The sequence below is a fragment of the Chelon labrosus genome (genome assembly GCF_963514085.1).
Source record: "Chelon labrosus genome assembly, chromosome: 18".
NCBI lineage: Eukaryota > Metazoa > Chordata > Actinopteri > Mugiliformes > Mugilidae > Chelon > Chelon labrosus.
In genome coordinates, this window is record NC_140351.1 from 14,761,860 (window position 1) to 14,822,452 (window position 60,593).

The 60,593-nt window shown below is 43.1% G+C and overlaps 4 protein-coding genes across 8 annotated transcripts; 2 read left to right on the forward strand and 2 right to left on the reverse strand.

Annotated features, from left to right (window-relative positions):
* Positions 1-6,747: 6,747 nt before the first annotated feature.
* Positions 6,748-15,664, reverse strand: cdk13 (cyclin dependent kinase 13). Of its 2 annotated transcripts, XM_084566364.1 has the most exons (14): positions 13,114-15,663; positions 12,174-12,740; positions 11,911-12,069; positions 11,686-11,825; positions 11,341-11,511; positions 11,065-11,254; positions 10,904-10,960; positions 10,687-10,788; positions 10,528-10,605; positions 9,984-10,100; positions 9,759-9,890; positions 9,470-9,666; positions 8,459-8,971; positions 6,748-8,231 (listed from the first exon to the last, which is right to left on the reverse strand). In XM_084566364.1, exons 1-14 carry the CDS (start codon positions 14,259-14,261, stop codon positions 7,531-7,533), a joined length of 4,272 nt encoding a protein of 1,423 aa, XP_084422490.1. In that variant the 5' UTR covers positions 14,262-15,663; the 3' UTR covers positions 6,748-7,530. The 2 variants fall into 2 exon arrangements, with proteins under 2 accessions (XP_084422490.1, XP_084422491.1); XM_084566365.1 differs by lacking the exon at positions 10,904-10,960 and having other exon boundaries at positions 13,114-15,664.
* Positions 15,665-16,613: 949 nt separating this feature from the next.
* On the reverse strand, positions 16,614-23,392 carry ralaa (v-ral simian leukemia viral oncogene homolog Aa (ras related)). The gene is made up of 5 exons (XM_084565931.1): positions 23,216-23,392; positions 21,149-21,389; positions 20,852-21,060; positions 20,480-20,654; positions 16,614-20,392 (listed from the first exon to the last, which is right to left on the reverse strand). The coding sequence occupies exons 2-5, from the start codon at positions 21,260-21,262 to the stop codon at positions 20,270-20,272; spliced, it is 621 nt and encodes a 206-aa protein (XP_084422057.1). The 5' UTR covers positions 21,263-21,389; positions 23,216-23,392; the 3' UTR covers positions 16,614-20,269.
* A 2,361-nt stretch (positions 23,393-25,753) lies between these two features.
* On the forward strand, positions 25,754-30,444 carry med1l (mediator complex subunit 1-like). 4 transcript variants are annotated; one of them, XM_084565615.1, is made up of 14 exons: positions 25,754-25,973; positions 26,052-26,080; positions 26,244-26,315; positions 26,395-26,469; positions 26,651-26,727; positions 26,800-26,862; positions 26,941-27,052; positions 27,174-27,298; positions 27,378-27,499; positions 27,569-27,767; positions 28,357-28,452; positions 28,806-28,908; positions 29,097-29,391; positions 29,588-30,444. In XM_084565615.1, the coding sequence occupies exons 1-14, from the start codon at positions 25,848-25,850 to the stop codon at positions 29,729-29,731; spliced, it is 1,638 nt and encodes a 545-aa protein (XP_084421741.1). In that variant the 5' UTR covers positions 25,754-25,847; the 3' UTR covers positions 29,732-30,444. The 4 variants fall into 4 exon arrangements, with proteins under 4 accessions (XP_084421741.1, XP_084421742.1, XP_084421744.1 ...); XM_084565616.1 differs by having other exon boundaries at positions 27,378-27,496; XM_084565618.1 differs by lacking the exon at positions 28,357-28,452.
* A 235-nt stretch (positions 30,445-30,679) lies between these two features.
* LOC311503537 (F-box/LRR-repeat protein 7) lies at positions 30,680-55,915 on the forward strand. Its single transcript, XM_084566311.1, has 4 exons — positions 30,680-31,093; positions 35,040-35,129; positions 52,043-52,660; positions 54,354-55,915. The coding sequence occupies exons 1-4, from the start codon at positions 31,057-31,059 to the stop codon at positions 55,088-55,090; spliced, it is 1,482 nt and encodes a 493-aa protein (XP_084422437.1). The 5' UTR covers positions 30,680-31,056; the 3' UTR covers positions 55,091-55,915.
* Positions 55,916-60,593: the final 4,678 nt, after the last annotated feature.

A 60,593-nucleotide genomic window follows, 5' to 3' on the forward strand; every position in this document is an offset into this window, starting at 1 on the left:
TTCTCTTTGCATTTATGGAAAAGCAGTTGTGTTTGCTTGTGCACTTTACATTAATGGCTCTGGAGGCCTTTGTTTCCTGAGGCTTGGACGGCCGTAACTGTTTATAAAAACAGTTGTACACTTTTTCACAGATCATCTAGCTTCACTTCACCTTGGGGATGAATGAGATTTTACATGACATAAAGCTGAGGATTTACTGACATAACAGTATTAGACTGTCTGCTGCTGCTCTGCAAACATTATTTACAAAGGCCTTGTCATTGCGGCATGATAAATGAAAACGCTGTTGCGTCACTGTTTCTTTTCATTCTTGCTGATTCAGAACGCCATACAACAGAAGATCACCACTGTTATATACGACATATAATATGATAATATGACCACACCAGAATTTTTTATTTTTTTTGTTTACCAGAGCATGTTGTGATTTTTGTGTAGTACAGAGAGCAGAGAATCACGACTCAAAGTCGACAGAGTTTGTCATGTTGAAGAGCAGGTGACTGCGTGCCTGTCGCATCTTGATTTGAATTTTTAACCACTGCCTTCAGACAGCTTGTGGTAACAACATATGAAGTTGTGTTCAGAAAATGCTTGGTGTTCAAGCAGCAGCATTAGCCGTAAAATGAGAGAGGACCTCTACTAGGCATCTGTTTGACTAGACGTCAAAGAGGCTAATGGTTTAGGAAGCTAACAAGCTAACTTAATGTAGGAAATGTAAAGACAATATCAACCAAGCAACTCAATTATAATATATGAGCTTACTGTCCACCTCTGTTGTCTCTCAAAATGTCAGCGAACACATTCCAACTCATGAACTTTGACCTTCCGAAAATGCCCACTTACAGGTTGCTACAGCGCGCCGTTCATATTGACTTATCTTTTGAACATGATAAACACGACTCCATTTGAAGGAAGCAACTGTACAAACATGGAAAAGGAAATATAACTTACACCTTACTTAGGCTAACGTTAGCGAACATTATCCAGCTAATGTTAAAATATGCATGTGAAATTTCTGGGTGAATTTTCTAACTTTCTGACATTATTTGAAGTATCTTTGAGGCAGCTAAATTTTGGAACAAAACTTGTGGTTTACCATCTTGTAATTGCCCCTTGCGGCCACAGGGGTCACTGTTTAGTTGCAGTCACCGTCCTTTAAATAACCTATTCAATAACACACTGCATTGCCAAAAAAAAAGTCACCACCACAAAAAAAAAACAAAAAAAAAGGTCACACACTCTAATATTTCATCGGGCCGCCTTTAGCTTTGATTACAGCATGCATTCGCTGTGGCATTTTTTCGATAAGCTTCTGCAATGTCATCAGATTTATTTCCATCCAGTGTTGCATTAATTTTTCACCAAGATCTTGTATTGATGATGGGAGAGCACTGACCACTGCAAGTCTTCTCCAGCACATCCCAAAGATTCTCAATGGGGTTCAGGTCTGTCAGTAGGCACTAGACATGATGGGTGCATCACTTCATCTGCCTCTCTTCTTACCCTGATGCCCCCATCACTCTGGAACAGGGTAAATCTGGACTCATCAGACCACATTACCTTCTTCCATTGCTCCAGAGTCCAATCTTTATGCTCCCTAGCAAATTGAAGCCTTTTTTTCTGGCTAGCGGTTTTCCGCTGTTCTACTGTTGTTTTTCTTCAGTTTGATTTCACCACACATTTAAGTGATCACAATCAATCAGGATTTTATTCCGACCACATTTCTTGCTCGAAAACGATGGTTCCCCACTATCCTTCCAGTTTTTAAAAATGCGTTGGACAGTTCTTAACCCAATTTCAGTCGTTTCTACAATCTCCTTAGATGTTTTCTCTGCTTGATGCATGCCAATGATTTGACTCTTCTCAAACAGACAAACATCTTTTCCACGACCACAGGATGTGTCTTTCAACATGATGGTTTAAGAAATGAGAAGCTACTCATTGCATCAGTTGGGGTTAAATAACTTGTTGCCAGCTGAAAGATAATCACCCATGCAGTAATTATCCAATAGGAGGCTCGTACCTATTTGCTTAGTTAAATCCAGGTGGTGACTTTTTTTTTTGGCCAGGCAGTGTAAATGGAGCAATGTGAGTTTGACATCCACAGTAACTTAGGTGAATAAACTTAGTTTGTCTAAACTTGATTTTTATGAAAAATAAATACATAAATAGATAAGAAATTTCTCTGGTCTCTTGCTGTTTAACGATGCTGTTAAAGCTTTGTTCAGCCACACTTTTTCAATTTAAGCCCTCCGCCTTTTGTTTGTTACTGTCATGCGCCCTTCTAGAAAGCATCTGGGGTCAAGATGGCTGGTGCAGAGCCAGGATTCGCTTTTATAATCACTTCCTGGAGCCTGACCTTATGTGTCAAAGGTAGGGTGTGAAGTGAAGTTGAGGATGACATTTATGGGTCATATTTGCTGTAAATAATTGGAGAGTCCTTTGTCGTCATTGTTTGAGTTAATGGGGATGTCAGGGAGAGGGTGAGACCGTATCGCACAGTGGAAGAGGAAAAAAAAAAAACACACATCAATGAATAATACATTCTGTGTGCAATTTGTGTAGCTGATCCTCCTCCTCAAAAAGGCCTAGAAAGACGGAGAAGACGTGGAGATCATGACCTTTTGTTGGTGGTTGCACTAACCGGTGGTCATTTCAGCCACCATGTGTGACAATAGCACAATAAAGGTCACCGCAGCGTGACCTTTGGGAAGTGTCACCTTGTTGAGGAACACACAGACCTGATACACAGCAGCAGCAGCATGGGAAAGCTGCCCTTTTACACTCCATCGTGATTGATCGACTCTGATGCCTCCTCTTTCTGAGAATATTAAGTAAATCCCGTCTCTCTATCTATTTCACAGCTAATGCAGCGTCTTTTAAAAGAGACCGCTCATTAGAAGAGATAAGCACCCTGTAATGTAGTAATGGTTGGTGTAAGCTTAAATAATATGCATCAGGCGTAATTACTGACACCGGGAAAGTTTTGCTGTGCATGCACGTGGAAGACTGCGCAGCCACTGTTTCACTACTCGACTACTTTTTCACATTTTAATTAAAAACTACTTTGAACACAGCCCCAAGAGGAAATCACTCAGAAGGAAAACACACGAAAAAATGTAAATAAAACATTATCTATAAATGTCATGCACTGACTCATTTTCTGTCTTTGCATACACGCAGAAAAAAAGGGAAACAAGGCTTGACCAGTGGCCATTAAACAGACATTAGATCGGCCGACTCACCTCTTCAAACAGCAGCGAGGCCTCACTCAAGGCACGGCGATGCACTCCGGGGTCACATTACGGTTCAGTTACTGCAAAATCCTACAAGGATGGCGCAAAGTCAGCACATTAATTCCTCAATAAATTATTTTTCTTCCTCATTCGACTGTCAACAGTCAGCGCACTGTTTGTCTCCTCATCCTGTCCTCGGGCCACCTTGGAACAGTAACGAGTTAACAAGCTCAAGTCTAATAGCCAAATATGATAAGGTTGGGGATCACAATGAAATTGGCCGTGTTCCATTTTCAGCAGAAGCCAGCAGCTAAAGGAGTTAAGGGAAGGCTTCAAACCTCTGCCAGTTTTAGAGAGTCAGTGCTCAATGCTTTCGAGCCGTTGGAGTAAGAATGAATTCATTTTGTCAGCTCTACTTGTCAGACATCACTGTTAATGGGCACGTCTACATATTTATGGGCTTCGGTTCAAGGATGAAAGGTACTGGCTATGATTTTCAGTTGTGTAAGGTGCATGAAATCCTGTCGATGCACAGAGAGGGTTCTGATTTCCAGCTTCGGTTCTGGTCCTTTAGCGCCACACTGTGCCTCAAAGTGGTCACGACAACAGACAGAAGGAATGCATGGACTAAACTGCAAAGACCTGCCACGTGTGCAGAGTTAAGCATGTTTGGCATTTTGCTGATCCTCTTGTTTTTCAGGGGCTTAAGGTTATTGTGAGAGAATGAATCTAAGCAATTTAAGGCTTTTAAAGTGCAGTAATAGAAATGTGATTATGAGTGACAAACAACTGCGAGAACCAGGACTTGGTTTCAAAGCATGTCTATGGCTTTTTGTTCCCTTCCTTTTTGTCAATATTCCTGTCAGCATGGTTCTTGTTTGCCCTTCTTGTGTGCCAACTAAAACAATATTAATCCAATCTGCATGTTATTTTAATCCTGTTTGACATTTTCTAAGTAGGTTTGTCTTTCAAAGATGGAGAAATAAAACACTGGAGTGCCACAAAAAAAAAAAAAAAAAGCGTTGAGCTTATTCCTATTTCAGGTGTATTCCAGGTTTCACACCTTTTTTCAAGCAAGTTAATCCCCTGAGCCACTTCTACAATTTTATTATACTGTATACAGATTTGCAACAAAAGTTTCTTTTCAACGCATTGGTGAGGTTGAACGTCACACTGAATTTGGTACATTTTTGGTAAATTGGGGTAAAATATTTCCACATTGTTGGAATGGTTAGCATCATATGACTTTAATAAGAGTTTGACATGTTTGGAAATTTGCTTTTATGCCAAGAGTTATACGAGAAGTCTCATGTTTATGGGCTAAATATTAAGCTAGCTGCAGTGAGCACAGACAGCTTTGCAGAAATAAGTCGAAATCGGGAAACAGCTGGCTTGTTAATAAATATGTGAGTGATTTGTGAGAAATTTGTGGGTGTTAAGTTGGATTTTGTAACTTTTGGGCTGTTTCTCTTTGTTTTCAATGTTTATGATAGCCTAAGCTAAGCTTAGAAGCTAACCAGCTGCCGTTAGTAGCTGCACATTTAGCATTTAGACATGAGCTCTGCAAAGGCAGGGGAATATATTTTGGTAAAATGTGCAAATATTTTCATACTGGTGCTATAGTCAACTCCAAGAAACACGTACAGCCACTTTAAATATTCTGTGTAGTAAACATATAGCTCTAATAAAACAAGCAGTTGACACCACTGCAAGCAGGTGCAACGGTGGGCAACTAGCCATGCTTAGCCTAGCATAAAAACTAGAAAAAGAGAAATAGCTAGCTTGGCTTTGTCAAGAGTTTTTTTATTTAGGAATATAACATGAATCTGTGATTTTTTTTTTTTTGGATTTGTTTGGATAAAGTGATATTAAGTGATTTTGAAGTGTATTCTGTAACAGTTTCTTTCTTATTTTAAAATATTTATGATAGCCTAAGCTAAGCGAACAATTTGCAGGTGCTAGCTTAGCATACAAACATGGCAAACATTATTTGTTTAAGTGGGTTTCAAAGACATAGCTATATCATTTTCTGATGGAAAGTAATTTGAGCAGACAGTTAGCTCACCTGTGCAGGTTCTTTGTTTTCATATGGTTGAAATTAGAAAAGCCTCTGATGTGTTGAATGTCTGGATCTTGTTTTTCACAAATAATAATGTCCAGTATCTCCCGTGGACCACTAAGTGCACGTGTGTCAGCAAAGTTCAGGGAAAACTGTGGAGTTATTCACTTATACTGGAGTCAAAGTTAATGAGGCCGAGGGTCACATCTGCTTTTTTACTAATTGCAAAGTGATTGAAAAGCTTCATATTGGCCTAACTGAATCTAAATGGAAAGCCATTGTTTACTATGCCATTCATGCTCCCATCTTCTCTTTAAGATGTACTCTTTTCAATCACTCAGTAAAAATATGATGTTGCCAGCCTCGCTACATTTCAGCAATCCATCATCCACGCTGTATTAATCACAGACGAGCTGTCGTCCACGTACTGAATTAGCTCTGCAGAACGCAACCCTTCTGAGATAATCGCTTTTTCATCACCAGCAATGTGACATGTGACAAATTCAGATGTGGATATGACGGGTAAAATAAAGGGGAGATGTGTTCGGTTGTACGTAGAATATTCAACACATGCTGCCTCTACAGTTTTTAGTGGTTGGTAATTTATTGTGACGTTTATTAAGCAACTCTTAATGTCTACTTTAACGCCAGTAGTAGAACAAGTCCTTGCACACTGAATAGCTGTGACACTACTTGGCTGTATCCTGTAACAAGGCGGCGGCATCCTTTCATTTGGTGGCAAGGAAACGATTTTAAAAGAGCCGATTTCATCTGAGAGCAACACCTTATTTGAGAAAGGTGAAAATGACAGAGAGGCCTGGTGACATCCAGAAAGCGTCTTATCAAAGCTGGCATTAGGAGGGAGCATTCAGGAGGACTGGTGTGTGATCTCAGAGGAAGTGTTTTCCATTAGGGTTTCAAAAGCATGAGTTTACAGCTTGAAGATTGAATCCAGTGGGAGCTGTCACCTGGAGCAACATTCTTTCTTCCCGACAGTCACAGTGCTCTGTATCTGTATCTTGAGGTCGCACGTTATGTCGCCTGAAACTTGATGCGTGCTGCTATCTCCGTAGCCACGTCTCCGTTGACAAAGAGCCTCCCACACTTCACAACTAAGTGCAACATGTACTTCTAAATATGTCAATTTGCATTATACCAAGTTGCTCAATGAGCCTATCATCCTGGATTTAACGCCAGTGAAAATGATAGTGGTCTGCAATGGACTGTTGGATTTAAGTGAAGGTGGCAAGTGAGTACATTTTCCTACAGTTGCAGTGGTGAATGTCAATCTGCATCCCAGAAACCGTTTTCATCTGTTGGAATGAGCATAATGCAGGTAAGAGACTGTGGTGACACTGACATGACACTGCCATCCAGTGGTTATCTGTGAAGTCACATCCTTTACTTCAAGCTTCAACAAAATGCTGCGGCGTAATTAAACAGACAGTAACACACTGTTGGCATTTCTTTAATAAACTTTTGCCAAAGGAGGAGGAAAGGGACAAATCATTTTAGTACAAAAAAAGAAGACATTGTATCCTTTTCTGGTTATGTTTGTTTTGCTGATAATTTTACAACACCTATAGGCAAAAAAGGCATGTGGAATTCAAATTGTAGACAGCCTTCCTCCGTGAAGTCGAAGTCGCTGCATTCGACCAAGTGCTACCAGTTCATATCATCAAATAGCTCCCTGTGCTGATGTTTGATCCATCAAATGATGGCTCATTAGATTGGGCCATTAAAAAAAACAAACAAAAAAAACAAGAGGACACCACATTACTGGTCATATTCCTAACTGTGCAGATATAGCACATCATCCTTTCCTTTCATAGCTAAAATAGTTTCCGCCTACTTCGGTCAGTAGTGCAAAACATTAATACTAGTCTGCCTTAGAGCAATTACAGAAAGGCGAAGGTAGAGATTAAAATTTACCTGGCCTGATAAATGTACACTCAAAAAAGGTAAAGGTTTAATTTAAAAGACAGCAGAATAGATTACAAAAAAATATGAAAATGGTATGAGCAAGAAAAGCTCCTCCGGTGTTATTCAACGGTCCTCCTGCAGCGTACTCCACATTCCAGACTGAGGAGGAATACAATGCCTTACACAGATTTTAAGTTATTACAAAGTGAATGTGAATCTCCAGATCCTTCTAGTTTGGCCTGAGAGGCTTCAGGCTCAAAATAAGAGTCCTCTAGCCTGTTGTCCGTTGTCACATTTCATGTTTCCAGTCTTTCAGAAAGGCAGCCCTCGTCCTCTGATTGTTGTTGTCGAGTTCACGTGTGGAACAAAGCCAAGTGGTAGTGGTGGAGCCCCGACTTGGGAAGGGGAGCCCCAGGGTTGTCCTGGAGCCGGGTGGGGTGGGTGAGGAGCAACACCATCTTTTCGAGCCAGGGCGTGGTTGTACAGGTGGATAGCACTGGGGTTGGGCTGTCCCTCCACAGGTAAAGGGCTGTGATTGTACTCAAAACGGTGGTCCTTGTCTCCAGCAAACACCATGCTGCTGGGTCCGGTAGCTCCTGCGCCTGGAGGGAAAGGGTCTGAGCGGGCTGGCGCTAGAACTCCGGCAGCAGACGATGAGCTGGAGGCCTGTCCAGGCCCGCTGAACACTTCTCTCATAGAGTGAGGTGGCAGGCCTCCACCTAACATGTGACCCATGTAGCTGTCCCCAAACCCTGCAGGAGTAAAAGGTGGAGGGGGTGGATGGCTGTACTCCGCCCCATATCCAGAAGCTTCTGCGGTAGCCAGGGGTGGGTAGTCTGGCTCTGGGGGTCTCCCTCCATCACCTCCACCTGCAGATGCAATAGGGGGAGCGTGGCCCGTCTTGGGCTCGGGTGGTGGTTGACGATAGTCTAAGTCAGCATGTGGAGGAGGCTCTGGAGGCTCAGGAGGTCTCTGGTCTGGGGGCAGGATGGACACTCCACCTACCTCAGACACTAAAAAACAAAAAATAAAAAAAACATTGTTATGTACATACTGTAGATGCAACAAATTGTTAATTATCAAACTGAAAAATTGTCCATTTTTTATTAATTTTCATTGTGCATTTCCAGCCTATTGAGCTTGTTTATTATACAGCTGTAACACAAATTTGCCCACAAGGGATCAACCTGTTGAGACTACTAGAAGTACAAAGAAATACTTTGCTAAGATGAAGGCTCACCTGGAGAGACTGGGCTGGGCTCTGGAGGCTGTTTAACCTCTGGAGGTAGACACGGTGCAGCTGTCCCAGTAGGGTTTGTGCTCTCTGCCCCTTCTCCGCTGTCACTTGGTTCCGGCCTCTGAGCCTGTTGAGCCTGGAGGAGCTGAGCTAGCAGCATGGTCATAGCTGTCTGTGTGGAAACTGCAGCCTCACCCTCTGGAATACTAGACGGTGCAGACATAGGGGGTGAAGGAGGCTTGGGCATCGGAGGTGTGCGGGGTACTCCTGCCGGGGCGGCAGGCTGGGGAGGCTTGGCAGGTGCGGGTGCAGGTTGAGGAGGAGGAGGAGGAGGAGGCTCAGCTGGCTCAGTGGGAGCTAAGGCTTTAGAGAGCTGCTGTAAAGTCTCCTGGTTGACCTTTGTGCTCATGGACTGGACAAACTGGGCTGTGTTGGCTGTACTCTTGGGCTGACCAAAGAAGTTGAGGAGGACCGCCAGCTGCTCCTGGGTGAACTGTGAGTTCGGACCTTTTGGATCTGCAAGAAGACAGAAAATTAACCTGAGCATGAAGGTATTTAAGTTGTTCTGATGCCAGTTAAAAAAGTATAACAGTTCTATCCTTTGATTCATCCTTAGATCAAGGAACAACACTGTCCAGATGTGAAGAATACTACATAATTAAACAGTATTACAGAAAGGAGAGGACTACATGAGCTAAACTGAGCTTGGTTTAGTGTGCTGGCTATACCCATGTCTGTTAAAGACAAAAGAAAGGGATTAAAGCGTGTAGCTGAATGAATGAGCTGGATTAAACAGGTGTTCAAATCCATTACTCTAACACCACATAATATGAAAATATAATATGATATATACATATTAAAACTGACTATGTAGTTCATTTGGATTAACTAAATCCTACTCGAATCATTTTGTTTGCAGAACACCTTTCATTGAGATGAGTGCTACTCAAACTTCCTGCTGACTTAACGAGCTAAAAATGAGACGGCAGAAACGCAAGCAGTAGTCAAACTCACCGAGCAGCGCAGAAGTGGCTGCATTCGGGGCTTTGATGCCTCCCGGGGCAGAGAAGCCCTGCGGGGTGTTACTGCGGCTGTCGTCAAGGCCCAGCTCTTTGCGGGGAGCCTTCGGGGCTGCCAGTTCTTCCGGCATCTGCTTCTGTCGACGGCGTTTCTTACTCCACAGCTCATGACAGTCCTGCCACAGCGGAAGACTGGAGAGAAGGATACGGTAAGCAGAAGAATAAAATAAAAAATCTGATAAGAGTGTTTGCGAGCAACAGGATGAAAGTGAACCAAAACATACTCCGGTGGAGGCATCTTGTCTGGATCCACGTCCTTGAGAAACTCGCTGCCCAGTGCTTGTTCGGCCGTGCAGCGTTTGCTGGGGTCCAGGTTTAGCATGTGGTCAAACAGGTCGAGGGCGGATGGAGGGATGCTGAACAACAGAAGCAAAGGGTCACAATAAAGCTCAATTCTGGATGGTTCAGTTCCATAAATACACAATCAGACATCACGACCTGTGACTTACAAAACATATTCCTCTCGTAACCGTCTGCGGTACTGCTTCTTTGGTTTCATGGTGTTGAAGAAGGGAAGCTTTATCACATCTGGCCAGACGGCAGGACAGGGGCTGCCGCATGTTCGGCTAAAAGACAGAAACGCATTTGCTGAGTGCAGTAAGGTGTGGACATAATAGGCAGTAGAAAGGTGTATTACATTTGCCTCCACTAGCTCATGTTCTTTTCCATCTATTTTAACAGATATGGGTGGTGGAAAGTGTGGAAAGTAAATGGGCAAACAAGGAAAACGATACACTTGTGTTTCTTCAGATTTCATAGCTCGCAGCAAAAAAATAAAAATAAAAAGAACTGGACAAGCTTATTGGGTTTCCAGCTACAGAGGCAGCTGATCTCCCCTGAAATAACCTTTCCTCTAACAATGGCCAAAAAAGGGAAGCCTTTTAATCAAAGCTACATGGCTATATGGTCATGTTAGACTAACAATGGTTAAACTAGAGCAGGCTTTGCTCCGAGATTTCAACAGCCACGTTCAAGACTTTAGCCTACACTCACCTAATGAGTTCTAACTGGGCAAGCTCCTGGTTGGCTTGAAAGATGGGTTTCTTTGTGAACAGTTCTCCAAGAATGCATCTGTGAAAGACAAAAGATGTGTGAATATGCTAATAATTGATCTAAAAGTTCATTTAAAAACAACAGAGATGTTGCTCTTACCCGCAGCTCCACACATCAATGGCAGGCGTGTACCTCTCTTCTCCCAGGAGCAACTCTGGGGGGCGGTACCACAGCGTGATCACTTTATTGGTGTATGGTCGACTAAAAATGAAAAAGACGACATCTGCTTGTTAGCACCATTACTTCACACAAAAGTATCTGCATAAGATTGTTTCATAGAGCAAATGAAACACATCTGCCACGAACATAGGCTCACCTCTCTTCAGAGTTATACAGCCGAGCAAGACCAAAGTCTGCCAGCTTTATTTGACCTCTGATTAGGAGGAAAGAACAACACAGATTAAAGCCAGTTGAGAGCACGTCCTCGACGATGTAATAAAACATAACATTAAAAAAATAATAATAAAGCAGACCCACTTGTTATTGAGCAGAATATTGGAGCACTTGATGTCTCTGTGCAGAAAGTTCTTTTTGTGGCAGTAATCGAGGCCCTCCAGCAGCTGTCGCATGAAAGACTTGATGTGGCTTTCGTTGAAGTGGACCAGGCCGGACTCAAGCAAACCCATCAGGTCATGGTCCATGTATTCGAAAACGAGATAAAAAGCACCTGAGAAAGAAGGTGAAAAAAAATAATTTAGAGAGGGATATAATCAAAGAAAATGTAATAAATATGTGAATAAATATGTAGAGTACCTTTATCGTTCTTGAAGTCCAGAGCGTCCTCCTTGTCTGTGACAATCTCCTTCATGTTTATGATGCTTTTGTGGTTGAGCTGTCGCAAAATTTTAATCTCTCTGATGGCCGTGATTGGGAAGCCCTCCTTTTCATTGTCCAGTCGAACCTTCTTCAAAGCCACCATCTCAGCTAAGACAAAAGAAAGAACTGAATCAAGACTGGATCCTAAACTGATCACTCCCTGAACAGATTCTTAGAAATGAAAATATCAGTATCATCAACCATTTCACATTTAAAAAACATAAAAAACAGATCCATGTTGCCAATGGTGCATATACATGCACATCTTTAAAAAATACATACCAGTGTCTTTGTCTTTTGCTTTGTACACCTGACCATAGGTACCTTCCCCTGTGATACCAATGATCTCAAACTTGTCCACACAACGTTTTCCCCAGTCTATCTCAGTCTCTTTAATCTCACCGTATCTTGGGCCGCAAATTCTGGGAATTACAAGAAAAAGTATTAAAAAGGAAGGATCAGCAGGAAATGGTACATTAGTGGGGGAAAAAAAGCCCTGTGACATACTTAGGTCTTCTGCGAAGAGCTTGGGACTTTTTGTCCTCAGGTGAACTGTGCGGGGACGATGTGCCACCAGGAAGCTCGGGAGGCAAAGGCAAGTCTGTCAGGAGCGGACGAGCCTTTCTCTCGCACTTCTTCTTCCCTGAGAGTGAGCTGTCCTTCAAGCTGCGAAAAAAAAAAAAAGGGAAAGGAACTTGAGCAAATCTGAATAATCAAATAAAGAGAACGACCACAGGAGATAATGGTGCATGTAGCACATACACACATACCTTTCTCCTTTGTCCATGTGCTCAAGAACAGTTTGGGGCAATGGTAGCGATGACAGAGCAGAGATGATTGAACCAGTGGAACGTTCCTTGTCCTTGCCCTGTCCAGTTGCTGGTGCTTTCCTCTTGTCCCGATGGACAGAGTCATCCTTTCCCTTTCCATCTCTGTCCCTGCTGGTCTGGTGCTCTGTGGTCCTCTTGGACGACCTGTCAGAGGGGGACTGAGGCTGGGTGGAAGTGGGAGTTCTGGGACCTTTCTCTGGTTGAGGTGGAGAGGGAGGACGGCCCTTCCTGGATGTGTGATTGGACTTCGGGCTGGGCTGAGGGGCAGATGAAGGACCCTTGGTTGGAGTCGAGGTGTTGCTGGAGTTCTTCGCCTTGGCTGCTGCTTCTGCCGCTTTAGCCTTTTTCTGCTTACTGAGCTCAGCAGCGAGACTGGTTTTGAAGGTGAGGGTGCTCGGCGAAAGACTCGAGGGGCGACTCCGTGAACGGGAGTGGCGATGACGACTGCGAGAACGCGAATGCCTTGAAGTTGAATACGGACTTCGGCTGCGTGACCTAGCGGATCGCCTGAAAGGGAAATGACAAGAACATCTTGTTAGACTCTGCCGCTTCAAACTATATTTATACATAGGTATACCTCTCTACAGGATGTGCCATATATGATTTTCGTGTAACACATACCGCCATATACATATAGAAAACAATGACTACAAATGTCATAACTTTGTCTTCGTTTCCATTGCATAAATTTTGCAAATTTTAGAAAGTTTCAACCATTTTTTCAGGGAATACAAATGTTTTATTGAGAAATTAAATTCTTAGATAATCCTGTCCGTCAAATATGAAGCATCTCTGGCTTATTAGGGAAAATCTCTTAAATTCACTCTTCCAGTTCTAATTAAACACATACCATCCTACGAGCTTCAGTCTAAGAACTCACCTGACATCGGTACTGGGGCTCAGGGACTTCCTGTAAGGACTTCGTGATCTCCTGCGGTTTCCGTAAGGACTTGAGCCAAACTCTCCTTGTTCATAAGGGCTGTGTCGACCATAGCTTGGTGACCTGCGCCAATTAACTGGACTCGCGGGGGATCTCTTCCTTTTGTTGCTCGAGTATGAACTGGGTGACTTTGGCACATTATATGCCCCGTACGCGTCTGTATCCCGACTGTAATATGTGGAACTGGGAGAAAGTTTTTTGCTCCCGTAAGTTGGACTTCTTCTAGATATCAGCTGGTTATAACCACCAGGAGACTGGTAGCTATATGAATATGATGTCCCATAGGGACTTTCTGATTTCAAACCAGGACTTCTCCTGTATACCCTGAGGTCGTCGCGGTCATCTCTGTAAGATTGTGGAGCATCTCTGTATGCAGACGGAGGCTCTTTATCAGATCTAGTTTTACTCCTGTGCCTTTTTGAATCCCTTTTATCTGCCGTTTGCAAGGACTGGGATGTAGATGTCCTTTTGCCATTTCTGTCACCGCTCCTTGTAGTGTCTCTGTGATTTTTAGATACACTCACGCTCCCTCCACTCCTGGCTTTTGAGGAGTCTCTGTCACGGCTCTGTCGCTCCTTTTTCCTGGCCTGCTCCTTCTCTTGCTTGCTCCTCTCAGATGGTCCTCTTGTTTGTTCGTCCTTGCTGAGACTCACTGGCTCCCGGTCTCTCTGGTGACTTCTGTCTGGGGATGCTGGTCCATTGTAGTCACCAAAGTCAACATCGCTGAGTCGCTCCACGGAGAGGCTGTCAGCATGGGGGTCAAGTTTAGGAGAGGGGCTCCCAGAAAAGCGCTCAGACTGGGAGCTCACGTCATCATACTCCACCAATGTCCGAAGTTCAACCTCCTTTTCAAAAGCGCCTTTTCGGCCATTATCGGGGTCTTCTACTGAATCACAATGCCACAAGTCTCTTTCCTTGGGTTGCCTGCGTTTCTTCCTCCTAGAAGCCGACGACCGTCTCTTCTCACGGTGTCTCTCTCGCTGAGCGGCACCGCTCCCAGGTTTACTACGCCTGTCCTGCCTGTTAGCATTTCTCTGTGCAGCGGGGCTCCGTCCCCGACCCTCGCGGAGCACCTCTGAATTAGGCATTTATCTACCAAATAAGCCCTCTAACGTTGAAAATAACAATATATTGTGTATATTACCTAAGTTGTGTTCCTTGCTGTGTTGTGGAACAAAACATTGGGCTAGCCGTGTAACAGACAAGTTAGCTAACGTAACTGCAAATTCACAATTAAGACAGCCAGGCAGCCAGCTAGCTAGCTACAGCTTAACATTAGCATTACAAAGCTAGCACGATTCAGATAAAGTGAGTTGCTCCAGACGGTAATTCAAGTGACACTTGGTGCCAACAGATTTCTATCGCACAAAATTCACAATATAGTGCGTACTTATAGAGCCAGTCGATACTCAACCATTGTATTCCAGGACGGACATCTCCCAGATTTGCTAGCTAATGCTAGTTGGGTTAGCCAGCTAGTCTCAACTAGCTAACTGTGTCCAGCTAGACGGTCGCATTCCATTTATTGGTCAAAGCACAGGCCCGAAGCTCCTCCAAATTTAAAATCCAATTTTTCTAAAACGTAGAAGTCCGTGCAAGCAAGGCAATCCATCCACCCGATAGTGTTAAAGTGAGAGTAAAAATAAACTCCGTCTCCCTCTCACAAACTTCTTTTCGCCTTCCATCACACTCCAGTGTGCAACAAGGAAGTGATTAGCACGCGAGTTGGCCGGATAGTCGCTAGCTAGCCGCTAGCAACTTAGCCAGCTAGCTTTCTTTTCTCCTTGCGTGGAGTTCACGGCAACTCAGTCAATATGCACGAAAACAATGCCATTCAAAAACACGTCTGCTTTCACTCATCCCGCCGGACAGTTGCTCCGTGTAACAGCAGCATCACCCAAAAGTGGCAAACGTCTTTTCAAGTAAAATGGCTGAAGAATTCCTTGAATTTCTTTTAAAAATACAATAACTTTGTTCGCAATGAGGCTAACGGTACAGCTCGCCTGGGCCCAGACACCTTTCAAACTACAGGCCTTGTGCGTCGGTGTGAACCAATGGTGCCCGTATGCGTAATCCAGATCAGCGGCTGCGTCACCACGAAGGGAAACCCCTACCTTCACAATATAACACAGTGATAATAGAAAAAATAAAGACAAACAACATTAAGAAAGATTTACAAAAGGTGGTGTCTCATTTTCCACTCAACACCTACACGGCACATAAGGATCATTTGTTTTTCCACGGATTAGTTTAGCAAATATTTAAATGATCTTTCTTGAGAATTATACCACGTGCACACATTTTAATATATGGGATGCATGAAATATAACATAAATGAACGCATGTAACACAAACAGTGAGCACAAGAATGAAGGACGGAATAAGAGGAGATATTTCCATTTTAGTTAGTTTACTGTGCCTTATAACACTTTTGTGATATCAAATATCAGTTTTTAGTTTTCAAAACCTGTAACAAATTCAGAAAATATAGTGATACCCATTAACCATAACATTATGACCACTGACAGGTGAAATAACCCTGATTATCTAGTTATTGTAGTACCTGGGGTGGATGGGATATGTGGACAAATGGATGAATCTGAAGTAAGTATATCTATCTATCTATCTATCTATCTATCTATCTATCTGTTGTGGTGCCAGATGCCAAGGCACACAATCAGAGGTCTGGAGGAGTCCATGGCTCCATGGATCAGGGCTGTTTTAGTGACAAAATTGGGACCTAAACTATGTCAGGCAGGTCATAATTTTATAGCTCATCTAAATACTTCAGATAAGATAAGATAGGTTTTATTTGTCACGTGCACAGTTAAAAATAGTATGATGCAGAGTGAACTGTATTTTTGTACCTGCAGCCAGTATTAAAAAGTAATACAGTAAAACAGTAAACTTAGAGGGGGTAGCTCCTATATACATACATTTGCAATATTTGAAAGCAGCTATGTGACTAAAGTGCAGTGGTGCAGAGGTATTTAGGGCCGGTCAAGGCTCAGAGTCGAGCAGACGGATGGCATGGGGATGGAAACTCTTCTTCGGCCTCTCAGTCTTTGTCCTCACACAGTGGAAACGCCGGCCTGATGGCAGTAGGGAGAGGAGAGAGCTGTTCCAGGAACTTATTGGCCCTTAACCTGCAACGTTTAGTATAAATGTTTCAGGCCTTGGCCGAAGAGAACATTCGTTAATTACAATTCACCCATGTCTGCATCGTGGCAAATTAATTCGTTCCCCTCCAAACCATCATGACATTGGTATAGCTGGTTGTCATGAGGACCTTATATGTGCAACAAAAAGAATGATTGAAAACATAGATGTCAGAAAGCTTTCTGTGCTTGCAGTCAAGGTCAACTAAGCCATTTCTGGTCCATAGACAAGGCAGATTTGTAGCTAAGGAATAATGAACATAAACAATATATGCAACAATATACTGCTTGGATAGTTTAGTTAATGGTATAAAAACATTTAAATTCCTCTCCATTTGATCAGCAGCAATCACACTTGTCTTGATGTCTATGTCACCTTGATCCCGTTTCATGTCTCTATGACGTAAACAACCCTAACGCAGTAAAAATACCGATGTGAGTTTTATAATCTCCAGATAGCACTGTCCCTTTCAGAAAGGTCACAGATAAACGTGGAGCAAAACAACAACAAAAGAAGCCTTCCTTTCCGGGATCACTCTGCTTTCTCAGTCCAGTCTGCTCACAAAGATTACACAAACGCATGTGTTATTAGTAATATCCACTTTATTTGCCATTTCCAAATAACTCACAAACAAAAATGAATTGAAATGTAAGCTTCACCTCTTGCATTCACAAACAGATAGGCTACATTAGTGGTTATGTTCAAAATAAGTAAACATGAAGGAAACATTAAACTGATGGCAAACATACAACCATCCAATCAAATACATAGATATCTATATATTTTTTTTTTATTTATTCCAAGGGTATTTATACAAAAAGGCAAAACAAGTTATCTGAATACCCAGTAGGACAGTTTGCAGTTAAGCTTTCACATGGTTTTAGTATCCTTCTGAAAATATTTGGGCCATCAAGTCTGTTAAACTAAACATGAAATCAAAGGAAACAGGACTATGAATAATGTTTGCTTCTACAAAAAGCACTGAAATAGTAGTATGAGACGGTGTTAAGCCAATGTTACGGTAAGCAAGCACTATGGCGGTCACTTTAAGTAGCGTCTGTAATCCTCGCCAGTGAAGACACAGCGGATAATGTAGTGGCCTTAAGCTAAGGAAGGTACGCCATAACAAACTGGGATCTCCACAGCGCGTGGATGTCAGTCTGACTTTAACTTTCAGGGGTGCTTCAATCATAGTGTTGTGTACTGGAGGTTAGCCCTTAGAACATTTAAATTCTGGTGCCGCGGGTTCCTAACATACGGGTGCTTGAGTTTGCTCGCCCTAAAAAGTCTGTACTGTGTGCTTTTCAGTAAACAATACCCTAGACATTCTTACTCATTATCATCTTTTTTTTAATATATATACACAATTAACACACTATGCGTAGTGTATTAACTTTGGGAATTGATTGCAATGCTTACATGGACACTAGTATTCCTCCAATAATCAGAATAATAGCCTCAATTGTAACAGAATGCAACAAGATTTTCTATCAGACTGAGAGCGGTGGTGTAAACCCTTGATAATCTGTTCAATTGTAAAATATTCATGCCTAAAAACCACGTAAACCAATCAGATTGTATCTCTCCCCTTGCAATAAATACATTCTTTTCAGGAAGGACGGACACATGCAGGTAGTAGACGAGGGTTTGATTCTATTGAAAGAATTCAGTAGTGTCAGTAAAGCTGGGGGAAATAAACCTCTTCTCCTGTCGTATTTCAGGCAGATTTGATGCTCCAGAGGGGGGGGGGATAACCACTTTGAACATGTCAAACAAGTACTATGGTGGTTGACGTTTTGAGGCATGTAAACACATTTCTTATCTGTTGTTGTTTCTTATCTGCCCGTTTTATTTAGCGTTCACATAAACAGTTAAGATAGAATCTCTAGTCAGAATGATTTCTGTCGGGTTGCAGAGATGTTGTCCATGTAAACGAAGCCAGATTGAAGTACTTTCAAATACATACACTTATAAAAACAACTTTTTGAGGTCAAGTGCTTGTAGTACACACTGAAAGTAGTCGACAGACACCGATAGGGCCTTGAGTCGTTTCCATGTTTCACATTTCTTGTTTGCATTCAAAGCGAGCATTTTGCATAGACTCCAGTGTGGGGGCTTCCTGTTGTTTGTGGTTATTCTTTAGTGTTAAGTGGTGAGCGGCGACTGTTTAAAACTGGATCTGGAAGGTTTTGAGACTCAATTAAAAAATAATAAGTTAGAGGAAGTTAGTTAGTTTTATAATAATATTTAAAAAATAATAATAATGGCTCAGTCATAGATTAAGAATCAATCATTTGGTCTATGCAATTTAACGATGAATCACATACTGCATTTTCATTCTGCCAATTTTTTTTTTTTTTCACACTGCTTCATTTGCCTCTACAATCAACCAACTACAAGATAAAAGGAACACACACCAGGGATTTCATTAAGCTATCACTACGGCATTATAACACGGGGTGGCCGGCAGCAGAAGCGAACAAAGTCAGCGACCTCTAAACTCTGCACACAATTGGCAGCCTAAGATTACTGGCAAACAGGATGAGCATGTGGGGATTATTCACATTCACAATGGACAGAGAGGCAACAGTGACGCGCCGCACAAGTATTACTAAAGCCCCGATAACCTTGTATTTCTTTTAAAGGCGATTCAGAACACAAATATTGTAGTGCTTGCTTTTGTTGCTCACTATAGCAGGCTGTCATTCACCTCGATTCGTAAGTGGGCACTTGTTTCTACTAGCTAGCATTTTTCTTTGGTGACCGAGAGCAACGTTTTATTTGGACAGGTACCGCTTCATTTCTTTCCAGTTTCATTTTTAAGTATTTTGTACCTTAAATTCCACCTACCGACTCATTTACTCCCAATTTAGAGATGCTTTTAAATAAAACGAAGAGGGGAATACAAGGTCTGAGCCAGGAAAAGTTAAATTAGCAAAAGAAATCCTTTCATGACCGGAAGTTGAGATGTCAGAAGAGCATGTAAAGGATGTAGTGTTACGGAATCACCTTTTTTTAAAATCAGAGCACCAGGGATTCCTTAATCGCAAAAAAAAAAAAAAAAAAAAGGCAATGAGGGTCATTAGCCGTAAAACTTCTGAAATGTTAGAATTGAGTTCAAGTGTTGTAAAGTCCCTCACAGACTTAAGGGTGATGATCTACGTTGTTTGTGCATTTGAGAAGACTCGACAAAGTGACTGGAAGTACGAAGGGGAGAAGAAAGGTTAGTGCGCTTATCTTACATTGGTTGATATGATAAGAGGAGGAGGAGGAAGAGGAAAAACTTCACAGATTAAAAATAAGTGTCCATAAACATACATAGTAAAATTGAGGTGTAAAAACGACAAACAGGGATGGCATCAAATTACGGCTCGAGCTTAGATAACTGTCCTTCAATCGAAATGCTTCGTAGATTCACCAGTGCGGCGTACATTTCCTTGGTGGCACTTGATGAACTCTCTACACTACACTTCTGTTATCTTAGCTTTTACACCAAAGACGGTGGATTAACGGTTATATGTATGGTGGCTTTCTATCTAGATCTTCCGCATTTAAACCCCAGCTCTTTCATTCTGAACTTGCGCTGTTGTCTGAATATTTTATACACACCAAACTTTACAATGAAAGGTTTTGTAACATGTCAGGGCTTAGCCTCTTGTCAAGCTTTAGGCCTAAATTAAAAACACCATCCATTATTACACTCTGTAATGTGGTCAGAGTGAGAGAGAGAGAGAGTACATAAATTATTTGGAGTGTCAGCACATAAAAAGTTAGAGCTATAAATGGTGTATGAGTGCCACCATACTACTTCCTGACGCACGGTCAGATGCCCTGTTAGCCAGGAACAGAAAGTCATGGTCAGGCATGGCCACAAAAGAAATGCAAAAGTCTGAGAAATGTATATGTACATAAGCAGCGAGCCTGCCCCCTTTAAGGACTATAAAATACAACACCTCTCTCTAATTCTCTTGGCCAAACTTTTACTTTTCTTCTTCCCGTTCTTCTCTTTGCTGTCCTCCATTTTCCTCGCCCGGATCTCTCTCATCAGGTCAAAAAACACCTGTTGGACAAATAAACAGTTTTGTTTGCTCAATATCAGCACACTCGTCTGGCTTCGGGATTCACATGTTTGGCCGGTTACACAAACCTTGTCGACATTGGCACGGGTTTTGGCTGAGGTCTCCACGTAGCACACGCCCCACTGCTCTGCACGTGCCTTCGCCTCGTCTGCGCTAACCTGCCGTCGGTCGTCCAGGTCCGATTTATTGCCAACCAGGAGAAAGGGCACATTCTCGTCCTCCTTCACTCGCAGGATCTGCTCCCTGTAAAACAGGAAATGTCACTCAAGCCTGAATTGTGTAAATAAACAGACTATACCGGTTGCTTAGAGTAAAGCTGCAGACAGTCAAGTCGAACTGAGACAGCAGCGATGAGCTGAATGAGTCAAGCGGGGGAAGAATAATGATCATTAAATCCTGGGAGTTTCATTAACAGATTTCATTCATACAGTTGGTCTCACCTGAAGTCTACTGTTGCTGCAAATGATTCCAGTTCTGTGATGGAAAATACGCAGAGGAAACCCTCGCCGCTGCGGAAGTAGTTATCCCGGATGGCTGCATAGTCCTCTTGTCCAGCTGTGTCAAGGATGTCAATCTGCACCTCCTCTCCATCCAGCACTACTTTCTTCCTGTAACTGTCCGCCTTGGTGGGCTCGTAGTCTTCAACAAACTAGAAAGACATAAAACATTATCGGCAAACGCCATAAGAGGAGCTTTATCGCCTCGGCAACTGTTGTGTAGTTGAATTAGCCGCTCACCTCATCGTACATGAACTGGAGAGTAAGGGCCGATTTCCCCACTCCTCCACTGCCCACCATGATCACTTTGTGAAGGGCTAGAGAGTTCTGCCCTTTCGGCTTCGCAGCTGCCATGGCTCTGAGTACCAAGAGGTGCAAGTGGCAAAGGGAGAAAGTCCAAGGCGGCGGGAGGAATTGTGAAATGAAGACCGTAAAGTCAGTCCAAAGATTTCGGGTGTAACAAAGTGCTGAATGATAAGTCCTGTGGAGAATAAAAAATAAAAAAAAGAGAGGGACAGAGAGAAATCTTTGAGATGCTGCATCAAAATTTCCTGTGGTTTCATTTCTTCATTTAGACTGTAGTTTATTACCGGTGTCATGGTAATACATTCAACAACAATGAAAAGGTTTAACCAGAAGAAACTGCCATTAAACTACAGGGGGTGGTGTCACCGGCCAGATTTAAGCTCCATGTCGAGCTCCAAGCCTTGTGATAAATATTTACAACCGTCACACCATCTAAAACTACAACTAGGTGCAGTTACACATTTTAGCACAGTGACTGTTGCCACGGCTGTCACGCTGCCATGGTTACTTAAATTAACTTACACCAAAAAAACAAAAAATAGATCCAAAATTATGCCAGCAATTAGACTAAGCACGTGCCACATAATTCATTGCTCGAACTGGTTGTAGGGCTATTGAATTGTGTGCAGAGGTATTTTTTTTTTTTCAGTTGAAACACGCCCAACAACGAAATCTACATGGCGTGGCTACTCCCTTACAAAATCTTTTAGCTACAGGCAGCTAGGTTTCACATGCTGATGGCAAGTTACCACAACAAAAAAATTTGCAACTCCTTGGGGTACATGCTGCTTGTAAGAACACGGGCACGTGAATTAGATAAGCCATGTGTACACTGTGACAAACAGCAGGCAAATTCCTTTAACCCAAGACACGCATGCAAAACCTATTTAGCAAAGAAATAAAACTTCTTTATAAGCTTCTAGGTAACATCTGGCAGTATTTTTGAATTGTTGACAGGAGTGGATAGAAATCGGACACACGCTAAAGCCATTTAGAAGCCAGACTCCCATACTGGACCGGCCAGGAACACTGGGGAAGGAGGGGAGGGGGGCCATGATGTCCAGAAAAGTGTCTGTTAAGGCATTTTCACTACAACACAGATCTCTTGAGATCAGGGATAAATGAGGGGGAATGCAGCCAATAGGTCATTATACAAATTAACAAAAAGCAGCCTGTGCACTGAAAGTCAATATTAGGATTTAATATTCAAGGCAGCGTCCTTTTACTTTAACCATTTAAGGTTGCAGGGATCTGTTAACAAACGTTAAACTGAAAGTCAAAACATCTGTTAAACAGCTTAGGGCTTTTATATGAATGTTTATAAAAATAATGATTACAAAGTTAAGATTAAAAGGGCCATTTTTCTGGATAAGGGGAAGATAAATGACATTTATTTAGCTTTTAATGGTGACCACAGATAAAAGGCGTAACGTCACCACACCCGTGTTGACAAATCATCTAGCATTATCAATAAATTGGCAATTAAATAAGGCGAGCACGTCAAGAATTCAATAATGAGAACTAAGCAAGTGACAAGTTTAAGTAATACTGACAATATGTTATAATAATAGGCAACGTTATACGAGATAAAAACATCGTACTAGACTCTAATAATCATGTTTACCTATTAGCAAGTTAGCTTGTGGCATTTCAACTGTTAGTAAACTAGCTAGCAAGGTTTGACGCTGTGGCTATCTATCGAGCTAACTAACCTACCGAGCAGGTAGACGCCACCTGGCCTTTATTTGCGAGCAAACATGAAAGAATACAACGACTTAATTAATTTAAAAAAAAAAAATCTGACATCCAGCAACAGATGTTCGGGGTCGATGCTCCCAAACTCAGCAGCCTCCCCGCTAGCAGGCTAAGGTGCAGGCAAAAGGGGCTAGCAAAACGATAACAGGCAGCTAATCACAACTAAATGATGCGACGCGGTCGGGGGAAAAAAAAATCAGTGGAAGCCGTTATATCAAAGCAGCTGGCGTGAATAGCATCACCTACCGTTTAATTAGATAGCAGTCACCTTGGCAAGGCGGCTAACGGAGGCTGAATGGTGGTGCAGATATTGAAAAGACTCAACTAGCTACTTGTTAGCTCATGGCTAGCTCCCTAGCTAACTCCAGAGACTTGGGTGCTGGTAGCTGTTAGCAAGCAGACTGACTGCACGTCCTGTGGGCTTGGCTCCGTCTGACAACGCCCGCCCGCCTGGGAGAACCAGACGGCACTCATGTTTTACTCTTGTGGGTGAATTTACCACTAATTTCACCAATTTGTCACCAATTAAAACGTGTGTGAAAAATACTGCAACATGTGTTTTGTAGTTTACGAATACATATTAAGCTTTTGCGACCGGGAACATGCATGATAATTGATTAATTGGCTAATCGGAATAAATGGGGGCACATTTGTTGAGGAGAAGGGAGAAATAAACCCTCAAGAGGCAGGTAATGTTGGTTTAAATGTGTTTTTTCCCCAAATAAACTACCATTTGCTTGTACTTTCATCATTTAATCCAAGTAAGGGTTTATTTTCAGTTCAGAAAATTAAAGTATATCTATATGAATAACCTGAAAGTCACATTAAACGTTATGGATACAGTTTTTTCATAGTTTGACTGAATAGACCTTGAAAAGGCAGGTCATCTTGATTTTAAAACGATATTTTTCTGCAAATATGTTTATAAAATAACCTAAAATCACATTTAAGGTTGTAGATACGGCTATTTCATGTTTTCGCTGATTTATTTTTTATTTTTTGCCATTTTTGTGTGTTTTAGTGATGAAGGAAAAGGCCAGAATCTCTGACCTGCACTTGAAGTTTGCAGAGAAGACTTGGAACGACACTTTTCAGCTTGTCCGAAGATGCATGGTGAGACAATCTTTCCATTTCACATTATCCTAGTAGGCTGTAGCTCTTTCCTTTGTCATGCAACTCATTCAGATCGCCCTCATATCGTTACTATTTTCTCTATATAGGTTTAAAAACAAAATCTGTGATTGCATGAGACTGCTTCCTGGATGGTTTCTCTTACATTCGCTGTGAATCAGGAGCTGGTGTCGCGACGCACTCAGAATGAGATCATTCATCCAGGAACACACACACGTCTTTGTTGTTTCGTCAACAGTTTGCGCATTGATGCTTCTTGCAGCTTTACTTGGATTCACTCGTCAAAAAGGTTTCGCAGGCACATGGAAGATCCATCCTTTAAATCAGAGCAAGGTTCTTTTGTGTCTCATTTTAGTTAGACGTTTACTGCTCCCGGCTTCTGCAGAATTTACGCTGAAAACCTTGAGCTTGATTCTTTTGAAAGATGCTTCGCTGTGCAGATGTTTATCATTTGGTTAAAGGTTTAAGCAAACAGCCCAAAAGACTCAGTGTGCACTCTATAAAGCGAGGAGACGGTGGGTTAGTTTTCTTTAGATTTCTCATGGGTGGAGTAGCAGGGCAGATAATACTTTTGGATTAATACAGAGTGGAGCTTGGCAGTGGTCAGTCTCTGGAGCCCGTTAAGGGAACTTGATTACTTGGTGGTCTGAAGTGATGTGTGGTCCAAAGGGATCAGACAGCTGGGTCTAGTTACACAACTCTCTGAGGAGTTTTATGAAGCTGGGATTCTCAGTAAGTGCAGAGGGCGATATAAATTTCAAACCCTGCGATCCAAAAAGTTTGTTTTATTGAACATCGCAAAGTGCAAAGCATCCAAATTGTGAACGTCTCCCTCGCTGTGGCGATGTGCAGTTTGTGCTGCGTGGCGGTACGAGCAGATAGGGCTGAAGACTGTTTATACGGGCTGCCACACAAGCGCTCCATTGTTTTTTTTTTTTACTCTCCTTTGTCTCTTAATAGGAGAGATCCAGAGATGCATCTAAACCCTGTGAGCCGCTGGTTAGATCCCTGGAAAGACTCCAGGAGGTGTTTAATGGTAAACACGCATGCACACCCATAAGCCACTATGCATTACATTAACGTAAGTCACGCACACAACCTGTGTCGATGCCTTATGTTAACGCACTTTGTATTTTGCTGCACAATCCATGCACGATCTGTAGATTTCTGTAGCTGTTTGTTGCACCAAACACAAAGACAAACTATGTGTTTGTGCATAAAATCATATTCTGAATTGGCATGTTTTTAGGGTTAGGATTGGCTGTCGATAAAGATACTGAATCACAATTTCAGTGCATGATTGTCAATAGTTTTAGTCAATAGTACACATATTTTCAAATTCTGTTCTAAATCTAATATTTAGAGGGATATTTCTCAAGTTTTTAATACTGCAAACGATGCAGCATCAGCTGTGTGCTTGGCCAGGAAGTGGTATTTGAGACTCGTTGTACTCTGGTCATAACTCGGACATATTTGTTCTTGCATCTCTTCCTGATTTCCCAAACTACGAGCCGGGTTATAATCGCAGAATGTGTGTGCATGTTGATGACGCGTCCAAAAAAAAAAAAAAAAAAGGAATGTGAGTCTTTATATGTTTCAGTGTCCTCTGTGAATACAACGAGATGCCGCTTGGAGATGATAGCCAAACAACAAGGGTAAGGAGCGTTCAGTTATACTTCACCCCTTTCTTTGATCTGTCACTTTTATCCCAGAGCATTCACATTATCATTCCCGTTTTCTCCCGAGGATGGGTTTTCACATCACCGAGTCCACATGCTACCTGACCGCTGACTTATTCTACCTGGAAGTGCTGTTGCTGCCATGCGGCGGAGTGGAGGAGGTGAAGGTGGCCAAACATGGAGAACCCCCTGTTGTAAGCGGACTGTACTGTTTCCAACAATCAATCTCGCTCTCCGATTTACTCTGCTAATGAAATGAAACTGCCCCGCAGCCCAGTGAGTCCCTTCTTCTGCTGCTGAGGTAAGGAACAGCGTCCAGGTACATTAAAATCAGGACATTTCTCCTGCAGTAAGCATAGCCAATAAACTCCACAGATTAATGGCAGCACTCTTATACCTATTAAGGTTAATACTTTTAGTTGCTGATTGTGCTTCTTCTTTTTTGTTTTCCTCTGTTCACACAGGTCCAAACATTTTGCTGAATTCTCCAAGAAGTTGGGAGGCCTCTTTGCTCAATACAACATCCCAGGAGACAAGTACTTACTCTTAAAATATTCTATAGCTTTTACTCTCTTTAAGTCATTCAGGTAATTCCGTCACTTTTTTTGTCCCAAGTGAAATCAAATTGAAATTGTTGGCGTCTCTGCAGCATCTTGAGAAAGACTTGCAGCAGTTATCACATTTGCAGAGGTGAGTGAGTAAATACCCCAAGTTTAACTCAAAACTAAATGAATTAAATGGTAATTGTCAATGAAACGATTTGGATTTTGACTAATATTTGACTTTTTTGAGGTCTCTTTAATCAAAATGCTGTAAATAATTCAGTTGCAGCCCTAATACAAAGTTCAATCAGTTGTTTTTCTGATTCCAGAGCACCAAAGTACGATGACCCCCAAGTGGAGATGATTAACAACGGCAGGATTGGATATCTAACAGCAGGAAAAGAAGGTATATGTGCACAAAACATCAGCCGTGTGCTTATTTAATCTTCTTTAAACTGATCAGATGTCTATTTTCCAGATTGTCCTCTGACCGTGCAGTTCTTTACCTCCCCAACTGATGAAATTAAGACTTCAGATTCACGTAATACTTGGCGTTCTTGGTGGCAAATTAAAACGGTTCACTACTGCTTCCCATCGGAAAATCTCTTCCTTTTTAAAGATTTGCCACCGGTCGTCCAGGCAGCCCAGGTAACCGTGGGCGTCAGCGACGTGACTCACATGCTTCAGATGGCGTCTGCGATCCAGCAGCCTCCGCAGCTGGATCCCCAGGGGTACCGTGTTATTGTTTTAATCTCTGACTCAGCGGGACGCTTTTCATTTCACATCCCACAGCGAGTCTGAATGTCTCCGCTGTTGTGGCGCTAATAGAGTAGAAATTGTGTCCCGTGGCAGTTGCCCTGTGTTCGCTGCGCTGGCTGAGGTGCCAAATGAGACGTTGCCTGCCTGTTTCCTGCTCAGACTGCAGCCTGCGATGCCAGTCATGACGTCTTTTGTAAAGAAGCTCAACCAAATTACTGGTGAGATATGTCAATTATTATATTTTAAAAACAAAACCTCAGTGCATCAGCCTCCTGTTCATCCTCTGATTTTTCATAGATGTGGCTGTACCAGATGTTGACCTGCAGTGGGCACCATTACCCAAGCTTCTCATAAGAGGTTCACAGAGTCCGAACAGCCACTGGGAGGCATCGGATAAAAAGGAAACAATCTTTACAGTGGTATGATCGTACTATTTAGAGATATTTCAGGCTCAGTCATTGCGTATACATCAATATTTGCATGTCTAGTCTCTTCCTGGGGGCGAGACGCACAGTTACGTTCTCCCCGGAGCTGCGTGGGATGCGGCCGCCCAGAGAGGGGCCGTGGTGGAGAGTGTTCCCTTCACCCAGCCTGCTCACGTCCCAGCATTACTGGAGCTGCTGCGCCACCAGTGTGCTATTAACACCCTGCTGAGGAGCTGTTTCAGTGTACAGTCTTCCAGTATAGGTAGGAGGGAGTTGGATTATAAAATCACAGCAGTGTGGAGGTGGTCATTAATGTTTTGTTTTTTTTTAGTTGTGAATGTTATATACTTCTTAATTGGTTTCGTTTATATGAATAATATTTCTTTAATCAGATTGAAATCATTCTGATTAGATTCCAACGTAACTGTTTACATGAACGCTAAATAAAATGGATCTGAAAAGATGTGTTTCCGTGGCCCCAAAGCATCACTCGGTATCTAATTTCTTTTTGACACGCAGCTTGCTGTGGTTTTCAAAAATGCTGCGCACAGTTGGTGTTCCTGCCTCCGTGTTTCTGTCCCTCCTGGAAACATCGGCGAAAAAAAAAAATGTTCCAGCCGCAGAGAAACAATTGGATCAAGCATTTACATGATTAATGGTTGCTAATATTTTCCTACCGAACAAAGATATTACGCCACCGTGCCCAATTCAATTGAACGTCACTTCCAAACGAGCCAGCCTCTTCTGATTGAGGCGGTTACATGAGTCATTTTTATTCTGATTGGGCAATTATTCTGATTATTATGAAATGATTATCCATACAAATGAACCAGTTGATTAAATCCCCTCAGGTTCGGTGTGCGACTTGCATTTTGAAGTCCTTCCAGAGTCCGACACCAGCTTCTCTGTGACCTTCCGCCGGCCTGATGCTGACTCGCTTGCCGTCTGTGAGCATTTCTCGTTATTTATATTTATATTGTGTTGCGTGATCTGAAAAGTAACAACTACTTTCAAGCCAAGGTGTCAAACATTCACCGGTTCCAGCTTCTCAGATGCGAAGATTTGATACTTTGTCGCGGATAATAAAATATGTCTTTAGCTCACAGACAGTGTGAATAAAAAAAAAAAATATTTCAACACGTCACACTTAGCTGTGTGAAACCATAACGGCCATTTTCACAGTTTTTCCACACATTTTATTGACGTAGCGATCTATCAGCTTGTCAGATTCAATAAAAATGCCAAGGTTTATGGAACTGGTCGTAGATTTATACGAGTTATTGTGCACTTGTGTCTGCAGTGCTGGTGAACGTATCTGATGCTCATGAAATCAGCTGCAGCTTGTTTGGAGGAGGAACATGTGATCCCTCCGTGGATGAATACGTCTCTGCTGTTATGAAGCGGTGAGGTTTCATGGCTTTACCTTTCCTCCTTCCTCTTCAGTTATAACTGGATGTATACATGTAAAGGATGGCTGTGTGAATATATGTGATGTCCAGAGCTTGATGTATTTTAATGTCAATTTTGTGTAGTTTGCTTTTCAAAAGTGTAAAAACATGTTCTGATTTATTATTTTTTTTGTTTCCCTCAGGTGTATGTCTATCCCTGTGGCTATGAAGATGCTGTACAGCAAGCTGCAGGAGATCACCTCTGCCCCACTTTCTCCCGGCCGTCCGGCCACCACAGAAGCCCAAAATGACCACTTGGGTTCCTCGAATGCAGCTGCGACGGACGCCAACAGTGACTCGGCCACGTTCTCTCAAAGTGCAGCTGTGTCAGAAGACGGCCCCGATGGTTCCGCCCGCTGTGCCGCGTCTGTAGCCAAATCTGAGCTTCATCCTGAAACGAATACAAGCACCCCTGACAACCCTCACCCATTAACTCCGGTGGGTGTGTTTCCACACTGCGCCGGCAGTAACGGCCAGCTTTCGGAGCCGATGTGAACCTTTTTTCAACTTTTATTTGGGTATTTTTGTTGGCAAAGGATGCGTTTTTGTTTCCTTGATTTCATGTAAGGCAGCGAGCGCCTGATTAAACCCATCTCCTGCGTAACACTGAAGTGTTTCTTACTTTGCATTCCAGTGTGGCAGAGAATGCTGGCTGCAAAGGTTTGAGGTTTGGCATTTGACCTCAGGCAGCCAAGAGCCCGGCAGATTGGTACCATGTGAGCCAATCAAACACTGTCGAAGGATAAACATCATTAAAATAAGAAAATGGGTTTTATAGGATGCACAAATAACACCGAGGCCCTACCAACTCCACAGCCCTGAAATGTATCGCAGCTCCTAGGCGCCCGTTCTTTTGCGGGAAAAATAAAGTTTTGCACAAATGACATTTGGTGTGAAAGCGTGGGAGTCGAATACCTCTGTGGAGTGGAAACTCGGCAGCAAGAAATCTCTTGATTACCGCCGAGTGCTTTTTCTGGGTGCCTGCCAGGACGTCTACCAATATAGCACAAATGTGCGGAGCCTGTGCAGCATTAGAAATATTTTGCCATCAAATGCAGAAAGGAAATTATGTGAATTATTATTTTTTTTTTCTTCTTTTGCATTCTGGGTGGAAAATTGTCCCCATAGCTTGGATGCTGAAGACCTGTGTGTGTATGTATTCAGAAAGACATTTAATAGGTTTTTGGAATATTAAGTCAACTGTCAACGGCAGACAACTGGTTTTGTCCAGTGTCTTTACTTCTAGATATCCAATGACCTGTGTGACTGCTATTCATAGACACATTCCAGCATGTGTGGTTAAACCGCTCTCTTCTTTCAGTGAGGCTTTATTCTCAGAATATATGAGAGGCTGTGTGTGCTGGCTTCTGATTGGCTGTGGATAAATCAATGAAGCGCATCTGGTGATATCAGACTTGCATTAAAATAAATAATAGAGAATAATTTACTTGGTTTGTGACTTATTCAGTTTTGTTTGTGCAGAAATCAGTATTCATTGGGAAACGGACGTTTATTCATAAAAAGGAGTTTTCATTATAATATCTTGTTGTTTCAGTGTTCCTAAGGCACAGTCTCGAACTTTTTCAGTCTTATCTTTTTTTTTTTTTTTTTTTTCTTCTCAACATCCACATCTCCCTCCCTGGTCTGCGGTCTCTTTAAATCCAACTCCTGTGGACGAGAGCTGCGCGTCCTCACAAACTCTGTCTGGCCGCTGAGATTGCCCGCACTCCGCCTGATAAACAGCTGCTTACCATTTAGGGCACTTCACAAACTTTTTCTCCCAAACTCCTCGAATCCGGGACCGTTTTTTTTTTTTTCCCTTTGTGTGTGAGAGTGTGTACACCGCTGCGAGTCTGTGGATGTTCAGATATAGAAAGTCTTGCGCCGCTGGAAGCACAAGTCTGGATTCTAGGTTTGCGTAATGCTCAGGCGTCCTCTCTTCAACATCTGGATTAACTATTTGGAGTCGGAGCTAGCGGCCCTGCTCAAACCTCTGGCCGTGTAGCCCTTTCTTTATGGAAAGACTTTCATTTTTTATTTTTTTTACTCTGGAATTTAACCTGATAATCCGAGTTTTTGCGCATAGATTATGTATTCTTTAAAATGGGTGCGAACAATGGAAAACTGTATGGAAGCGAGGGTAAGTGCTGCAGTAATATCTTCAAAACAGCTTTTATATGAATTCCAACTCATTTTAACAAACTGGCCAGTACTCTAGTTAGTAAAATAAATGCTTTTAAGTTACCGGTAGTGATGACTTTTTTCTGCTAAACTAAAAATAGAAACGATGTGCGGGTTGGTGTCTGGAGCTTCCTCGAGTTTGTCCCCATAGACATCAGTTGGCGAGCTTCAAACCAGCACCATCCCCTCAAACTAACTTTTATCGTGTTGGGTTAATGTGTATTTTTGAGTTTCACTTGTATTACGCACCAATCTCGCAACAGGCGGCTGTTCTAAAGCAGTTTCAGACCTCCAATTCGTGTCTTCTTGCACTTTTAAAGATGTGCAACATTTATATTTTCATGCAAGAAAGAGGGTGACATCTGCTGGTCGTGTTTAATCACCCAAAATGAAAGATATAGTAAGATGTTTTTTTAAAAAAAAAAAAAAAAAACACCTCTAAACCTTATTTGGCTTCAACCTACTCTTCTACACGTTCAGTGATTTGGCATTAAGTGGGATGCAGTTGTCCTCTTGAGTTTAAGCTGGTGGCAGTTTCAGTAAAATGTCACCTCTCGGTCGACAGCTGCTGACTTGGCAGGCCAACGAGTTCATCGGACAAGCCTGGTAGTCTAATTTATGATATCTTTAAGAAAAAAGGGCGTTCGTGCGGGTTTAGTGGAGGTGATGGGTCAGAGGACATGAGCGTTAAGGTATGCGGGCACTTAGTCCGTCTTATCTTGATGAGAACCAGTTACACAGATTTTTGTCGACAGCCTAATCAGCCTGTTGTTATTTGGAAGCCGGTCCGCGCGTTATTAGTCACTGCCATATGCGTCATATTTATGTGGCTGGATGAAAAGATGTGCTGGAAACAAATGACACACGACTGCATCGTCTATGGAAACTAGTCCTTCTTAAACGGTCTCTTGTAATGGACACACCAATAGGTCTTTGTTTGTGACGTTAAAGGGATAGATCTGCTTCTTTTAAAGTGGGACTGGTTGTCATAGTTGTAGTATTACCTACAGTAGCTGGTGGTCAAGAAGCCAAGTAAAGGCATGGAAGCCAAGCAATGAACGCCTGTAGATGGGGTGACCAGTAAAACATATTTCAACCATCTAAATCAATCAGTGTTGGTATGAGTGCGTGCTGCTTTTAGAATATTGCACCTTTATTGTCTGACAGTTTTTGTATACGCTAAGCTGAAGCCCTTGTGTCATTTTCTCCAAAGCCACCAGACTCCATTGACAAAAAGAGTAATTTTAACACGCAGATCACTGTATGCGTCATTTGCATGCGGCTGCCTCGATCAGTAGTTTGCTTGCGTCATGCTGTGACTTGGGTGTGTTAACCTGTGAGTTTGCGTCCAAATTAACCCGACGGAGCAGCAAAGTAAACACTGCTGTGGAGCAGCGACTCCCATATGCTGAAAGGTAAAATTGCAGTTTTTGTCAGTGGAGTCAGGTGACATTGAAGAGGGCGGCGTAACAGCTTCAGTCTCCAAGGGCAAGTTAAAGTGGCCAAAAATAGTCAAAATATACCACGCACTTAATCTTACTATGAGTACTATAGTACCCCATACAACCCCATTTCAGAGAAACTGGACTGTCCCTTTAAGTTACTCTCCATCTACTGATGGCTGTCTATGGATACGGTTCTTAGAAGACAAGCAAATCCTTCTACATACATACCAAATGTATTCATCAACACATGCAATGCTAAAAATAAAATAGCACCTATTTTAATATTGGCTTTACCGGTCTTTGAGACGAGAAATGAGACGATTTTTGCTCTGTCCACCTCTCTGGGGTGGTGGATAAAACCAGAAAACTGTTTCACCTCTCTGGAATGCAGCTTCAACCCACCAAAAGACAACATTAAACCTCCTTTTTATGATATTACAATAAACAAAACCCGAATCTGTTGACTCTCATACCACTGCGCCGATAAAATCTCCAACATGTGGCATTAATAATCCTAGAATATCCCCTTAAAAGTCATCTTCATTGCCATAAGCACCGGTTTGACTGCAGATATTAACGTTCATATCGCCGCAAATCTCATCTCCTCGCATGCATGTTTCATCTGAGGTCTAATCTTCGGCGTTGCACATTCGGAGGGAAACTGCGCGCCGGCTCGGCCCAGCACATTATTTCTGCCTCCGGAGCAGAAATGTTTGTATAAATAACATTCCAATGAGCTCTCTTCCTAAGTCAATAACTGCGGAGAAAAGGTTGGAAGTCGTGATGTTAAAAATAACACGTGGCCCGGCTCCACCTTGGAATTCAAACAGATTCTAACACAGTTGTCCTCGAGCTACGCAGCGGCTTCGCAGGGGGGGAAATAAAAAAACCAAGATTGAAGTTAGCTGCAAACACAAACGTTGCAGCAACAGACATTTTGTTGACGGTGGTGTCACATGGTTTTCACAAGGAAGAATAATGTTCTCTCTCGCTCTGCCGCTTTGAATTTTGCGTTGCATTCGTCACGAGCGAGGAGAACAATGCTTAAATGGGTGGAACCTCTTTTTAGGAGTTGCAGTTTTAGTGTCGTACCGTTAATATTCGGACCTAGTGCCTTGTAAGCGCAGAATTCTGCAGCCCACATCTGTTTTCAAGTGTGAATCCGCAATTAATTACACACTAGCTCCAACTATGCAGCAACCATCCACCAAGCACATTATATAAGCACAAGACAGGAAGCAAGGAGACTTTCTGAAACTTGTTTTTTCCCCAAAAGACAGAAAACAATCGGTCTTGCACGGCTCCTCAGCTCAAACAGCCTTGCAGAGTTCCTCACGCTGTGGAAAAGGGTCCTGCAGCGAGCTAAATATTTAAATATTCAGTATTTGCCCAACTAAAGCTTTATGTTCTGCTTGGACATTAAAAAAGAGCCCTCAAGTTGACATCTGCAAGCTCTTCGTGAATCTCTGAGTCATTGCTGAAGTTCGAATGAGCCTTAGCAGATGTGTCAGCTCAGTGATGTCACCACAAAATGTCATTCACGCCAAAACCATATGAGCTGCTTTGGTTTTTGTATTATTTTATATATATACGCGTGAGCGTGAGTGGAGGCAGGTCGCGCTTCGTTCCCTCACCGCTCGAGCTTTCATATTCGCTGCTCATTTTCGGGAACTGTCTGCACTGTTTAGGTGGCTGCACTTGATGTGGACGTGGGTGTGACTGTTTGGGAATACCTCCCTGGCCTGTTGTGCTGGGCGAAAGGCGCATACTTACTCTCAGGAAAAGCCACAAAGCTGCATTTATGATCTGACAGAGGAATGAAGTGCCATAAACAACTTCTCCACAGGCAGTCACCATGACAGTCAAGCGGGCCCGTTGTACTCTGGCAACGGAGGCGCGCGCTCAGAAGGGTATGTCTCGGAGATGAAGCGCCGCGAACTGAAAGAAGGAGCTGTAAATCCATGCAAACTATAGAAATCACTTAGATGCGGACGACTATACGCTGATGATACATTCGTAATCGTTTGCGTCCTGCTGAGCCTCTCCCCGCTCGTCCTCTGTGGAAACGAAGGCCGAAAGGGAATTTCAGGAGACTTTATTCCATGTCCAAATATTAAAAAAAAAACGGGACACTAACTCAAACAAACCAGCAGAGACTTTGTGCATGTGCCAAGACTAGCCATCCATCCAAAGCCGAAGCACATAAAAGTCATGAAAGCAGAGAGTGATGGGCTTTATGTTTCCTTACACTTCATACCTCCTTACCATTTTAAATACATCATCAAAGCTTGATTCCTCAGCTATCTCTGACAGACACTCTCCGGGGACTGAACTTAAACATGAAAAGATTGATTTTTCGAAACGCCATCGGATTTATAAAGCGTAAATCAAAAGGCAGCATTGACATTTCAAACTTTCTGCACTATACACATGAACGTTTTTGGTTTTTCTTCCCTGCAGGTAAAGGGAGCTCAAGCATCTCCTCTGACATAAGTTCGAGCACAGATCACACACCAACCAAAGCCCCGAAGAATGCGGCTACCACCGAAGGTAAGGCATCTGGTGCTCATTAACCAAACTCCCCTCCCTTTTTCTTCTTCTTCTTCCTCTTCTTCTCCTCCTCCTCCTTTCTGTGCTGCCTATTTTTGGAGAGAAACCTGTGTGTTCTTGGGATAACCTTAAATTGAAAACAAACTCACAGCAGCTCCCATCAGAAACCAAAGGCATTTCTTGGGCTTTGTTTTAAAAGAAGGGGGGAGAAGAAAAAAAAGGACTTCTGGCTTCTCATTGTGGAAGAATGCTTATCTAAACTGTGGTCGTATCAGGCTCAAAGCGTTGCCAGGGAGGGAGGGAGGGAGGGAGGGAGGTGTGTGTGCTCGGGAGAGGAGGAGGAGGGCGAGAGGGGCTTACTTGGAGACGGAGAAGGTGTAGGGAGCGAAAATGTGGAAAGAGAGCTTCCCCTTCTGCTGCTGTTGCTCCTCTCCATGCGGCTCCCTGACTCCCTCTCGGCTACTCAGCCTCCCGCCTGCCCAGGCAGTCCTCCAGCCCTGGCAGGGTTACCGTAGGGAACTCTTTGTCAGGAGTGTATGTGTTACGAATGTAAACTGTATGCTCACTGTAATGGTTCAGAAATACGTTGCAGCTGGCAGATGCCTTTTGAAGCCTGCTGTGGACAGCTGTCTCAAATGTGGATCAGTCTGAAACAGTTTGAACAATCTGCCAGTCAAAGCAGGAGGTTTTGGGGGGTTTTTTTAGTAGGAAAGAACACCACATAGTACAAAAAGTTGCATTTTAATGTCTCAGTGCTATAGTTACAAAATACTGTAATGTTAGGGGCAGTAAGTTCCCTGTCTTGCAAAAGGCTTTCGGGATCTCGGATCTTTCGAAATGTGTTTTTAAGGAAGATATTCATTGGAAAATTACACAAAGTGGTCTGAAATATTCTTTTTTCTTTTGTTGCAATAAGTGGTAACTGTGTTTTTTCAAAACCTGCATCAGATCTAAACCGTAGCCGGATGCGTCACGTCCCCAGAAATGTAACTACACGTCACTGCAACACAAACAACCGCAACTGGTCTGAAATTTCTTCATCCATGTCTCTCAGTGGCCAGACACGCACAGAAACTTTGCCCTCCTCCTTCCGTGCCATCTACTCAGACATGATCTATTGTCTATTTGTGCCCTGAACATTTATAAACCGGAACCTCGTCAGTGCCGACACACCAGAGCACAGGTATGAAAGCTTTCACACGAAGCCAGGCTTAAGTTAAACGTTAGCTCTATCTGCCTACTGTACCGGGCAGAAAGATAATTGCTGCGAGATGGATTATGCGCAACTGACTGTGCATGAGTTTGTGATTCTGCACGGGAATGCTTCCACGGACACCCAGATCTGAATACTGTAAACGCAATTTACATCCGTGCGTCATAGGCTCAGTCACAGCTATGTTAGGTCATTTAGAGATGGACGGTGACTTAACTTTCAAGGCTGCTGCTTTATATTTCTCAGAGAGGAGATTGTTTCAATATGGATTTAACACAGAAACCTTATGGAGGAAACAAACAAACATATGAGGATTTATTCGATATTTAAATCTGAATTTAATTTCCGGAATTTCCGTCTTTTACAGCCTGGACCTTATTTCTGGCATAAAATACGATCGTTTACTCACCCATGTAACTTTGGTGTCATTTGGAGTCGTTCAGACGATATTTAGATCCGCGTATATCCATATAGTGGGAGTGAATGGGGCACCGAAACACAGCCTCTAAATAATGCATTATCTGCCGCAAAACTCGTTAATTTCACCAATATTTTGTTACGTTACGCTAGTGCTATTCCCCGTTGAGTCCCTAACCCTAATGGTAATTCCCCTTTAACTGCTGTTTTACACTTTTCATTTTGATTTTGGACTCCTCTTTTAGCTCCATGTTTGGTCTCCACCAAATCCTCAGTATGATTTTTGTCTTTCATCTGCTAAATGCTTTACTGATATTTAGAAACGAGGTTGAAGAGAGACGTGAGTGTTCATGTTTCAAGGCTAATTTTTATCTGATCCCTTGTTAATTTAAAAAAATATATATTATTAGTGCAGCTTTTAGTATTTCAGTATAGCGGACTAAATTTTAGTATCTTATCGGGACCTTGTCTTAAGTCACCTAGCAGTAAAATGAGACCATATACTTTCTTTACAGGTCTGAGCGCTGTATTTTCCAAAGTGACCGAAGATTCAGATGGTGGAAATTAAATGGTAATCGCTGAGTCACTGACTTATCCTGATAAGAACCTTATCAACAACCCCCACGCTCTGAGCTGACCACTGACTCATCGACTGTTTCGCACGCTCGTACAAATATATGCGCACCCTGTCCCGCTCATGCATTGTCATCACCGATCTTAAATTTGCTCTGGCACGGTGAATGTAGTATTCTTGTGGTCTGGCACTGTCAGCGAGAAAACAAATACCAGCTACAGCCCGTGTTTATAACTGTCAGTCAGCAGGAAGGTTTCAAGGTGTTTCTGCGAAAAGAAGAAAGCGTCACGAGACATCAGATGTTTGGATTGTGGGTCAGGTAGATTGTTTTAGTGCGGCTAATTCGCTGATCGACTTATAGAGTAGTGTGTACTGAGTCATGGCGGGTTAGTGCTTTGGAAATGCAGTGCCAGTTGGATGTGTCCACTGAGGAGCGCCTGGAAAAAAAACCCAGAGTGCTTTGGAGAAATTGATAATCATCCTGAATGCGTCTTCTTGGAGTACAACCTGTGCCGATAGAAATATATAGATAGACTCCCTGCCCAGTGGCTTCCAGACCATAATTCTCCCCCTGTGTTATGACTGAAATTGTTATTTTTTTCTCCATGCTAAGTGGGAGTAATTACATGGTCTCGAACCGCCACGGCCACAGTCAAATCCCCCCTCCTTACAAAGACACACACATGCACGCACATGCACAAATAAGCACATATCCAGATCTGCGTTCACGTACTCGCACACAGTGGCAGATCACACAGCCCTTGCCCACCTAGTGCTGTGGTCCACTAAACTAATCAGGAAGCAGTCTGGCCTGTTTCCCCACCACACACTGGGAGTATTCATACTGGGGCCAGTTGTGTTCCCATGCTGCAGTAAGGTCACTGCCGCTTTCATGTTGTTAGTTAGTCTGGTAACAAAGAAGGAACCACCATGTTTATGTGCAAAATGTAAAAACTAGGAGCAGAAAGATGATCAGTGCAGCAAGACATTGCCCTGTTTCCAGTAAAAAGGACAAGCACAGAGCTAGCTATATGAATAATACATTCACACATTCATATACATACATTCATATTTGTTTATGGTGTATTTGTAAAATACATTTAATCATTGTTAATTTTGCCTGAAATCGTTAGTCTAACAACAGAATTGATGTACAGTTCCACTTAAAGTTGCTATGTAACTAAACCGGGGGAACACTAGCCACATTTGCGGTCCTATACTAATGCTAATCTTAAATGCAAAACTATGGGGTAACATTACAGAATATACCAGTGGACAAGTTAGCAATCTGTTGTTAGCAAAAATCTTCCCAATATGCCAATCTGATCTAATGTTTGCTAACGTTAGCCCCGGTAAGCTAATGGTCATACCAGACTAAATTAAAACTAATTTAAGCTAGCATCAAAGCTAGATGGTCATAAACATCAGCCGGAGAAGCTAACATGGGGCAGACACAGGAATCTTGGTTTAATGGATGTACGTGGTCATTATACGTATATTAGTCGGTACATAATGACTGTATGTCTTAGATAAAACTATTGTTCTGTTTTTTTACATCTTTGCTATCTAGTTAGCCTGCTATAAACACAACTTTCTGTAAACCTACTTATAGAGTGAACAACTATTTTGATTATTTTTTTATATTTATAAGATGAATAAGTTTTATTTTTTCTGTCAAAATGGAGTCTGGCTTTAAAGCCACTGCGTGTATGATCCAAACCAGAGACCCTGACATGAAATGTCTGGAGACTGCACCAGTTTCCACCAGGACTGATTGGTATTTCTGTAAACAAAAAACCAGTCCCATCGCAAAAATGTGAAAGATGTCATGACTGCCTAAAAGCTCAATAAAAACCAAAATACTGAATTATTGTCCAGCCCCGATGCCATCCATCACATATTCCACAAAATCAACATTAGGAAGTTCTACTGAAACGTAGTCAGACAGTCATCTGGCAGGTTTCTGCAATGTGTCTCTGTTTTCAGTTATTATTTAGACAAGTCTGTGGTGGCCTGACCCACTTGCTTATTAGCTGCAGACTGAAAGGCACAGTCCTGGACAGTAAATCCTTCCTGTGGGATGAAATTGAGTATCTCCCAGCAGGGGTTACACTGTGACCCTGTCTGGGCCTCAAGGGTTTGCTTTGGCGCAGCCCAACTCAGGGTACCTAAGGAATGCAGCTCAGACATTATAAGAGTTAGGATTCAAGAGATGTTTAGCCAGTGCGTCGTAACTCTTGAAGATCCTTTGCTTTATCAGCTGGAGCTTGTGCCAAAGCTTAAAGCGTTGATATAACACAGATTCACAGGGGTGGTGATCAGTTCTGAGCAGCTTTGGGGTCAGTTCCTTCACCCGCTTATAATGGCACCAGGAAGGTGGCTCAGACACAGGCGAATAGTGCGAACAATGAACAACCGACTTCCTTTCTGTCTGCCAAGGACCCAAAGAAACAGTGATAACAGTGACGAGGAAAAGCTCAATCTGGCCTTCCATATTTCTAACTCTGTACCGCAAGGCTGTACTGTAAACATGTCACGGTTTATATGCGGTTTTCTGTATGCTTGTCAAAAGCCGTATGCCATTTAGATGAGAACTCCTTACAAATATCAACTTTATGGATGAAGACGTACAGATACTGAGTTAATGTCAGAATCTGGTTGGGGTTCTTTGGAGTAGATGCTTCCATCAGACAAGAATTTAAGCAACAACCTGGTGTTGTCACTCACAAAAGGTAGACTATCAATGGGTATCAAGGCTACGTCCACATTGAGACGTTTTCAGTACGGTAAACTTAACTGGCAACCTACTGGGCTGAAAAATGAATGAATGAATGATGCCGCAAGCTGCAGTTCCTCAAATGATCTCTCGAGACTGGCATCAAAGGCGAGTCAATCCCCATAGACCTCCATGTTAAAAAACTTTACAGCAGAAATAAAAATGTTTACAACCTAGTACAAAAAGCAAACTTGGTCTCTATTGCTCCTGTTTAAATTACGTAAAGGCTTAAAACTATGCATAAATAAGGGCGCGACTGCTTTTGAATGAGCTTGGAGTTAGATCAGCAACATCTTTAATTTGTTATCCATGTTCCACTGGCCACTGGTAGACAAGGCTCATGCCTCTTCTGGAAAAGGGTTGAATGATATGGGTGTAACAAATCAGAGAAGGACAGCACTGATTGACAAGACCCAACCAGGAAGCAAACGTGTGTGTCATTGTTTCCAGAAATTTCTGTTTCTGCAAGTTCAGGTTTGGGAGTACTCAAATGCCAGAGAAGAATGCTAGGTGCTAGGTGTATGGATAGCGCAGGTGACCTTTCCGTCATTGGAGCATCTGTCTGTGTCGTTCATTTTCAGAGACAGAATCAAATGCTCGGATTCCTAATATTTCCACTTCTTGAAGGCAGTTTGAAGGTCAGATGTGCAGTCTAAACAGCTCTGCTCAAAAAACTCCTGTCTCCAATATGTTAATGTCCGTTGCCTTCCCAGGGGCAGCAAATCCCTCGCACTTCATCTGTAAACTAACCTCACTTGCCGATGACCCATTTACTCGCGTTTACTCAGTCAGATGTATAGTGTTTCGCTGTTGATTTTTGCTCTGCCAAATACGAACAATTCTGCAGAGAGGGCGAGTGTGTCATTGCCGTTGGGACATTTTTACTGCAGAAAGAAAATTTAAGTTGTTATGATCCTCTTTACCGTAGTGACGACTTGGTGAGACTTAATACTGCATTAGTTCTACAGCTTTACAGCTCTGTTGGATGTTCTCCAACATACAGAAGTTTGTTTAGATGAGGTAGGATCTGTTTTCCAGGGGAGATACTTGGCTACCCTACGGAGGACATACTGATTGTTCACATTTTATGTACAGAAATTCATAGCATCTTGATGTTTGTTCCCCTTTTCCCAATTTTAAACAAAACTGCAGCCTGCAGTTATTTTAAGGCTTTTTTTTTCATGAGTCTTTTGCAATTGTACTAAGATATATCAGCGGTTTGCTTCTACTCCTCATTGGAAATTGTCTGTGTAAAGACAAAACACAGAGGCAAAGAATGCCAATGCTATTTTCCCCAGATTTTCTCCATCAGCTGTCCTCGCTCCTCCCCCTTCCTTTCCACTGCTGCGTGAGCCAGGAAATCTGAGCGAAAAAGCACAGAACAAGGCAGCGACAGAAAAAAGAAAAACAAGTGAAAGCAGTTTACCGAAGAAGGAGGAGGAGGAAGGGAAGGAAAGCCAAGGCAGTTCAGGGAGGAGAGCTCTCCATCTCATAACTCTTCTCTGATTACTGCTCGGCCTTCTCGTTCTGTGCTGAGAAGGAAGGAGCACTGGCCTTGTTGTTTTCGATGCGTTTTCCATTTTCTTCGGCAGGGTCACGTTTTTCAGGTCTACTACAGGAGCATGTTTGACAGGAGTTGGGAAAGACGCCACCTGGCTGAAACCCACGCTTGCTTCCTGTCAAGATTTTGGCTTGCGCATGATGTTTTTACTATGATCCACCTGGGTTTTTGAGCTTTTATGTGGCAACATGACCACAGTTGTGGACCAGCTGAACTGACACTTTGGACTTCCCATCCCCTCTTTTCATTACGTGGCTTGTTTCATTACGTAAGCATGTGTCAGTTGCGGGTGAAGTTGCAATGGCATACAAATTAGAGGAACAGCTTAGTCTAATAAAACAAAAACACACAAAAACAACTGAATACCCTTTTTTGTGTGTGTGTTGTGTTTACAAAGAATACCTGTAGGTACAGTAGAGCAAAATCAGTTCTAACACATTGTTAGCTTAGCTCATTTGTTATCAAAACAATACTTACACAGAGTTTATTCAAAAATATTTGCACTCCATTGACTCCTGTAATCTGTGAGAAAGCCATTCTTATGTCTGTATGCTAATGAAGCTACATTATTAGCATGCTGTTAGCATAGCACAATGATTTCAGAATGTTTGAAACAGCTAGCTTGTATATAGATGCTAGTTGTCAAAAACATGTGCTTCTAAGCAATCAGCTGTAACATCTTTGTTTAATGTGTAAAATTGAAAAGTTTTACAGGTTTTAAATATCAGCAGAGCCAGGCTTGCTGTTTTCTTCTACATATAATTGTGTGCAGCGGATGCTAATCATTTGTTAGCTGTTGTTTCATGGTTAGCATACCAATAAAAGAGTGGTACAGTTTAGTATTCTCATGTTTCTTTGTCAGAATTAATCCTGTTTTTATTTGTTTCCCCATAAAACGTACCTTAAACATCGCTAAAATGGATGTTGGCGTGCATCTAAGAAGCTAGAATAGCATCTTCCATTTATTTATTGACTGGTATATTTATTGGCTCTCTTGCAAAAAAGTAAAGTGAGAAATTCAATACCACTTGTATATCTGTATGTTAATAAAGCTACACCCAACATGCAGCTAGTTGGGCATAAAGACTAGAGCAGGTTGAAACAGCTAGCTTGTTTAATGATGCTAGGTGTCAAAAATTCAACCAGCCATGCCTCTAATGTTAACAGATTAAGAGAAATGTGAATGATGAGTGAAAATGATGAGTTGAAGTTTTGAAGGATGTGCAACATTAGACCGAGCCGGGTTAGCTATTTCCCCCTGCTTATGGTTGTATGCTAACCCGAGCTAATAGTCTGCTACCTGTACTTGATATTTAGCATACAGACATAAGAGACGTATCAATTTATCATAAGATAATCATTTAATTTATCCCACGACGCAGAAAATAAAAGGTTTGAAAAAAGTTTGTCAGGATCAAACAGGTTATGCGTAGTGCCTAAAAACCTTCCTCTCTTGCTGAAGTCACTTCTACCATTTGAGAGCTCTTTCTGGAGTGAAAGTGAGCCCTTTTTGTCAGGAGTTTGAAACCACAAAAGTTCCAGCACTTCCCTTCGTTCTGTTGCTTTAACCACATGAGATCATTACATTTGCTCCTCATCACAACCAAATCAAACACTTGGGCCAGTGTTAGCTTTTCCATTTCCCTGCCTGATGTGGAGTTCTGCTTGGTGCCGTGTGAAGCCACGTTACCCTCCTCCGCCATTTAACGTGACCGTCACTCCGCACTTCTCACACAACTCTGCCAAAGAGGATAAACTGTACACAGGGGCAAATTGTGCATACGACCCTCCAAACCCGGTCACCCCATCTTTGACATCCCTATTTAACAACCTGCTAAAAAATGACTTCATCCTAAATTCAGATTCTTTGCCAAAGGCAAGATCAGCTTCGCATGACGCCAAATTACTTTTGACTCTCATTTGTATCCTGGAAAATGTCGGCTGCTACGGGTAGACAAACACAGAACTCAACTTTTCACGGAGTGGGTTCACCTTTAAGTCTGGCTTTAGGATATCTGAGCGTCTGCTGTCCTCCTCAGCTGAGGATTTATAAAGTGACGAGAGCAGAGTATAGAGACGTTCGAAGGGCTTTAATAGGCGGAAAACTCCCGTGAGGAAATTAGCCGCGTTGTTCCTGGCATGTGGATGGCCCAATCTGCTGTGGCGCGATCTTCAGAAATGAATCCTGACACTGAGTGAGTGTGAGAGTAGCTGCAGGCCAGAAGTAGTTATGGGGCTTGTGCGGTGTGAACGAGTCTATTTCCTGTCCGAGTGTGCACATTGTGAAGGAACCAGCCGGCCCTATTGTCTTTTAGGTTGAGCAGTGACGTAAGACCTTCCTGTAGTGAAGGCTTTGCTGATAGCCCAGCCGCCACACCGTACAGTAATATCAACTTCCATGTATTCAATAAAACCCGAGACAGACCCAGATGTTTTTTATCCCAGGAGCTCTCTCTCTCAGTCGGATGTTTCCCTTTAAAAACTGGAGCACGTAACCGCTTAGCGCTGATAAATCAATTGTGTTTTTAGTTTAGTTTCAGTCAAATCCCTGCTGCCTGCTTGTTTTTTATTATTTATACTTATTTCTTTTTTACACTTTACCCCTCTTAACTTGATTCAGATTTGATTTCCTGACTTACGATTAGAAAATGAGCATCCGATTCCCTCACACTCTTGGCAGGGAGGAGCGCGGCAGAGCGGGAACATGTCGCAGGGCTAATGGCATTGAGGTAATGGATTGGTCTGTTCTGCCAGATGCGGCAGTAATAATCCTACGAGCTCCAGACAGGGTCTTAGCGGAGCTTCACAGCGCTGCAAGATCTCGAGTAGAATCCCTAAAGCTTTGGTTTACGACCAGACTGCGTCAAAGTCTGGATTGACCCTGCCTGTGCACTTGTCTCTGTCTCTGCTAAAGTCTGCAGGCTCATTTGCCAATTTATCTTCCCTCTTTCCTTTCCTCTTGCCCCTCTTTTCTTTTTGGAGGCCCTCGAATGATTCCCTTCAATCTGTTTTTTTTTTTTGTTTTGGCGTGCTGCCTTTTTTCCTTTTTTTTTTTAAATCAAGATTTTGCCATTAAGGCGACATCACTCCGAACATCCAGCCACACCTCTCTCATCACTTCTTTTCTTCTTAGTGATCACTCCAATTGATTTACATTAAACTTCTGGTATCCAAGCACGATCCAGATGTGCTTCAGAAGTGAGCTGATGTTAATGGGATCCTGCTGCAGCGCTGCTCTGGATCAGCACAGATTTGGGTATTAGTGGCAAATGATTTCATTCCAAGTATGCCTTGCTGTGGCTATATGTGCATTCAGAATGCATGAGTTTCTCTTTCATTTCACCGCTGCTCAGTTGTTCTTTGTGCGGGGTAAAGACCAGATGTTCTGCTGTTCTCCTCTGATTTCCTAAACCCAACTGAATCTTCCACCATCTGCACTTGCAACGCCTTTAAGAGAAGTTTAACAGCTGTATGGTATTTGTTCTGTTAATGATAGGTTTGCAGCGATACAGTGATATAAAACACGACACCACTGCTTAACTCATAAAGATTTTTGCAGCAACTGGAAGTTACAGGAAAGTTTACTCTTTCATGGAAGAGTCTGGAGTCGCAAGTAAACCGTCCGAAGCAAACTCAAGGCCCACTTACGTTCTTGCATCACAGTTTTCCTTGTTGTCATGAAATGATTATGTTGACATGTGAGCTCAGTAGTTGTTTTTGGGACTTGTCATCCATGTTGTAGTTCATTCCTGACTTTGGCAGTGGAAGAATAACGAAACAATCGCAACTGAAGGTCCACTAATGGCCACGTTGAAAGCTCCACGCTAGCTCCAAGCTAATAAGTGAACAATGAGCTGCGATTGTTTTGTCAAAATATTATCTCTGAGTTCAAAATGGATTTCCACTGAGAGATTTCGGAGTTTGTGCCAGAACAAATGTATCATTTAGGAGACAGTTTGAGTCTGATGGGAGTTGTGCTAGCAGGAGAGGATTTTGGACATGCACACTCTTTTAGCCTAAACATGTAAGGACTAAAATGGTGTCTATAAGGCATAGGCATTCATCATATAGAAGACAAAAAAATACAAGAGACTCTTTAGATGCCTAAGGAGGAATTTATTTGTTATCAGAAATCAAGAAAAAGGGTCTTCCTTTAGATGGTAGCTATCTAAAGTCCTGTTCGTATATGGTGTTAGCATGTATCTAGCGGGATCTCCGGGTGCGCCTCAAGCCACTGCTTGAGATTTGATCACAGTTTTCTTACTCTGTAAACTGTAAAATCATAAAAACTGATTTGGGATGCAGTAAAATATTGTGCAAGCAACTGTTGTATCAAAGAAAAGTGTTGCTATCTACTGCTGTTTCAAACCTTCGAACAGAACTGTTTGTTGTGTGTGCTCCCTGACATGGGGACATAATATAAATTGTGGAATGTAATGACCTGTAAAGTCTTTCTCACTCGCTGAAAGCACGTATGTTGAGTTTTTATTTATCTCAGCGTCATGACGCTGCAGTGAAAGAAAAATCTTTTACAATAAAGGGGTCATTGTTGAGGAAATACGTAACTCTACCCCACATGGCTACTTTGCATGCATTGACATCAACACACCACTAAGTAACCACATGCTGATACGTTGTTTATTTAATTTTATTTTGTGACATATTCTACTCATATTCAATCTTTCCTTTGTTAATTCTTGTTTGGATTTGTTTGTCAGTGGACACAGTCACTCGTAATTGTAATTTTTCTGAATGAATGAGGCAGAACTAATCTCATGCAAGAGGCCGTCAGTTCACAAGGCACTCCGTTAATGTGGCCGGGACACAAAGTGTCAAAGAATGTGGCCACAAGCGGATCAGACCACCTCCAAATGTGATCTGAGTGATCAGATCTCAAATGGGCGTGTGTGCAACCTGTACTTAAAGCTACCACACTTGCAGCCGGATCACGTAGGACACGTTAATACCAGGTCTGAGAGGGGGGCCTAAGTTCGAGTGCAGCTCGGGGACTGCAAAGCTGACTTCACTTAACGTTTCCCAGCAGCTGTGTGAAAGTGTGTTTCGGAGGGAAGAAGGGGGTGGGTGTAGTCTAATTAGTGGCGCTGCGTTTCTGTGGGCTCGGAGCTCTCTTCTGATCAGTGACACATGTAATTACACGTATTGGAAGTTGCTCCTTAGCCAGTTGCTGATGAGTTACATGGAGAACCCATTGCCTTAGCTTGCAGTTGAACAACAAAGCAGTGTCTCTTTCATCCATCAAGACTAATGACTCCAACTGTGTGTCTGTGTAATTCCTGCACACGGCCCTGTGGAAAATCTGATCCTCTCCTGTTTGTAGTAAAACTTTACTGCAGATTCCTTAGCCTTATTATTGAGACGGACATGTGAAAAATATACATATTTCCACCTGTTTTGGGCTGCGTGGTTCCAGACATCTCGGAAAACACTAGGTATCAACTCAGGAATCTTGCAAATGTGCTTGAATAAACCTCAAAGCCCCAGCATCAGCGTTGTCTTGACATATTTGGGCAGGTGTTTGAAATTTAAAATAGATGAAGTGTTTAAATAATCACCTTGGACAATTAAATGCTGTGTATTAAGCTAAAACTGAATTATTATTGGAGAAATCAGTTTGCCAAGATAAACTAGATAACCTAAAGGAAATAATTCTCCACGTTAATTGGAACTAATCACAGACAGACCACCCAAAGCCAAGTGAAATGTGTTTGCTGCATATTTTTAACGTTCGCTGCTTCGTCATTCTGCCTGAATTTGGAGGCGAGAGGAGAATGTTAATGCACGCAAGAGGCAGTTTTAAAGTAGCGGCGGATCGGAGGACATGTTCCCCAGAGGACGAGTCTGTAGATGTCATCAAAGTCGAGCCAAGAGGTAGACAGAGCCCAAGGTCTGGAATACAGATCTGCGGGACGTTCATGAGGACGGTGTTGCTGCCCAGCTGTCTGTCCCAGCACACAAAACCACATGACGGGCAGGATGCTGTCCATTTGTCACTGTCGGACTGAGCAGAAGCAGCTGACTGCTGGTCCAGGATTAAGCAGCATGGTTGAGTCTACATGACCGGAACAAGCATTTGGTACAAATGTCAGCGGGATAGTGTTTAAGTACAAAAGGACCGCAAACAACCATCTCAGAAATGTCCTGATAAAATCCTGGAAAGAAGTAGCCTTAAACGAGCTGAGAAATAAATGAAACGACCAAAAGTTTTATGAGTAGCTTTTTAGTTGCTTTGCACATAAACTTACTGAAACAATTCCCAAACAAATGTATGGTTTATTAGTCTCTCTGGCTAAATAATGCCCATACAAGTCAAAAGCTAATAAATTAGGTGCTGATATTTGTCCCAGAGAACTGGGGCGTTCTTAAAGTCTGACTGAGCTACATACCATTGACTGTATATAATATGGACAGCGTGTTGCCACTTCCTTGCATTGGCCAAAGTGACACTATTTTCTCTGGGATACAGGCAGCGCCGTTTTGCGACTTTGGAGCCAGAGTCTGCTTTGTACGGTCCAAGAGTGGAGCCACATGGAGATCGATGCCTCGCCCACACTTCCGCCAGAAAACACGAGTGAGTCTGGCGGAAGAGTGGGCGGGGCATCGATCTCCATGGTTCCGTGGTTCCAGACATCTCGGAAAACACTAGGTATCAACTCAGGAATCTTGCAAATGTGCTTGAATAAACCTCAAAGTTTAACCTCTAACGGTCCTACAGGACCAGTTGCAACGCCAACTGGTAGTGATCATGATTTCAACTAAAACTTATCTGACACTTGAATATGCATCACTATTATATTAACTACCTAAAATGACAGAAACCATCCTTGAAAAAAATAATATTTGACGTGTATTTTAGTGTTTTAGTTTGGCCCAAGTCCCATCCACTAACATGGAGGGGGTGGAGCTTATGACTTATACTGCAGTCAGCCACCAGGGGGAGCTCTACTTGCTTTGGCTTCACTTTTGAGGAGCCGTTCCGCCGTCCATCTTTATGCAGTCTATGCTCCGTACACTCCAAGCTTATCACTGATAATGATCCGTTTTAAATCTCAGATTCACCACACCGTTTCCAGGTACTTGAAGATAAACATGTTGGGGTTAGCTAATACTTCCAATACAGGTCAATTACTGACGTCATAAAACAAAAAGTTCTCATGGTGAAAAAAAGAGGCGAGAGTGCAGCGTCCAGTACATTTCAACAGCAATGTTGTGTTCACACTATAAATGTCAAAGTTACAAAGTGGCCAAGCATTGCCAGCTCCCTTTTCTCCAAGTCGTTGACATTGTTATGCCGTCATCCCTTTAAAAATGAACTGGTGAAACACATCCACTGTTGTTTCATCCAACTTCCATCGAAAATGTCTTGTGGGGTTCGAAGTGAGGTGAGATAACTGACATAAGTTGATTAATAGGCCCTTGGAACAACAATATTAACATCAGATATTATTTTTGGGATTCAGTTATTTTTACTTTTTTGGAATTCAAACATTTCAAGAAATTTTCAACTTAGTTTGCTTTTACACTTGTGGCTCGTGTTCTGCCTGCCAACATTGTTAAATCTATCCTTATTAGTTTCTGCTCAATGAAAAGGTATAGTACATGATTGCAGGCAATGTTAGACATATAAAAATTTAGCCTAAAAAAAATCTTTGTGTTGACAGACGTTTTTATGTGGCATATTTTACTTTTTAAATAACAGTCTGACTCCAAGAGTTGTTGTGAATAAGTGTCTCAGACATACTATCTTGTGCTTCCAGATCCATGTTTAGTTTCAAAAAGATAACCCAGTCTTGATCTCTTGAAGTCCTAATATTGATAGATTTGGCTGAAGCCTGAACCAAAGCTTTCTTGAAGTCTGAATGAATCTTCTAAAGAGGCTTGTTGTTATCGGGATGGGCCGACACTTCAGGGAGAGTTTAGACTGAGGAACTACAGACCAGGGTCCAAATCTATTAGTAGATTTCTGTAGTTGAAAGACAAAACCAGCTACTAAAAGGATTTTTGAAAGGTTCTTGACAGGTTTCTGTTTTTGTTATTGTGTCGACTGCATTTTAAATGGATTGTTTTACCCAAGATTGATACTGTATGTTTCTTTTTGGTACAATTGACCCATGTACTGAAGTCCAAAACTGAGATACAGTAACGTCTTGTGAAATAATCGCCAATCCACTAGAGGAATTCATTGCAGCGCACCATGTTCATCGCAAAATAACTAAAACAACATGAATCACATGACATCATATACTATTTGTCTTGCTAAACTCCTCAACATTGGCCAAGACAGAGATAGCATCAGAGTAGAGCGCTAAGTTTCCCAGTGTGATGTCTCAACCCCGCAAATCTGATCTGATACCCCGGCCAACGAAAGGATTCTGTCGTCTCACGCTACAGCGATGGGCTCCAGCTCCTCACAGCTGTGACTTCAGACACAATCAGTCCACATCTGTCAGGAGGGCCTCAGTGTTTACACAGAGGCTTACCGAACGTTGTCAGGCCCGGCACCAAGCTCCTCAGCTGCTCTGCTTTGAAGCCATCACACGAAGAGGCCCTGTGCGACCGTGACAGATAGATGTGACACAATTGTACCCCAAAACGAGATAGTAAGACGAGCTCCACGGAAACGCCTCCTAGTTGATGATAAAAGCTGGCGTGGCACTGTCGTGACGAACGCTGAACTTCCTGAACCATTTTATTTGGCTCTCTTATCTACCCATAAAACTGGATAATGCACACAATCAAGGTGAATGGAAGACAATGTTGACCAGTAAAGATCATATTTGGTATTTGTCCTCCAAAATGATACAAGCCCCAATTTTTCAAGTGCCAATAAAAGGAGTGACTAATATTAGTACTACGAGGCCTGTATCATGTCTTCTGTGGCCCAGGAACATAACCATGATGTTGTCTTTTGAGTTAATCTTGGTTTCATGTCTTAACAGAAACCTGTGTATTAAAAACAAGCTCCAAACACATTTAAACTTTCACTTTGCACTGGGAATTACTATTTGATGTAGAAGTGCATGAGTCTTATTTGGTTACCTAATTATTCCTGGAATCCACTTCCCCCTCTGCATGCCAACAGGAGCCTACAAGAGGTAGTGCTTGGGCTTTGTTGTCTTAATTGTCTACACCTGAGAAGATGTGGCTGTATAGGACTGCACTGTGATTACTCTTTTTGTGGTGGAGCTCACAGTCTTTTGCACTTTTCCCAATAGAGTCTAACTTGTGCTACGTTCTACGAGCAATAAAATGTACAAAATGGCCAGCTACTCCGTTGGCAAGTCCGTATTGAAGTGTTACTTAATAGACGGTTTAGGCTTCAGAATTGCCGTGGCGCAGCGCAGACCCTATGAGGCTCCCCAGAAATGTAAGTACCGTACACGATGCAGATCGCAAGAGCTGTGATTGGTCCGCTTGGTAGTAGCCTGTTTCCACTTTAGTATTTCCGGCTGCTTCTCTATCGTTTTGTTTTGGATCAACTTGAGGAAAGGTTAACTGAGGAGGTTCGGCGATACAAACATTTGTATGGCTTGTCTTCGGTGAAACTTTCAGTCGCCATTGTTGAAAGTGAATCAGGAAGTGGAATGTGGAGCAAGAAGTAGAAACAAAAATTAACCCAACTGGCAAAAATGACACTGCACCAGCTAGCATTTGGGTGGTGTTCTTACAGAGCAAGCCACACTGCACCGGCATAGGCTACGTAGCTTACGGCGTCTACGTCCCGCAGTACCCTAAAAGAGCCTGTTACTGGTGAAAAAAACACATATGATTGGTCGACAGCGTCACTGGAGCATGAAAAAAAGTTGACGCCAGCTCAGCTTTGATGTGAAGCCACAGAATATATGTACAACAAGTTTAGGCGTCACCTAGCGACAAGTTTTAATCCACTCCACGTTGTATTAAAACTGTATCTGGAGGTGGATTCTTCTCCACTCTGCTGCATATTCAAGGGTTTTGCTGAAGTCACCCTCCACTTCTGAACTTCCGACAGAGGGACTAGGCCAAAAGTCAGAGATTAATTCTGGGTTTATGTACCGGAGTAGTTTTGTATTTGTGTTTCTCCATTCAGACTTCTCCATTAGACTAGCTAAAAAAACAAAACTGGTTTCTTATCAAGTCCTTCAATGTATGCGTTCATGAGAAGATGTTGGGGACGTCCCAAAAGTTGAAAGTCAGATGAACATGGTTGTAATATATAGTTTTTCTTCATTAAACTAAACACTAATCAGATCCAGCTGCAAGATACAACTTTTTCATTGCTTGCAGCCCATTGTATTCAAAGTCACAAGATTTCTTTGTAAACTTCAAAAACAGGAGCTTTATCTTGTCTTATCTCGTCTCTTTTTCTACTCAGGTCTTGACTCCAGCACCAGAACTCTGAGCACGCCCAGCCCGGGTCTGATCCTGCCGTCCAAATCCTCCTCCCTCTCCTCGCCTGCTCTCTCCAGCAACGGCCATGAGACCAACTCCTCGTCCTCGTCCTCCGCCCCCGCTGAGACCATCGCCGTCATCCACCCCCAACCCGGCGCCCACACTCGCTCCAGGCAGTCCAAAACCCACCACCACGCTCCCATCGACCTCCTCCCCGACCACACCCTCCTGCAGATCTTCTCCCATCTCCCCACCAATCAGCTGTGCCGATGCGCAAGGGTGTGCCGCCGCTGGTACAACCTGGCGTGGGACCCGAGGCTGTGGAGCACCGTCCGGTTAACGGGGGAGCTTCTTCACGCCGACCGCGCCATCAGGGTGCTCACCCACCGGCTGTGCCAAGACACCCCGAACGTGTGTCTCACGCTGGAGACGGTGGTGGTCAACGGCTGCAAGAGGCTCACCGACCGGGGGCTGCACGTGGTGGCTCAGTGCTGCCCTGAGCTGCGTCGCCTGGAAGTCGCCGGGTGTTACAATATCTCTAACGATGCTGTGTTTGAGGTGGTGTCCCGCTGCCCCAACCTGGAGCACCTGAACCTCTCAGGTACACTTGTCATATTCTACAATAAGCATAAAAGCCTTGATTGAAAGCTCAGTTTTATTAAGGAGCAGCTGCTACCTTACATCACATGTGGATTAACCTCAAAGAATTCCTCCTCTCCGTCCTCCTCACTTATTTCTTGTAAAGCTGGTGAAATCATTAGAGGAGCAGGAGAAGCTCTGCCAACCTTTAGCTCCCATGAGGGAGAAGAAAGGCTTTCTTTAGCCGAACGCAGGACTTACCTCAACATGAGTAAGAGGAGCGGTCTGCAGCTTTCATTAAGGAAGCGACACAAATAACATCGACTTGGACCAGTGGCAGAGCAGCGTCTGCGCCATTAGCAGCAGGAAGCCAGCACTTTGTTGTAAAAATAACCTTTTGAGAAGAGTTGTGGGTTTTATTTGACAGAAATAATATAATGAAATTGAATCTGTTTTTTAGGGACACAGAGCTTTGATTCTTATCCCTAAAATCTGACCACATATTGGACAACAATTTCGTGCTTCTAGCTGGAGGCACGCAAGCAGACTTAGCGGGGTTAATTCTGGCGCCCTCCGGTGGCCAGTCACTCAATTTAAGAAGGTTCACTAAGGAGCGCCACGCCCCTTAATTGATGCCAGGAACTTAATTGGTTGACAGGAGCTGAAAGAAATAGAAGGGACCCCAGGGGAGTTCCTTGCCCCAATGGTTCCTGTAATGAAAGAGGGAAGAGGAAGAAAAGAAAAGAGAAGGATGAGGTGGATGTTGACAACTGAGACAAACGGGGGGGGGGAATACACTTATATGAGGTGTGGTCTTGTTCCTAAACTTATTTCAGTTATGAGTTAAGAGTTGCATACACATTTGTACAGTTTTTTGTTCCTGTGGTTATTCCATTTGTCTATTTAGGCCATTGAAAGATTAACTATAAAAGGAAAAGTCTATGTTCTAAACAAAATAAGGATAATATAATGGCTCAGTAGTTAAAGCCAGAGGGAATATGGTCTTCCTTTAATAAGTGAGACCACAACAGCTCATGTTTCTTGCTGGAAGCATGCAACCAAACTTACTGTGGCGCCATCCGGTGGCAAATCACCCAACTCAGGAGGGCTCACCAAGAAAGACCACACCTTAATAGCTGCAAGGAGCTTAACTGGTTTACAGGAGCTGAGCGAAATAGATGGAAGGAACCCAGGGACTGAGACTGAGGGTAAGGGTTCCTTGTCCCCCTGGTTCACGTAATGAACGAGAGACTAGGAAGCAAAGAAAGGAGAGGGATGAGGCAAACTGAGAGAGAGGGGGTGGGTAACTTAGAGAGAGAAAGAATTTTATGAGTAGTCTTGTTCCTGATATTATTACAGTTATAATAGCTTCATAAATCAGAAAGAAGAGGTTTACATATTTTAGTTTGTGTACACTTTTGCTTAAGAGAGCTCTTAGGAAGGGACATTTTCATGTTAGTCTGCACAAAATAAGGATATGATGATTCAGCAGTTAAAGTCAGAGAACATCTTCAAAGATTGTGGTCTTCCTGTGATAAGCGAGACCTCTGAAGGTATATATAAGCAGCTTTTAAACAGAATAAGGACAGAAGCTCTTGTTTCTTACACTTGCATCGTGTAGGAGTCCCTTGAAAGCCAGTACGGGTTAAACTCTACAGCCCATAAATCTGAGTGAGATCGTCTGGATAACTCATTTCTGCTTCCTCTTCCTCCAGGCTGCTCCAAGGTCACATGCATCAGCCTCACCCCAGAGGCCTCTCTCCAGCTGTCCCCCCTGCACGGCCAGCAGATCTCCATTCACTACCTGGACATGACCGACTGCTTTTCCCTCGAGGACGAGGGCTTGCGAACTATCGCCTCCCACTGCCCTCGCCTGACGCACCTGTATTTGCGCCGCTGCACCAGACTCACAGACGAAGCCTTGCGCCACTTGGCTCTCCACTGCCCTTCAATAAGGGAGCTTAGCCTCAGTGACTGCCGCCTGGTGGGGGACTTCGGCCTCCGCGAGGTGGCCCGCCTCGAAGGATGCCTGCGCTACCTGAGTGTGGCCCACTGCACCCGCATCACAGACGTGGGCATCCGCTACGTGGCCCGCTACTGCCCAAGACTGCGCTACTTGAACGCAAGGGGTTGCGAGGGGCTCACAGATCACGGCCTGGGCCACTTGGCAAGGAGCTGCCCCAAACTCAAGTCCCTGGATGTGGGTAAATGCCCGCTGGTGTCTGACAGCGGGCTGGAGCAGCTGGCCATGTACTGCCAAGGCCTGAGGCGAGTCAGCCTCAGAGCCTGCGAGAGCGTAACAGGCCGAGGACTCAAAGCTCTGGCGGCCAACTGCTGCGAGCTGCAGCTTCTCAACGTGCAGGACTGCGAGGTTTCGCCGGAGGCTCTGCGGTTCGTCAGGCGCCACTGCCGGCGCTGCGTCATCGAGCACACGAACCCCGCTTTCTACTGAGGCGCGGCGTTCTTGGGCTGCTCTTCTGACAAGTGGATGTTCTAATATTCCTGCTATGGCAGAGTTGATTGGCTGACGTGTCGGAGCTGGTGTGCAATACTGGCCAGAATTTGTCTTTTTTTTTTTTTTTTTTTTTAAATGCGCTCGGTGGCTGTTAATGCTGTCCTTTTGAAAACACTTCCACAGAATGTATTTAAGCATATTTATCTGGAAAAAAAAAGCAGAAAAGTTCAGTATTTTACTTCTTCCCCAGAATCACCATGTAACAACACTGAGCACTGGGTACAGCTGTGTTACCATTTAAAAGCATTGTAATATATATTTTTTATTTTAAAAGGTCATCACATTAAAGCCCTGAATCATAATCCTTATCATACATTACTACAGCTATTTATAAACAGCAAGTATCTTCAGACTAAAGCTGGATTTATGCTTCTGCGTCGGAGGGTTCTGCTCCGGTCGGAGAGAAAATCTCTCAGAAAACACGCAGCAAATGGGTTTATTTGGGAAAGACGCAGCGGCGCAATAGTATAACTGCTCACCGCGGCGCAGGCTACAGCGCTGATCCGTCGCAGAAGCAGAAACCGAGCTTAAACCACTGAGAATGTAGCAGCAACAAAGCGGACCCGCTGATTTTAAAGTACACTCCGTTTCACTCTTCTTTGTGTCGTGTGCATCTGCACTTTACGCAACTGTACTGACAATCACTCTGTGTTAATGAAAGGTTACTGAGGGGGCTTGTACTGCCAAAAGCAAATGGTTGTTAAAAATAAACAAGAACACATTGCTGCTGTAACTGTGCCAATAAACTTCTTCTAAAATCCAGCCTGTTAAGTGTGCGCGTGTTTACGAGTCATTGAGGAATATCTGGGAACGCCTTATATGGACTTGTGAAATGTTTTCCAACCCGTCAGGAACTGAAGTGTGGGGGTTCAGAGGTCAGAGGGCTTCCTGCTTCCATGCTATTGGATGAAATGAACCTGAGTGTTTGCTACTTACGGCTGAAGTTGCGTGTCAGCATGTTGCCGAGTCTGGACCCCCTCCTCCTCCACCTGTTCTTCATTGCTGTTGCTCTACGCAACGTAATCACAGCACAAAGCAAACATCTCCAAGGTGATCCGCTAAACAATGAATTTCTATGACTAGAAATGCAGCTGGGAAAACATTAGTTACTTCTGTGTGTTTTGAGACATCCGGACCTGCGCTGACTCTGAAAGCTGCAGGACGTTCGTGAAAGGTATTTCGGCATCGCCTTTGCCCGTCCACCTGTGGAGACATTGCGGTTTGCTGCAATGCAACCAGCTGAGTCCTGGGAAGAGTTAAATTAAACCACAAAAATACCAAAAGCATGAGCAAGCTAAAAATGTAGTAAAGTTGTACTCCAATACTCCTTCTCCTACTAAGCCTTCATGGAGCTGAGTCCCAGATTTCAGTTTGGTGGTTAGGAGCTTGTTCAAGGCACCTCAGCCACAGATACAAGCCTGTCACCGCATGGCCTTCAAAGCTTCTCTTATCACTATTTCTGACAAAGACTGACAAAGACAGTGGCCGAGGAAGATAGGGCAGGACCTCCAGTGGCTAGATCCTGGTAGTGGTAGCAGGAGGAGACCTCTGATGAAGTGACTGGGTCAGAGAAGCAAGGCAAACACACTATATTGCCGAAAGAATTCTCTCACCCATCCAGATAATTGAATTCAGGTGTTCCAATCACCTCCATGGCCACAGGTGTATAAAATCAAGCACCTAGTCGTTCAGACTGCTTCTACAAACATTTGTGAAACAATGGCTTGCTCTCAGGAGCTCAGTGAATTCCAGCGTGGTGCTGTGATAGGATGCCACCTGTGCAACAAGTCCAGTCGTGAAATTTCCTCGCTACTAAATATTCCACAGTCAACTGTCGGTGGTGGTATAACAAAGTGGCCACGTAAAATGAGCAGGGTCAGCGGATGAGTGTGCATTGTGTGCAGAGGTCGCCAACTTTCGGCAGAGTCAATCGCTACCGACCTCCAAACTTCATGGAATCTTCAGATTAGCTCAAGAACAGTGCGTAGAGAGCTTCATGGAATGGGTTTCCATGGCCGAGCGGCTGCATCCAAGCCATACATCGCCAAGTGCAATGCAAATCGTCAGATACAGTGGTGTAAAGCACGTCGTCACTGGACTCCAGAACAGTGGAGACCCATTCTCTGGAGTGACGAATCACACTACTCCATCTGGCAAACCGATGGACAAATCTGTGTTTGGCGCTTGCCAGGAGTACTTGGTACTTGTCTGACTGCACTGTGCCAAGTGTGAAGTTTGGTGGAGGGGGGGTTATGGTGTGGGGTTGTTTTCCAGTGAAAGGAACTCTGAATGCTTCAGCATACCAAGAGATTTTGGACAGTTCCATGCTCCCAACTTTGTGGGAACAGTTTGGTTATGGCCCCTTCCTGTTCCAACATAACTGCACACCAGTGCACAAAGTAAAGTCCATAAAGACATGGATGAGCAAGTTTGGTGCGGACAAATTTAACTGGCCTGCACCTCCTTGAGCCCTGACCTCAACCTTTAGGATGAATTTGAGTAAAGACTGTGAGCCAGGCCTTCTCGTCCAACATCAGTGTCTGACCTCACAAATGCTCTTCTGGAGGAATGGTCAAAAATTCCTAAACCTTGTGGAAAGCCTTCCCAGAAGAGTTGAAGCTGTTATAGCTGCAAAGGGTGGGCCGACGTCATATTAAACCTTATGGATTAAGAATGGGATGTCACTTAAGTTCATATATGTGTAAAGGCAGATGAGTGAAGATCACGTGATTAGGGTGGTGATGAAGAAATAGAGATAGAAGTGACCCAGGAGATGAGGAAATGGAATAGGAATAGGAATAGCCCACATTCACCATAGAGGAAACATAACGTGAGGGCACAGACCTTCCCGTTTGAACTTTTGCCTAAGCTTCATTCAGCCAATAGAGTTACCAGTGGGGGAAACTAAAAGGATACATGAGTTTATAAGAATCCAAAGTGGTTCTCATAGGGACCTATATTTTCTGTAATGCCATCAGTGTAAGTATAGGCAGGAATACTATCTTTATCCTCACTCATTCACAGCTCTCTCTCGCTTCCTGGTTCTCTGGTCAGCTGACTACAGGAATTTCCACTGAGATTTTTGCCACGATCATTGCTGTCAAACTTTTGATATGCTCTCCTCCGCTGCTGTCAGCTGTCAGGCGACCGTCCTGTCTTCATACCCAGGGCTGAGGTGGAGCTCATCAGAGTCCCTGAGCACCACTCAGGGGGTGTCCTACATACAAAACACAACCTTACCCTCACCCTTTCAAATCTAATGACATCTCTACTTTAAAGAGGAACCATCACCCACTACAGCACTTATTACAGGACTTGTCAAAAGTTGGAGCTTTCATGGTTTAGACCTGCAGAAAAGCTACAAACTTATAGCCTGTGAGGATCCAGGGGCTTGTGGGAGCTTATTTTCATTTAAGGCGAAATGGATAAACAATGATTTCTTAAAATAGAGTTATGCTTGATGACACACCAGATGGTTTGATCACCAGATGTTTCACAAGGTAATGAGACATGTGGAGCGAACCGCACACTGAGTCAGGCCATGATCTAACTCTGGGATTTCTGTTATTACAAAAATGAATGAGGTTTTCCATATGTCTGCAAAAAAAACAAAACAAAAATAAAATCTGAACCCAGAAGTTTAAGTTTCACTTTGTGCAACTGCAAAACTGATAGTATTCCCATCAGCTGAGTTATGCAAATTTGCAAATATTAGCATGGTAAAGCTTAACTTGGATGGTGGACATGTCATACCTCTGGCATGGTGTGGAAATTTAATGTGCACTTTTTTAACGTGTATGAGACAACGTGCTGTAAATTATAATTGCATAAATGTGATCAAAATACACAAAAGACAGATTTATTACAACGTCTCTGCTTCAGTTTTGCGCATAAATATGAGACAATCATTTCCACAACCTGGGACTGATCAATAAAATATTTAGAGGAAAGATTTATGCAGTCTTTTTGGCGTCTGTGTGTTTTGCTCGTTTTTATTATTTCCTGACAAAATGATACAAAAGTCAGATTCTGTGCAGAAATTACAAACATGTGCATTATGTGGGTAAAGGACAGAAATAAATCCAAATGCCATCTCAGTATTCTGCTATTCCCTTGGTATCTTAAATTAAACTTGGGTGTGTACATGTACGTGCAGCAGCTTTAAAACTGTTTAACACCCGTTTTAAGCAGCTGAAGATTTAAACATAATAACTGTTGCACTTTCTAGAGGTCACCACTAGAGGTCAGTATTGGTCTTAGATTTATCATCATTCTCTGATTCTACTCCCTGAAAGTGGGGTTTTTCTTCCATCACATAGCCAGCCTTTCGTGGGTGTGCGAGAATGAAATCTTTTAATGGAGATGCAAACTCACATTAAATTTTTAATTTTCTGACTCATTTGGGTTTGTTTCACAGAGCAGTCATCTTGAGTGGAGCGGCACCATTGTGGCACCATCCACCTCCACTGTCTCCTGGATTACTGATTACTTCTCTGACAGCTCCCAGTTTGTGCGGCTGAGGGGGCTCCCTGTCCGATACTGTTGTCAGTGACGTGGGGGCACCACAGGGCACTGTCCTGTCTCCATTTCTGTTCACTCTTTACACCTCTGATTTCCAGGACAGCTCTGGGTCCTGCCACCTGCAGAAGTTCTCTGATGACTCTGCAGTGGTTGGGTGTATTAGAGATGGACGGGAGGTGGAGTGCAGGACACTGATCTGAGACTTTGGGGAGTGGTCCCAGGCAAACCACCTACTCCTGAATGTGGACAAGACCAAGGAGCTGGTCATTGACTTCAGGAGGAAGAGGACACCAGTGGAGCCCATCACCATCCAGGGCCTGGAGGAGGTGGAAGTAGTGGACCATTATAAGTAACTGGGTACCTCAGTACCTCGGGTCTTTCAACATATGCAGCAAGTTGCTGGAGATGTTCTACCAGTCTGTTGTTGCGAGCACCCTGTACTTTGCTGTGGTTTGCTGGGAGAGCAGCACCAGCAAAAAGGACATAAGTAGGATCGACAAACTGATCTGAAAGGCTGGTCATGTTTTTGGCAGTGAGTTGGAGATGTTTGTCTCAGTGAGGAACAGGAGGACATCATGGACAATCCATCTCATCCACTACAGTAGAGGGGCAGCGGAGCTCATTCTCCAACAGACTGATCCAGCTCCTCTCTCACAGTGAACGCTACAGGACTTCTTTCATACCATTCTCAGTCCAGCTGTTCAACAACTCACCTTTCTGTAACAGATAACTCCATGTTATTCATGTTAATGGACACTATTGCACCTTACTATCATTCCAGTATATATAATATATATTCTTCCATCTCTGTTTCTTGTACATTGGTTCATATGCTATCATACATATCATACTTGTTGTTCTTAAGAGTGTTTTTTTATGTGCAACCAAGCTACTGTGACCAAGCGACTTCCCTTTGTGG

Coding starts and splice junctions, on each gene's coding strand:
- med1l (XM_084565615.1), top strand. CDS start 25,848: ATGGGTTTTCACATCACCGAGTCCACATGCTACCTGACCGCTGACTTA. Junction 25,974..26,051: donor AACATGGAGAACCCCCTGTT/GTAAGCGGACTG, acceptor ACTGCCCCGCAG/CCCAGTGAGTCCCTTCTTCT. Junction 26,728..26,799: donor TCTAACAGCAGGAAAAGAAG/GTATATGTGCAC, acceptor TCTATTTTCCAG/ATTGTCCTCTGACCGTGCAG.
- cdk13 (XM_084566364.1), bottom strand. CDS start 14,261: ATGCCTAATTCAGAGGTGCTCCGCGAGGGTCGGGGACGGAGCCCCGCT. Junction 10,101..10,527: donor GCCCAGTTAGAACTCATTAG/GTGAGTGTAGGC, acceptor TCTGTCTTTTAG/CCGAACATGCGGCAGCCCCT. Junction 8,232..8,458: donor GCCCAGCCCAGTCTCTCCAG/GTGAGCCTTCAT, acceptor TTTGTTTTTTAG/TGTCTGAGGTAGGTGGAGTG.
- LOC311503537 (XM_084566311.1), top strand. CDS start 31,057: ATGGGTGCGAACAATGGAAAACTGTATGGAAGCGAGG. Junction 31,094..35,039: donor AAAACTGTATGGAAGCGAGG/GTAAGTGCTGCA, acceptor TCTTCCCTGCAG/GTAAAGGGAGCTCAAGCATC. Junction 35,130..52,042: donor GAATGCGGCTACCACCGAAG/GTAAGGCATCTG, acceptor TTTTCTACTCAG/GTCTTGACTCCAGCACCAGA.
- ralaa (XM_084565931.1), bottom strand. CDS start 21,262: ATGGCAGCTGCGAAGCCGAAAGGGCAGAACTCTCTAGCCCTTCACAAA. Junction 20,655..20,851: donor GCAGCAACAGTAGACTTCAG/GTGAGACCAACT, acceptor CCTGTTTTACAG/GGAGCAGATCCTGCGAGTGA. Junction 20,393..20,479: donor CCCGTGCCAATGTCGACAAG/GTTTGTGTAACC, acceptor TTTGTCCAACAG/GTGTTTTTTGACCTGATGAG.